Genomic DNA, 62,609 nt, shown 5'->3' on the forward strand with positions numbered 1-62,609 from the left:
GGACCACATCTGTTTCACCTTGTCTTTCCCCTGAACAGACTTGCTCAGGGTTGCTTCAGTGACAGGGCTGTGCGGAGGTACAGCCAAAGAACCAGAGTCTTGGTCACGGAGGGTCAGAGGCTGAGGCACCACATCTTGAACTATCACTGGAGTTTGTTCCTTGTAACTCAATCAAGATGTTCTGGGGCAAAAGCATTCCAAGGTCAAAACCAAGTTTGGGTAACACTGCAAGCTCTTGGCCCTCTTGGGAGAGGGGTCACAGTGCACAATAGCATAGTAAAGGCTCTGAAAAGCCTGTGGGAAATAAACTTATTTCACTTAAATCCATGATTCCTAAACTTAGTTGGTCACAGACTTTTTTTTTTTTGCACAGAACACAAGCTAACCGAACACCTTTTGCACCTTTTGGAACCACTGCTCACTCAGCCTCTTTCCTCACCAGGAAAGTTATCAGGGAGGGCCCTGACCCTCACTGCCACCCATAGAAGGCTTGTCCCAGGTGTGGAGGCTCTATATCCTCACTACTCAAGTGTGTCCATGGAGCAACAGTGTTGGTTGCTGGGATCTTGTTAGAAATGCAGAATCTCAGGCCCCACCCCAGACCTACTGATCTGAATCTGCATGTTAGTAACATCCCCAGGTGATCTGATGCAGGGCAGTTTGAGAAGCACTGTTCTACATCTCCTGTTCTTCTCTCTCCAAGATGGCTAGTTAGGTCATCTGCCCAGCCAGATGTGGGTTCTAGGTCCCGTATCCAGATGTAGTTAACATATTTTGAACCTCGCACCTATGTTTGGGGAATTCCCCACATTATGAGTCCTCCTTCCCAAGGTCCCATGAGGGGAACCAAAGGGGACTGCCAGCCATCGAAGAGGCCTCACTTTTGCAGAGGCTCATAAAAAGAACCAGGGAGTTCTTCCAGCTTGGCCTCCCCATCCCTGCTCAGATATCTCTTTCACAGAGCTACCTGGAGACTCGGAGATGGTCATCTTGGGGCCCAACCAGAGTCACCTCTGACAGTCAGTCACAGCCTCTCCTAGAGATCAGTAGTGATCATTCACAAGGGTCAAACACAGTCACTCTCAGCAGCTCTCCCCTCTAACACCCTTAGACAGAACCCAGAAGAAAGGAAAGGTGAGCCAGCTTCTAGGGAGAAGACATTTTATTGAGATTTTGCTACATAAATAGCTACAGAAACCTGGGAGGACTGAAGGGAGCAGCTGCTGTCTCCCTCTGCACAGGTCACTAAGGAATCCATGGGGAGGGGAATGGGAGGGAGCCTGGTAATGACCAGAGGGAGAGAGGACCTCCTGGATGCCATCTGGCATGAAGAGTCTAATATGAGAGAGAGAGAAATAAAGAGAGAGAGTCTAACAGCCCAGATGTCAGGAGGGAGGGACAGGTGGGGGTCAAAGAGGTCACAGTACTTGGGAGTCACTGGGTCAGAGCCTGTACCACATCCTTGACCAGCATGGTACCGATCACCATCTTTTCACTGTTGACTGTCACCTGGGCAGCTCCAGTGGGCCGGGCATCCAGGGTCAGCAGGACCAGGCTCCCGCTGGTCAGCGTCCTCCCTGCAAACCTGAGGTGAGGGTCGAGAAAGGGCCTCAGCTCTGGGGCCCCTCCTTCAAACCAGGCCCAAGAGCCTATCTCTTCCCCTCTGCTGGTGGCCTAGTACCTGTACTCATCAGATGTGCCACACGGGACACGACCCAGGTTGGCAGTGGCAGTCACTTTCTGCACCACAATGTGGTCACTCCGACAGGTATCTGGCAGTGTGAGCTTCTCTGTGATCTCATTCATACCTGTCAGCTTTCCTGGGGGCAGATGTCATGATGAGGGCAGAGGCTGTGGTAGGGCCCCCTGGGTCTGCCCACCGAGCATCCTCACCAAGCTCTCCTCAGGCTGGGCAGGTCTGAATCTCCCTCACCAGTCTTGGGGAGGGGGTACTTCCCCCTCAGACCTGGCCCTCCCTCAGGAAGCCCCTGTCAGCCTCCCCATCCCACCCAGGGCTCTATCCATGTTGTTGAACAAAGACTGATTTGCCGCTTTCCCGCTGTCAGACATCTGGGCCCCAGCCCCTTAGGAGTGGCCAGTGGACCTGGTGGCCAGTCAGTTTTAAGAGGTTTCTTCCACCCTGGACCCCACACCCTTTGGTCTTTCCTAGTTGGCCCTCCACCCCGAGTTCAAATCCCTCCCAACTCCTGGAGGTTGAGTCCTCACAGAGAGATCACTGGTGGCTGCTGCACTCCTGGCCAAGGCACTGGTTCTCACCAGATAGGCCAGAGTCTAGTAGTTACATGCAGCCCTCACAGGTGGACCCCTAGTTTCACCTGTGCAGCTCCAGATCTGGCCAGGGCTGCTGAAGCCCCCAGGTGCTCACAGCATCCCTGGAAACCTTCACTGTACAGGCCTGACCTTTCCTCTCCTCGCACACGCTCTAGGCCAGCTGTGTGAGCTCCTTCATCTGCCCTCCTGCCCCTCTTCTCTTCAGCCTCTCTCTCCTCCCTCTGCTGCTTCCCTCATTCTTCTCCTCCTTTTGAGAACGGACATCCCTTTCCTGTTGCTTCCATCCCCTCCATTTCTGACTAGTGACATTTTCTTGCCCCTGTACCTTTAGTCTCTCCATGTTCAAGTCTCCTCATTCCTAAGAAGTCCTCTCCAGAAGCAAGATCCCTCATCATGCCAGTGCTGTGTCTCCCTCCCCATTCATGGCCAAAGTCCTCCAAAGAGGACTCCATTTCCTCAAGCCCTGCCCTGCCCTCCCTCAACCCACTGCAGTTAGCCTCTGTCCCCCTTTTGCAATGACCTGCCTCTCTGATGCTGGCAGCAGCCTCCTATCTGCTGGCTCTGAAGGTCTTTGGTCATCCTTGCCTGCAGACCACCCCAAGGCACTCTTATGCCTTCTCATCTCTCCTAGTTATCTTCCCACCTCTTCTCTTATTCCTCCCCTCCTTTTTCTCCTGAAGAATACAGGTTTTCCTGAAGGAAGGTCCTTGGCCTTCTTATCTTCCCACCTGTCGCTCTCCCAGGGTGATCTCACTCATATTCACAGCTTCAGTTATCACCTCCATGCTCATGACTCCAGCCTAGAAGTGTGTCCTGGGCACAGATCCACATTTTCAGTTGTATACTAAGCACCTCCTCCTGAATTTCTCAAATGCATTTCACAATCAGCTTACGTAAAACTACCCATGATATGCCCTCCTCCCTTGCCCAGCCTATTCTTCTTTCTTCCAGATCAGGGGTTTGGCAAATTACATCCTTCGGGCCAAATCTGGCCCACCACCTGTATGGCCTGCAATGTTTTTTATATTTTTAAAGTTTTGGGGAAGAAAATTAAAAGATTAATATTTCATGACACAAAAATTATATGAAATTCAAATTTAAATGACAATAAATAGGATTTTATTGGAACACAGCCACACTCATTCATTTATGGATTATCAGTAGCTGTTTTTGTGTTACAACAGCAGAGTTGAGTAATTGCAGCAGAGACCAGATGGCCCACAAAGCCTAAAACATTTGCTTTATGGCTCATTACAGAAAGGTTTGCCGACCCCTGGTCTAGGTGAAGGGCATTGCCATTCTCCCTACCATCCAAGCCAGAAAGTCTAGAGTCAGCTTATATACTTCCCTCTCCTCCTTCTTAGGGCAAATGCCAGTGGCTTCCCTCTGCCAGTGCCTCTCCCCTACCCCAGCCCTTCCTTCTCTTTGTTATGGCTCTAATCCTGGTCCTCACGCTCTCTCATCAGATCTACTGCAATAGCTTTAGAACTAGTCACAGAATTTAGTCCAAAGTCACACACCAAGCGTGCAGGTTCAGACCTTAAAGCCAGGACTCAGAAAGCCCCATGTTCCTCCCACTTGTGCTGTCTTGCCTCTTTTCCCTGCTGCAAATTCTCCCAATTCCAATCCTAGCTGTGGATGTTGTCAGATCCTCTTTCTGAAGCAAAGGTCTGAACCTGACCCCTTCCTCACTCAGAAACCTTCAATGACTCCTTTACGGCTAGGAAGATGAAATCTGTAGTCCTTATCTCTCTACAGATGGGTTGGACCCAATAACCTCTGTGACCCCTTCCAGCTCTGAAATTCTAGGACTGAAATCTTTTAGCATAGCATTCAAGGCTTCCAGAAACTAGACCAAACATATTTTCAGCTTTGTTCTTACTAATTCTCTGAGCTAGGGACTCCTATGCCCCAAACCAAATTCCTCCCCTCCCCTCTTTCTGTAAACATTCACCAACACTTACTCATAATGTTTCTCCCAGCTGGAATGCTCGCCTAGAATTTTCTGCCTGCCTGAGTCCTCTCTCTCTCCAAAGCCTCACTGAAGGGTCCTGGCCTCCATAAAGCCTTTGCTGGAGCCACAAGCTGTGAGGCCTCCCTCCATTTGGAGGAGCTGAGGCCCCTTCAGCATGACTATGTGGTGGAGCTTCATGAGCCCCAGTGGATGGTGCTGAGCCCCCTCCCAAGGAGCACTCACCCTGTTCCTTCTTGAACTCATTCTCACTCATGAATACAGGGGCCATCAGCTCCCCAACGGGTGGCTGAATGGAGACGTAGAACTGTCGGCTTTGGGTGCTGGGAAGGGTGGGAGGTGACAGAGGTAGAGAAAGTGAGGCCAGTATCTCTCCCCTCACCTCTCACTTTGCTGGAGGCAGGGCTTGGAGGCAGCAGGAGACTGAGGTAAGACCTGAAGGCTTGGGATGGCTTCCAGACCCACCAGATCATGATGTATCCTCTCCTACCACCACCTCTAGCTGCCGTTTATTTTGACCCCACCTCTCCCCTGCCCACCCTCCCACCCTACCATGAGTTGGACACATACCACAGCTGGAAATTGGCCGCCTGGGTTGAGTCACAGAAATTAATGCCCATTATAGCAGTGGCAGACTCTCCAGGTGACAGGGACTCTGCAGTGGTGTGAGGCAGGGAAAAGAGGAAAGGGAGAGACACTATCATCTGATAAGTCTGGAATCCAGACCCATTCTCCCCTCTACTGCCAGAGCTGACACCCCTCCATGGAATCCTGGGTTTCTGGGCCCCTGGAGACCACCCTTGGTTTTCTCCTGAAATCTAAACACCCTCCCGCCCGCCCCCCCTACCATTTAAGTCAGTACTGAAACAACCAAGAACCTTCTGCTCTGATATGGACTTGCTCATTTCCTAGTCTATCTTGTCCACCAGGGTATGGATCATGTTAGACACCATCTCTGTGCCCCCATAACCTCGCCCCTGGCCTGGCACAGACAGGGCATCGGCAGCCATAGAAAGACTGACTCTGCCGAGGAGTCTCCTTCTCCTTCATGTCCAAAGCCCTTCCGCACCGATTTCAGGAAATTCCTGGATGCTGATGCCAGCAGGCAGTTTGGGGGTGCCCACATGCAGGCCCTTGATGGGGGTATCAGAGCTGTTGGAGAAGTGGATGTGCACAGACACCATGTGCGGGTCCCCAGAGAAAGGTTGACGGCTGAAGGCGTAGTCCACAGCTAGCCCCTCGCCAGCTACGCGGTGCAGCAGCTCCTGCCTCCCAACACCTGACACTGGACTCAGCAGCTAGAGGGGAGGAGGAAGTGGGGAAGAGTGGAAGTGAGCAACAAGGAGAGAGGCTGTCCCAGCCTTGTTCCCCCCTAGGGTCATCCAGCAATGGGACTCAAAGCTATTCCCTCCATCACATCCCCCTACACACAAATCCACACCATAGGATGCATCACAGAGATGTGTCCCTGTCCCAGTCCAGTCCCTCCCTCATTTCAATCACCGAGATGTGTCCCTGTCCCAGTCCAGTCCCTCCCTCATTTCACTCACCGAGGGCACCAGGGGGGAGTCTGTGAGTGTCAGGCCCTCCAGGTCAACAGCTAGACTGGTGGACACAACCGTAGGGGGAGACACAGGCTGGACACTGGGAGGGGTGACTGTGGGGGTAGATGAGGAAGACTGTGATGAGGGAGGGGCAAAGTAGAATTGGTTTCGATTGAGTAGGGAGCCCAGGGCTCAGGGAAACAGACAGTTCAGCACCATGGACAGCGATGCACACGTCAGCCTGGTGGCTCTAAGCAGATAACCACCCTCCACTCCCAACCCCAAACCTGGGGAGGTTGTCCTGCTGCCCTCTCAGGCCCAAAGAGGTGTTCTGTCTGCTCTCCCCACCCCAAAGCCCTGAGGAAGCTAATCCAGAGTCACACTCCCCAGGCCTCCGTCCCCCTGTGACTTCTACCACCCAAACTCACAGTCCTCTAGATCAAGCAGGGAGATCTCCTTGGCTGCAGGGGCGCTTTTACTGCTGGGAAGCTGAAAGAGATAAATGGGATGCAGATGTGGGAGGGGAGTACCCAGCCTATTTTGGGTTAGGTAGAAGATACTGTGGTCTCTTTTGCATGGTAGGGAGATGCCTGGGCCCGGCCCAGAGTATGGGGAAGGCCCTGGTCCATGAGCCCACCCCCTTCCTGCCCCAAGGCTCTCACTGTTTTCTTCCTCCAGGAAGCAGGTTCCATCTGCTCCTCCTCGGTCTCCGATGTCATCTCAGACTCTGATGAACTACTGCTGGAATCACTGCCCTCATCCGAGGACGAGACTTCTCCTTGTCCCTCTGGCACCTTCCTCTTCTTCATCTTCTTCTTCTCACCTTCTTCCTCACTCTGTTCACTGGAGAAGAAGGGACAAATGGGGCTCAGGCCCAGCCTGGACACCTCCTACTTGCCTCCCAGAAGAGCGGGGGAAGCCCTGATAAGTGGGGATGAGTGTGGGGAGTTTGGGCCAGTGCAATCCACACCTGGGCTCCTATGCCCAGGCCCCAGTGAGAACTTTAAGCTAGGCTGTGCCAGCTTGGGTCCCTGGCCCCTGACTGCTTCTCCATGCTGCCCCCATGAGGTGGCAGGCCCGGCACAGAGACCTCCTGCAGCCAGCCAAAGTAGCCATCACATGAGCTGACTAGGGCATCTGCAGGCCCCACCAGCTCACGAGGAAGCTCAGAGGCTCTTACAAGACTGGCTAAGGCTGAGTGTTAGCCCGTTTTTTTCCAGAGGAGACCCCTGAACCCCACCAGTCATCTGACTGGCTCCCCTCTTACCTCTCACTGCTCCTCCCTTTCTCCTCATCCTCATCCTGGTCTTCATTATCAGACTCACTGCTGGACTCCCCAGAGCCGCTCTCACTGCTGCTCTTACTGTCCGATTCACTCTCGGACTCAGGGTCTGTGGAGGAACTGTCTCAGGCTTCCCTCCCCTGTGTGTAGGTCTCCATTGGTCCAGAGCAGGGGCCCTGGGCTCCCAGCTTCAGACTCAGCACTGAAGCTGCAAACCCCCCTGACCTGCCCCCAGCCGCAGATACCAACTGGACCAACTGGGACAGAGATGGACCCGTGTAGATAGAGACCTGCACAAGCACACACACACCTGGAACAGGCAATCCCTCAGGGGCATAAACACACATACAAGTGCACACAAGCAGCTGCACACCCCCTTGGCCACACAATATAAAACATACACACATACCCCCCTCCCACTGGCACAAGGCACACACATGGGCAGGAACACAGAGCCCCCACAATATAAAACATACACACACCCCCCCACACACACACAAGGCCACAAGCCACAGACATGGGCAGGAACACAGGGCTCCCACAATATAAAACATACTCACACACACCCCTCGCACACACACAAGGCACACAAGGCCACGAGGCACACACATGGGCAGGAGTACAGGGCCCCCAGCTCTGCTGATCTCCTCACCACTGTCTGCCGACTCTGTGGGGCCTGACTCCCCCTCAGAGTCTGAGTAGAAGGGTTTCTCCTTCTCCTTCCTTTTCTCCCGATTTGAGCACTTGGTCCATTCAGGTACCTGAAGACAGGGAAAGTGTGAGGGGTGGTCATTAAGTCATGGCTGGGGAGGGGGAAGGAAAGCATAGGGCCTTCTTATCCTTTGCTCTGACTCTTTTGGGGTCCTACCTGGTCCTGTCCCCGAGAAGGAATAAGGGTGGGGAGGGAAGGGGCGCTGCCCATGGAGGGGAGGGGTGCTGCTCACAGAGGGAGCACTGCCAAACCAAAGAAGAAACAGAGTGTAGGGAAGGCACAAGGGGAAGGAGAAGGGGCAGCACAGGGTGGGAGAGAGCACTGCACACAGAGCAGAGGGCACACGGCACACGATGGGGGCGGGGAACCTCAGTGTATTCGCCCAACAGGCCCCCATGGGTCTCAATAAGAGAGAGATCTTCCTGCATGTGAGGAGGGTGTCAGGAGAGCTATGGCGTGTCAGGAGGGCCAGGCCAGCACTCCCAGGGCTCCCTGCTGTCTGTCCCTCCACACGTACAGACACACACATGCACACACACACGCACACACACACATGCAATTCAACCCTCCACCCCTGCTGACCTCCACGTTGCGCACAGATGGGTCCGGGGCTTCCTCTGGCCAGTCTGGGAGTTCCTGGTAGCCCGTGGCCTTGGCATTGAGCAGGTGGGACAGTGAGCCCAACTGGAAGTGGTCTCGGTCTTGGGACAGGGTTAGAGAGCAAGTCAGTAGTGGCAGTGAGGAAATGCCCTGGGAGTTATTTCCTAGGTGAGACTGGTGGTGATTCTGGTCGGGACTCCCTAGCTAGGTAGAAGAAAGGGGTAGGTGTGTCCCTTAATAGGTCTCCCCCCGACTGCACCTTCAGGTCCATATGCTGGAAGAAAACGCAGCATGGCCCGCATAGAGCAGGGGCTGAGGGGTGGGGGCAGGTGGGACTGCAGAGGAGGGCAGAGGGGACTCCAGACCCAGAGATGCTGCTGGCCTGTCTGCTCAGGTCTGCCTGTGGGGAGGCAGAAATGTGTGTGTGACTTCTCTTTCAGGGCAATGGGGGCTGCATCTGACTGCACAGCCAGGCTCAGGAAGGAGGCCTAGTGGGGGTGAGGACAACAACTGTGACCAAGAGGCTGGTAAGGCTGGGTCAAGGGGTGGGAGGCATGTCTGGTCAGGCTCTGGACTCCGTGTGGAGGGGTGAGCTGTCCAAATGGGAGTGGGAGGATTTCATGGCCAGAGGAGGACAACACAGACTTGTGAGTGGGGATGGTGTTGGGGAGGAGAAAGGGACTGTTCCCCTTCTTTCTGGGAGATTTTCAAATCTGCCCCATCCCTCAGAATCTCCCTATTCCTGAGGTCAAGGGAAGAGAAAAAGCAGAACCAAAAGCCAGCCAGGAGAACCAAGCTTTGTGAAGGAGGCTCCCCTCCTGTGCAGGTTCCTGGGTCGAGAGAGCCAGCTGGAGGACCCTCCCCTCCTGGCCTCTCTCAGAGTCCTTGTCACCGAGATGAACCCAAGAACAGAAGCAAGGCTGAGGGCCTGGGGCCTGGGGTTTGGGCTGACTCCAGTGACAGCCCACAGAGCACTGACAACTGCTTTCTCAGGACCCTTACAAACATACACGTCTCCTTCATATAGTGTTTTACTTCCTGCATTCTTGGGCCCTTGGTATTTGAAATCTTGATATATAGTGCCTGCTCAAGGAGAGAGCACGGAGGGGCACGGAGCAGAGAAGAGCCAGGAAGCCCATGCTGGTTGGTAGGGCAGAGACTCAGGTGAGATGATGGTGGTGGCGGTTGTGGGTGGGTAAAAGCCCTGGGCACTGCAGGGTGGGCAAAAGCGGTGGCCCAGGGGGGCAGGATTAGCATTCCTCCAGAAGTCCTGCCCACAAAAGCCTGGGGCCTGGCCAAGACTGCAACCTCAGGGAGAAGGTCTGGGACTGGGGTCCTGGCCAATTCCTCCCCTCCCCCCAGGACTGTTACCCTTGATTTCAGCTCCCACCTTTGAAGGATGACTCCAAGACTGGAGCTGGTTTGGGTGCCAGGAAGAGCTTCTTGGCATGGCGGCTGAGGGCCCCACCCTGCTCTGAAGGGACGATAAGCTGCCGGGTGAAGCGCGCTCGGTCTCGGATATCGTAGTTCTGGTCGTACTTGGCCAGACTCAGAACATACTGAGTCAGCAGCTTGGTCTAGGGGACAAGAGGTGGGACTACAGTCATCAGAGAGGGTCTCTGAACTAGATTCTTTAAGCCAGCACCTCCAAGCAGTGCTTCCCTCTCCCCTCTTATAGCTTGCCTCCACCCAACTTTCCCTCCCACCCTGCCGTTGCATCAGACTGCATTTTCTCTCAGCTCCCTGGCCCTGACTCCTGACCCCAACTTTGATAACTGCCTTGGACCAGCAAAGAGGCTATCCTTTTGGACTCTCCTCCCTCTTGGCCCTCGACTCCATTCTTCCTCAGGTTTGTGGTCCCCACTGCCCCAGGCCCAGCTCCTACCCAACGTAGTTCAGGCTGGGCCAGTCTCTTTACTCTGAGGTACCAGGGTGAGTGAAGGTCTGGACCATTCCGCCAGACCTCATAGTTCCCAGGCTCCATCACCCAGGGGGAAACTAGATGACAAAAAAAAGAGAGTGGAAACACATAAAGATCCCCTTGGCAGGGGCTGCCCTCATGCCCCATTGATCCACAAAGTAGATTCTGAGCAGCCTAGGGGTCTCAGTGGCCATGATCCACTCCTGGAAGGTCCTAATGAGATCAGACAAAACTGCAGCTGCCTATGGGTTTGCTGAAGTCACGTGGGGTTCATGGTCTGCAGTCAAGGCAGCCATATCCCAGGACCCCCAAATCTCGATTTCTGCCCTGATCCTGGCCTTGTCTACCTTGTCTTTACAAAATGTCAGCGGCAGCCATCATTTGTGGAGAGGCTTCTAGCACTGTGCATCAGGTCCTTCCCACCATCCCCTGTAACCTCCACAACCCTCCCGAGACGCAGGTGCTATCGCTCCTGTTTACAGGGGAGAAGCAGAGTCATTAAGTGACTTTTGCTAGGTTAAGGAGCCAGTCAGTGCTGCATACAGGCCTGGACCTGCCCAAGCCAGCACTCCATCTGCTTCCCCTCACTGCCCATCTGCTGACATAGAGGGCTGCCCTCATCCAGGTCTCTATCTCTTATGACCAAGACAGTCAAAACCACCAAGTACATACATCTCGTGTCACCACAGCCAGAGTGCCTGTGGCAGCAGGGGCCAGCGAGGGAGCCTAGAACTGACTCTGGTCTTCCCCAAGTTTATGGTTACATAGCATTACATCTAGCCTTGGACATGGATGACCCAGGTAATCCAGCAAGGTTATCAGGAAGATGACAATGAGGCGTAGAGCCCCAAGATGCTGGCCCAGAATCAGAGCTGCTGCTGTGGCAAAACTCTAGAGAGCCACTGTGACTCCACTGCTACCTACCACATGGCCTAGAGGGACTTCAGTGGCCTCACGTTCAGCTTAGTCCCTTCCAGCATTGTGCCACCTACAACACTGTTCCCCATCACAGATAAGTACTCTGAACCCCACACTCCCCTAGGACACCATCCCAATGGACTTCATCACAGTCCTGCCTCTCCTTTGGCCAGACACCATCACACCAGCCAAGTCTAGTGGATGTCCTTATCAACATGGTCCATTATCAAGATGCTGCTGATCCTCCTTTTGGTTTAACTGTGTCCCCCTCCACAGACTTCCCAGCTGGCTGATCACAGACTCTCTCCCTCCCCCCACCAAGTCCTTGCCTAGTTCTAGAAAGAAGTGTTTAGGAGTTGGATCCATCTGTTCATAGCCTTCACTGCATGTCAACAACCAACATAAGAAGCAGCTGGTCTACCCACCTCAACACAGCAAGATTTGCCTATAACAATTCATTACCCTTCTTCATCCCAAAGACCCATTCCCCAGGGATTATGGCGTCCAGTCTGCACCACCAGAACCCTCACCTCCCCTAGCCAGGTTGCGCAGGAATTATCGGCTGCTCAAGAAGGCCTATGAGACACGCTTCAGTGCACCAAGAACAGAACAAGGCTCTCACTGACCAGTGGGCTCCAGCTGCTGGGGAGAATTTTAGGTGGGGAACACTGATGCCTTTTCAAGTATCTATGCCAACATACCTGCTACCTTACAACCACCTGTTAAATCATGCAGGGAAAACTGGCTATTCAAAAACAAAAAAAAAAGATTTAAAATACATCCTTACCTCACATACAACATAAAAATAAGCTTTAGATGGATGGGGCAGACGTTCTAGGGTTCTCTCCCCCAGATCCCTGCCTCCTGGTGCTCATGCCTTTGTGTGATCCCCTCCCCTTGAGTGTCGGCAAGACTTGAAACTTGCTTCTGACCAATAGAATACGGCAAAGGTGACAGAGGTAAAACATAGTCCCATGATTAAATTTCATCATCTAAGACTCCATCTTGCTGGCAGACTGGCTCTAGAGACTTTTTCCCTTGTGGCTTTGATGAAATGAATGGCCATGTTGGGAGGCCCACATGGTAAGGAGCTGAGGGTGGCCTCTAGAAGCTGAGAGCAGTCTTCCAGCTCTCCAGCAAGAAGCCAGGGCCTCAGTCCTACCACCACAAGGAAGTGAATCCTGCCACCAACCATGTGAGCTCAGAAGTGAACCCTTGCCTGGCAGAGCCTTCAGATGAGAACCCAGGTTGGCCGACACCTCAACTGTAGCCTTGCATAAGACCCAGCTAAGCCATGGCTGAACTCTCGACCCACAGAAATTGTGAGAAAATAAACATGTTGTTTTAAGCCACTAAGTTTGTGGTAATTTATTACACAACAATAGAAAATTAATACAATGGACTAAAAGATATGAAAATAGAAAAAGAATCTGGAGGAAATTGTGAAAATTTTAATTTGTGAATGGGGAAACAACTTTCTAAATATGAAGACACTGGAAGGAAACAGAAATGAAAAGATTAATATATTGAACAAGACACAAATGTACCACTTCTGAATGACTACATATAGGCATCAAAAAAATTTTTTTAAGCTAAGGAAATATAAGATTAATGGTGGTCTTTTCTAAATGGTAGACTTATGGCTAATTTAAACTTTAATATTTTTCTGGATTTTCCAAGTGTTTTATGATGAGCATGCATTAACTTTATAATATGAAAAAAGTTATTAGCTTTTTTTTTAAATTCTGCAGAACTTATCAGAACCTTCCATCCACTGTAGAAGCCAAAGTTTAGCTCCCACGGTGCCCCCAGCAGACCCTCCTCCTACACATCTCACCAGGTATACAAAAGCAAAGTCACCTGCCAAAAACATTCCAGGCAGTTGCCCCAGGTGCCATCCTCCAGGTGGCTGTAATAACCACCTTCACTACCACCACCACCCCAACTCTTCTGTCAGTGCGTCTGCTGTCAGAGCCTTTGTGGCCTCTGGCCCAGAATCTGATTATCTGCTGAGCAATACCAGGGCAGAGCCTCTCGGTCATCTCCTTGGCCTCAGCCTGGTCCAGGATCTGGTGTGCAGTGGGGGGGTCAGTAAGTTGAGGGGGATGGCTAGGATTGTTGTGGCCTTGTGGCAGGCCCAGATATCACCCATGGTCCTGGGATGGGGGAAGTATCACTGCTGTTTTGCAAGGATGGCCATGTACACATCCAAGCCACCTCCCTCCTAGTATGCCAAGGATTCCTCTTTCTGCATCCCTCCCAGAACAGGCTGGGAAGAAAGAAGGGAGAAAGAAACGGAGAGTAGGAGGGAGGAGAAAAGTTCTCTTTATTAAGTTGAAGAACCATTTTAAGGGGTCTGTGTCTGGAAGGCTGCGCCTTCAGGTGAAGGGTGCCTGGAGGTCAGTGTCCGTTTTCCTGAACAGGGCCCTACTCTGAGTGCCCTGATGGGGGCTGGGACCCCTTGTGTCCTGCCTAGGAGAGGAGTTCAGCTGAACATACCCACAGCTCTCTGACAACAGCCGACCCTGACAACAGCTCTTATTGCTATGTTTTGTGCTCCTTCCTCTGCTTGGCTATGAGCATTGGGAGGCCAGTAAACACATCTCACTTACTGTCATTACTGCAGGACATAGCTCAGTGCCAGGCATAGGAGGCACTCAGGAAATGTATGTTAAATAAATCAATGGACAAATGTGCATGGAGCTAACACATGTAGCTGACAGTGACAACTTGGGGAAATGCCATATGGACACACCCAGGCTTAAGACAAAGTGCCAACATCACCTGGGGCTCGGGGCTCTGGCTCTGTCCTGAGCCCGTCAGACTTCCCCCTATCGGGGGAGTCCCCACCTGTGCTGCTTCATCTTGTCAAACATTCCTCCCAACTGCTTCCTCTTCCCATCTGAACAAAGGAAGCACACAAATATTTGTTCAATGACTGAACGCTTCCCATGGTGCTCCCTCTAACTTCTGTCTCCAATCTGCCTCTGACAATAGTGACACCCACAGACCCAGTCCCTCAGTGCTCCCACATGTGACTGCTGTCCTTCTCAACTCCTGAGGAGAGTCCCAGCACATGATGGCTCTGCCTCCCCAGCCTGAGCCCCTGGGGCCCACTCCAGCTACCATGGATCAAAGGAGTCACTGAAGAAGCACAAGTGCCACCATCCAAAGGCTCCCATGGAATGGCAAAGAGGCCACCTTCAGGCTGACAGGGATGTCACAATCTCCAGGGTATAGCTATGCTGCAGACCCCAGTCACCCACCCAGATGCTTTGCTCCAGTGGTTGGCAAACTTTTTCTATAAAGGGCCAGAGACTAACTATTTTAGGCTTTGCAGGCCATATGGACTCTGTCACAACTAGTTAACTTGTCGCAACTTGTAGCACAAAAGCATCCGCAGAGAATAAACAAACAAATGAACACAGCTGTGTTCCAATAAAACTTTATTTACAAAAACAGGTAGTAGGCCAGATTTGGCCCATCAGCAGTAATTTGCCAACCCTTGTCTTGCTTAACTGAGTGGGGCAGTAAGTGTGGGAACTATCAAGGTGCTTGGTGTCCCCAACACCTAGAAAAGCTCTGTGCATTACACTTTATTCCTACAAGAATCTCCTGGGACCATCTCAGGGGATGCTGGACACTCAAGAGGCCTGATATTCCAGCTTGGATGGGCCACATCCTTCACTATGGTATTTCTTGTAACCTTTCACCTTGGGAATGCCAATGGCTGCCAGCACCACAGAAGCCCGAGCAGAGACTTGCCTCCTTATCTCTAGTACAGACTGGCCAAGCATCATCGAGCTTTGGGAGGAAGCACAGACCACATCTCCTGGGACGCATGTTCTCCCATCAATGTCTGTCCCGTCCCCTCAGCCTCACTCAACTGTGGTTCTTCACAGCCCTAGTGTTCCAAAGGCAGCAGGTAGGGACACTCCCACTGGCAGATTGGAGGTCACAGCCCCACAGGAGAGCCTGTTCAACAGTGGCCACCATCCCTACCAGGCCCTTGGGTCCCAAGAGTGGCTGTGGACACGGGGGTAGCATTGGTTACCTGGGTATACCAGCCACCTGCCCTGAACTCTCTTCAGAAAGAGGTGCTGGAGTTCATGCCTACCTGGTGAGGGCCCAGAGAACATTGCCAGGGCAGTTTCTGGGGACCAGAGTGTTTTAGGCAGCATCTCTCAATCTTTACCTGCTTAGAGTTGGTCAGGTACAGCTTGGCCGCCAAGTTGATGACCTGTAGCTTGACGATGTCCTCCTCTGCTGTGAAGGACTTGGCCATTTTTCTCAGCACATCAGGTGCAATCCTGGGGACGTGCTCACAGTACTCACCAATGAGCCATAAGATGCTGGCTCGGGCCATGGGCACCTGTGGGTATGGGAGAGGAATTAGGACTGGGGTGGATGTGGGAATGTGGGTGGACATGTGGCCTGTCAGGGAAATGGCACTCTTCCCATCTGTGCTGGCCTATTGTGTCATGGAGTTTTCTGGAGATGAGAGTGGGGGTGGTGGGAGAGGGACTAAAAAGTAGGTATTGCCTGAATGCAAACTGGGGCAGCCTCTATGGAAAGCAGTATGGAGATTCCTCAGAAAATTAAAAATAGAAATACCTTATGATCTAGCTATCCCACTACTGAGTATTTATCCAAAGAACCTGAAATCAACAATCCAAAGAAGTTTCTGCACCCCTGTGTTCATTGCAGCATTATTCACTATAGCCAGGAAGTGGAAGCAACCCAAGTGTCCCTTGACTGATGATTGGATAAAGAAGATGTGGTGTATATATATATATATACACACACACACACACAGACACACACACACACAATGGAATACTACTCAGCCATAAAAAAGACAAAATCATCCCATTTGCAACAACATGGATGGACCTGGAGGGTATTCTGTTAAGTGAAATTAGCCAGACAGAGAAAGACAAACACCGCATGATTGCACTCATATGTGGAAGATCAACTAACACATGGACAGAGAGAACAGTTTGGTGGTTACCAGGGGGAAGGGGGTTGGAGGGTGGGCACAAGGGGTGAAGGGGCGCATTTACATGGTGACTGACAAATAGTAATGTACAACTGAAATTTCACGTTATAAACTATTATGACATCAATTAAAAAAAAAAAATGTGGGCATTCCCTGGGCAGCATCTCCCCTCTTCCCTAGGGTTTCATTAGCATGGGCAGAGCCTTCAAGCCCAAAGCCAGTCATGGTTTAAAAGGTGAATTTTCTGGATTCATTGTACCCTGGATGCTTTACTGCCATATTATTCTTCCTGAATCTTCAGCAGTGCCTTGTTTGAATGTTTCAATTTGGTAGTACAACAGAAAACCACTGGATTTGCCAATCAGCCACTGTTGGCCAGCACTTTAGAGAAAACACGAGTGGTGGTGCAGGCCGTGGAGGGATCCCCAAAGGGACCCCCAAAGGGAAGGTGACTCTTGGCAAGGTCAGGGTCACATAGTCCCATCTTTCCCCTCCTTCCACCTGAAGACCTTTCAGAGCCAGTATGGAAGGTGTGGAAGTTGATTTTATTTAGGCTAGAGCACTTAATTATAGTCTTAAAATCACAGGCAGGACACGGGAGTGGAGAGGGAAACACGGGGTTCCTCCCTCACCTGGATGTTGTCTGTGAGCTTTGCCAAGTGTTTGATGATCTCCCCGTGCTGTGCCGGCTGCATCTGCAGCAGCTTCTTAATGACGACCACTGACTCTGCGACCACAAGCTCTGCGGAACAGGAAATGAGTATGTGGACCCCGGGACAGTCAGATGACCACACACAGGTGGACAGACACACCTGCAGTGCCCCCAGACCCTTGGCTTTCTTCCTCAACCCCCTGCACTTCTCCAGTGGCCCTCAGAGGAAACACCTGGACACTAATTGAGGTGGATAGACTGAGGAACACACATTGTGCCTGGACAGACAAGTGGACACCCACTGGCTGTCAGAGTCAGACATGCAGGCAGATACCCACTGGTCATCAAAGTTAGACACTCAGACAAACACTGACCATCACGGTTGGACAGTAGCTGCACCAGGCCATTGAGGCAGGTGTCACGGACTCGGCCTATGTTAGTTGCACAGCGTCCAATGGCCTGGATAGTGGCTGCCACGAAGTCCTTGTCCATGCTGCGAATGTAGGTCTGTGGGACACCATGACAGAGTGACCCCCAGTAGGCAGTGATCCCTCAGTGACTCTGCAGGCTTGAGAGTCACCTTCAGAAAGGCTGTCACCCCTTATTCAATGACTCATCATGCCAGAGGCTAAACTCTGGAAGAAGGAGTGACACTCTAATCCACAACCCAGTGACTCCCCAGCCCACAGCCAGCAGAAGACATTGAGAGGGAAGCTAAGGTAACAGTTTCTCCACTTTGGGCTCTTAGGAGAAGGTTTGACCCATCAGGACAATTCTCACTGAGCACGAGGAGCTGCAGGGCAGCTCTCCTGGGCCCCTCTGGCTGGGAGCTGGCCCCTGGCCTGTACCTGGAATTCCCGTAGGACAGTAGGGATGTTGGTTTCATTGGCCAGGTTGGTCAACACTTCCAGCTGCAGGGAGGCAAAAATGGCAGCGTGACCAGTGGGCTTTCTGTGCCTTCATTCCAAACACACCTCACCGACCAGAAAACAATCCTCAGGATAGCCCTGCATCATCCTTGGACTGATGAGGGAACTGACAGCTCATGAAACTTGTCCAAAATGCAGGAGGACCAGTTTGCCTCTTAAATGGATTCCCTGACAGAATACGCTTATAGTATGATCCCGTCACATCTCCACCTCCATGGAAAACTTAAAGCCTCCCATTGCTTTTAGGATGAAGACCAACGTCCTTATCACGGTCTGTAAGTCCCTGAATGATCTGATCGCTGTCTACCTCTGATCTCCCACCACCCCCCTTGTCCACTACGGCCCAGTCACACAGGCCTTTTGTCAGACCTCTTCCTGCCTCAGAAAGGCTTTGCACGTGCTGTCTCCTCTGCATGGAGCGATTCTTCCCATTCTTGTTCCTGCAGTTACCTAGATAATTTATGTTCACTTCTCAGGCCTTGGCTCAAGCCTCACCTCCTGAAGGAAAGTTCCTTGACACTAGACTAAACCAGGTCCTCCTATTTTATGCTCTTACAGCTCTCTGCACTTTTCTTTCATACCATATTTCATAAACGGATTTTTATAAGTGTTTTATGATTAGTTGCTTAATGTCTCCTCCTCACCTCAACCACACTGTAAGCTTCACAAGGGTAGGGTGCCTGATTAGACTGCTCTCTCATACCCCTAGACCTAGCGATGTGACTGATACACAGGAGACGTTCCAAAGCGTTAGGAGGATTAACTGTTGCTGAGCGAAGTCACTCAATAACGAGGAGGCAGAGCAGGAATGGAATGGAGGTATGAGCTCCTGCCACTTTTTCTGTATGTTTGGAATGGGTGTATGTTTGCACAAAATCCTGAGGGGGTAGGTGTGTGGGGGCATTAACACTGTGGGGGGAGGACAGAAGACCGTAGTGTGAAAAGAATGAATTCTGGAGTCAGCAGAACTACCTCGGGGTAGTTACCTCACCTGAGTCTACATTTCCATAAAATGGAGATAACGCACACTTCCTGTGGTTATTATGAAAATCAAGTTACTTCGTATGTGAAAAGTGGCAGGTATGTAACAGATACTAGGCAGAGGGCAGTTCCCTTATCCCTGTCCCCCGACTCTCATTAGCCTGGCTTCCTGAGCAAAGGCTTGTGGCTGGGGCAACCATGGGCTCAGCCCCAGAAACAAGCAGGCACCAAGGTGGCCACTGTGGATATCTGAGTGGGTGTGTGGGGGTGGGGAGGGCCCAGAAGGGTTGCATGCACTTCTTGGGTCCATCACTCACCTTCAGGATCTTGATCTGGGTGGGGTCAGTGGACCTGATGTAGAAGCTCTTCAGGTAGGGCTCAAACATACCCTGGCACAAGAGAGGCAGCCCCAGGGAGCTCCACTGCAGCCCTGGACCCACCTCTCTTCCAGAGCCACCCCTCCTCTCCTGACCAGTATCCTTCCCTCCTCCTCACTGTCCTCCACGCCTCAGTCCTCTCCTCCCTCTCAGATCTGACTGGGTCTTTCTTCACCACGCTTTCCTCCCTCAGTGGCCTCTCAAGATCCAGGCCCTGCTTCTCCACCTGCATTTGGGGGTCTCCCCGTTGCCGCGCTCTGCACAGCCAAGGCATTCCCCCATCCTGCCTTTCCCCAGCACTCCCAGCGCTTGCAGGAGCCATCCCTCGGACTGCCAGGGCAGGCCTTGGTCACATGCTCACCCTGCGCTTGATGGACATGGTGGCCACGTTCTGGAGCACGACGTACTGCACCTCACTGCGGAGAGAACAGTCAGAGATACCCCGGCCCCTCGGCTGAGGCAACGGGCAGCAGGTGGGGGAAGGGAGGGGGGCCAAATAGGAGGGAAGTGAGGCCTAGTGTGGCGAGAGGGCACCAGTGGGAGGAGAGCAGGACTGGGGTCAGCGTGGGGGCAGGTGGGCTAGGGTCGGGGGATGTGATGCTCCCAGGGTCCCGGAGACAGGCAGCCGCCAGGGGACAGGAGATGGGCGGGGGCCGCCCCGAGATGGGGGCGGGGAGCGGGCGCGCACCTGTGGCTGCGCAGCAGGCGCACGAGCGCCTTGGCGATGACGCCCACCTCGGCCTTGGGCGCCAGGTGGAAGTAGAGCTGCGCCACCGCCATGACCACGGCGGCGCTGCGGCTCTGCAGCAGCGGCTTCGTGTTGCGCAGCAGCAGCCGGTGGTCGGGGTCCATGACATAGGGCTTTCGGGTGGGCAGCGCCGTGGCAGCCGCCCCCTCCGACCCCGGGCCCTTAGCCTCGTCCTCCTCTGAGCCGTAGAAGGCTTTCTCGGGGTTCTCCTCCAGCAGGGATTCCTGGAGGAGCAGACAGATGGGCCAGTGGGCGCCTCCTCCGGGCAACCCTCCTACGCACTCGGCTAGGGCGAGGGTTAGGGTCTCTCCTGGGGGTCCCGGCCACTCACGTTCTGGGTGGGGCTCAGGAACTGCGTGCGGGCGTAGCGGGTGAGCATGCTGATGATGACCACCTGGCCCCACTCCTCTACGTCGATGAGCAGGTTACAGAGCTTCCGGTAGTTCTTGTGAATCAGGTCGATGCGCTCGGGGCATACCTCCTCGAAGGCCATCACCACGCTGCCCGCCACCAGCTGGGGAACGGCCAGAGGCAAGAGAGGGTGAACGGGAAAAGCAGAAGGGCCTCTGTCTGGCACCTTTCCACCACTCACCCCTGTGTGCCCATATACGCACTGTGGTCTTGTCGGCCAGAAGCTTCTCAATGACCTCTATCAGCTGGTCCTTCTGGTCAGAATCCAAGCTGAGGGAGAAACTACTGAGAGGGATTTGCCCCTCCCCCCATCTCCAGCCTTCTCAATATTTGTCCAGACTGTGCTCACCTCCTGCACCCCAACCCTATTCATAGAGGGGTGTGAGCCCCCACCTCCACTGTCCTCCATCTCTGCCAGTTTCCCCAAACTGTCTTAAACCATCTGAAGAGTAAAAGAAGGGTAGCCTGCAAGACTTGAGAGAGGCCAGGGGTGTGCCCCGGGGGCTGGGGAACCTTTCACCTGAGGAGTGAAGAGTAGGGCTGGGGCATACCTGTAGAGTTTAGGGATGGCATGGGCAGCTGTTTTCCGCACATAGGGTGACATGTCCGAGGCAGCTTCCTTGATGGCCAGCATCATGATGGGCACTATGATGGGCACACGGATGCTGGAGAGGACACGGAGGGCACTGGCACGAATCAGCTGGTTGGGGTCCTAAGGCAGAGGTGGAGGCAGAGCCATGAGAGGGCAGCAGGTGGCCTGATGGGGGAGGCCATACCTATGGAACTCACTGTCCCTAGCTACCACCAGCTCTTGCGTGCCTGCCTCCTGCCCTGAGCCTAGATGATGTGCCACTGCTTGGGCACCTGGGGGACACTGCTTGAGGGCACTGACTCTTGGCCTTGGCTGCAGAAATCTGACACCTGAACAGGTGTGGCAATGGGCTGCTTCACTTTCAGGAAGAGAGAAAAACTTTCAGAACACCTAAAGTTCCTGAAACACCTCCTGTTCCTTAGGATTGGGGGTGGGGGGTAGGGTCTTTGTGTTTATGCCCACGGTGACTGCCTGCGAAAGCAAGCGGGTCTCCCTTCCAAAGAGTCCACGCCCACATTGCTCTCGGTCAGTAGTCTCTCAAAAGCTGTTCTTCTTCCTCTTCTTGCAGTGTTTAACAACAGAATGGGTGTGCAGGCCCCTCCTCTTTGCTCCTATTGCATCCTATGCACACCTGAGTAGAGCATTAGACACAACCTATTATAATCATGGGGCTTAATGGCTGTCTGCTGCTGTAAATTACTGTTAATTGTGGAGAATGGTGGCCAGCGGGAGAGGTACTGGAACACTCAAGGTTAGATGCTGCCCGGATTTTCTAAAATGGGGAAAGAGAAGAGCCACAAAATTACAGGTGAAAATGACGCTAATCTCTGGCAAAATTCTGGAAGTAATTTTTAAATAGGTGGTTTAGAAGTACTTATTTAAAAAGCAGGAGTCTGTCTTCTTAGAGTCAAATCAACTGCTAAGACCTATTTTCCTTTTTTTTTTTAACATTTTATTTGGAAATGATTATGGATTCACAGAAAGTTACAAAAAATCTATTTTCCATTTTGATAGCGTAGATATTAGTACTGATAGATATTAATGCTATGTATCTTGATTTCAGCAAGCATTGTGGGAGTCTCTCATAGCATTTCCTGTTGCCATTTTTGAGGCAGGCCTTTTGTTTCACTTAATACCCAAGCATTTTAAGAGCAGAATTCATGTCTATTTTATCTCTGTATCACCACAGCCCTTTGCACATGAAAGGTGTTAAGAAATTTTTTTGCTGTTGAATAAGATTCTTTCTAACAAGATGGGAAAATGTCAGCTGATTGTACAGTTACGTAGATCCACAACTTGGTAAAATGTTGTACTTGGGGAAGGTTAATTAACAGATCAGTGTCAACCTGGAAACATGATATGCCACGGGACTCAGTTTGTTACCCTGGTCCAAATAGCTTATCAACATCTTGCAGAAAGACACAAAATCAGAAGGACAAAATTAAGATTCAGAATCACCCTGGCTTGGACTCTGTCCTAAACCAAGCTGGTCTCCTTCTCTACTATGAAATAGAGTAGGGTTTCATAGGGGATTCAAGGGACCAACTGCACAAAGACAGGATATAGGGAGACCTAGATTATCTGCTTGCCAACTGGAGGCTGTCTGAATTCAGGTGGACTGCTAGGAAAGCAAACACAGCCTCAGCCTAGGCTGATAAAAAGAAGGAGAACCCTGGATGGAAATGACTGGTTCCAAAGTGCAGGAGAGCCCAAAAAAGAGTAACAACAACAAAAAGAAAATGAGTTTTAGAGGACACATATATTATATGATACCATTTACAAAACAATATTATATATTGTTTAGGAATACATAATAAAAGAATAAATGCATATGAATGACAAATGGAAAGATACATAGGGGGCTTTGGCTGTTTGATAAATATTTCATTTTTTATGCCAGGTATATGGATATTCATTATATTATTCCTTATGCCTTTTATGAGTCTGAAATAAATTTTAAAAAATTATAGCTATAGAGGTCTCAACACAATATAATGGTTAAAAAAACTAAAACAGTTGTAGTTGTCTTAAGATGGAGTGAGCTGTCTTGTGAAGGAGTGAGGTCTCCATCACTGGAGATGACCTGTCAAAGATGTTCTAGAGCAAAGGTCAGCACACTACAGCCCTCAGGCCAAATCTGTCTTCTGCCTTTTATATAAAAAAAATTTATTGGAACCCAGCCACGCCCACTCATTTATGGCTGCTTTCACACTACAAGGGCAAAGTTGAGTAGTTGCATGGTTGAGCCTGTATGGCCTGCAAAGCCTTAATTACTATCTGGCACTATACAGAAAAAGTTTTCTGAACACCGTTCTAGAGAAATCATTGCATTGCGTTGGACTAAATGAGCCCTGGTTTTCTAAAGAGGAAAAAGGGCAGACTATAGAAAGTATAGTAAATATAAAATCTGTCTGTGTAAAAAATTCCAGAAAAGTTCTTATAAAATGATTTAACCCTGATTCAAACCAAAAGATTACTTGCCAATCTGAGACAGATTCTACGGTGTTGACTTTTTTTTTTTAATAAGGTCGTGTTTTTTACAGTACCACTTTTTTTTTTTTGAGGAAGCTTGGCCCTGAGCTAACATCTGTTGCCAATCTTCCTCTTTTTTTCTTTTTTCTCCCCAAAGCCCCAGTACCTAGTTGTATATCCTAGTTGTAGGTCCTTCTAGTTCTTCTATGTGGGACGCTGCCTCAGCATGGCTTGATGAGTGGTAAGTAGGTCCGCACCCAGGATCCAAACTGGCGAACCCCAGGCCAACGAAGTGGAACACGCAAACTTAACTGCTATGCCACTGGGCTGGCCCCTATGGTGTTGACATTTAAAAAGAACCTAGCACAATGTGTGGCATAGAGATACCCAAGTATTTGCTGAATGAATGAATGATATATGCAAGTGCCTCTCCTTTCGACCCCACCTCACAGAAGCAGACTCTGTCAGCCCTTCCTGCTGGCCATAGCAGATTGAACCAGGGGTGAGCCCCAGATTTGGGCAGTCAATTCTCAGTCTGCTCAGCAACCTGTAGAATCAGCTGGACATGAAAAGATGAGCTAGACCTTTCAGAGTCCCTCTCACAGGAATTTGAACTGTGTGTTTGGAAAGACTAGGGGAGTTGATGGTTGCAATCAGAGCTGAAAAGTCTGATATGGAGAGAGAATAGAATGGCAGTGATATTGGCTTCTTTACCCTAGAGATATCTTATACTAACCAGAAAAGCACCCACTGGACACTATCATGCATGAGTTTAACATACAAACAAAAGGTGAGAATATTCAGTTTAAATAATGTGGGAGGATTCAGCGCCACTCCATTATAAAGGACTTGAATATTTCCACAGTCCCTTCCCTTAGGTGATTTCAATTTTTGCCTGCCTCAAGAGCATTTCACAACAGATGTGATCCAGGTCTTTAAAAGTGGATATTTTATATACACTGGGGCATCTAAGACAAGTCAACTACTTCTGGTGCTAAACAGAAGAACAATCAATTTGGTCCCACTCTAGGGGAATAACTGGCTGTACTGAACTTACTGAAAAGGGAGTGGTCATGTGTTTATGTCCTCTGTGCTGACCTTGGAACCCAACCTCCCCATCTGAGGCCACTCTCTTCCATGGTAAACTTGGTTGTTTTCCTCTCGGTGGAGCTCATTTGCTTTCAATAAACCCTTTGTCCTCCTTACCAAGTTCCAGGTGAAAAGGTTCCAAAGTCATTGTTCTCTACAGATATGTGCACTGGTGAGCCTGCCAGTGCCAAGGCTCTGACGCCCAGAGGTGAGGAATCCAGGTCGGCAGCTCCCCTCATAGAACCCTGTCTTAGGGAGGCTGACTTCTGCCTGGCTGTGGGCCACAAATCCTTTACACTAATGGGTGTGAGGGCTGAGGGGTTTTCCATTGTCAAGGGCTCAAGTGGTTCATATTCGAGGCAGCCATTATCATAGGCTCCTCAGAGGAGGAGAGACACAGTCCCTGGGCACCCACTTCATCTTTCATGCCCCTTCTGAGCTGGCCTCCACCCTCTGAGGGTCTGGCTGGTCTTATTCTCTGACTCTGACCTCCCAACACTAGGCAGGTAGGAAGGAGCCCTCAGAGCCTGCCCCCCATGCTCAGGCCTTTCCCTGGGCCCACTCCTCCAATACAGCACCAATAAGGCCCAAGCTCCAGGGAGGCAAATTGAGACCTCTGACCTTTAGGCCACGCTGGAAAGTGGAGATAGACAGCAGGGCCAGGTCTTGCTGCTCCTCAGCATAGCGCACCAGGTACACGTAGACAAGCTTCTTCACCTGGGGGAGAGCAGGTTTCTCAGCAGGGACTGGTACCCCCACCCCAGGAGATGTCATCACCCCAGCCAGCTATGGTCCATGGGGACAAAGTCTTCCAGTGGGGGAGAGCGTCTGGAGTGTACCCCGGCTTCTTCACTCTGATCAATATCTAGTTCAGAGACATGTAGACAGTGTCTTTTCCTGGACCAGGGACTTTTTTGAGCAGGTCTGGCCCCCAGGGGCTGGATCGTTCCCTTCCTCACCCCCAGCCAGCTTGAGTTTATTCCTGGTGGAGGTGGGCATGAGCGATGTCTCACTGGGGAGTGCTCACCTCTATGTTCTTGCAGGCCACATTCTTCACCACAGCGGGAAACAAGTCGGAGGCGTTCTTTCCGCGCGCGATCATCTGGGTGGTGGAGTCAAGATAGGGGTGAAGGAGAAAGGAGGGGGCCAGCACTTATTAGGGGAAGGTCCACAAGGAGCCAAGGAGAGCTGCTCTTTGATCCCTGGGCCCCTCCCCCAAGAGAGGCCCCCTTCCTTCCCGCTCACCGCCACAATCCTCTTCATGGCCTCCAGCTTGAGGGAATCCTTGTTGGTGTCCAGCATCTCCTTCAGGTCATCATGCCTGATGAGGGGCACAAGAGGTCAGCTGAGGGCATAAGGGTGGGGGTAGGGGTATCAATCAGGAGAATCCAGGCAGAGAGAAGGGACACGGGCAGGGAAGGCTCAGGCAGGACCTGACCAGAGGGGAAGGGGGTGAAGTACGGATCAGGGAACTCAGGGTTGGGGGAAACATGTGGCCCAGGCAATGTTATGGGTTGAGTTGCATCCCCTCAAAAACGATATGTTGAAGTCCTAACCCCTAGTACCCCAGAATGTGACCTTACTGGGAAACAGAGTTGTTGCAGTTGTAATTAGTTAGGGTGAGGTCATACTGGAGTAGGGTGGGCCCTAATCCAATATGTCTGTTTTTCTTATAAGACGATGGCCCTGTGAAGAGACAGAGACACAAGGAGAATGCCATGTGAAGACAGAGAATTGGAGTGATCCATCTACAAGTCAAGGAACACCAAAAACTGCCAGGAAGCTACCAGAAGCTAGGAAGAGGCAAGCAAGGAGTCTCCCCTACAAGTTTCAGAGGGAACAGGGCACTGCTGACACCTTGATTTTGGACTTCTAGCCTCCCGAACTGTGAGACAATAAATTGCTCTTCTTCTAAGCCACCCAGTTTGTGGTACTTTGTTACTGCACCCCTGGGAAACTAACACAGCCAGGGACATAGAGCTGGGAGACAAGAGGAAGGGTTTAGGGTAGAAAAGGTATGGACCCTGCCCAGGAAATGGCCAGTTGGATGGATGAGAAGGACCTGGAAAGGAGTAGATGTCAAAAGTGAAAAGAAGGTGGGTGTCAAAACAAGAGCAGGATGCCCTTGCCCCACCTCAAGTGTGTTCCCAGGCCCTGACCCCATAGACTGAGCTGATTCTAAGGAGTAGACAGGTCCCAGACACTCCAGGGTCTGTCGAGATGGCCTCACAATGAAGGCCAGACCTGTCACTCAACATTCAACACTCATTCAGGGGAGTTATAAAGCCATTATGGGAGAAATAAGTGAAGATTTGAAAAAAATTACCCCTTGCACATGGCTGAGGGGAATAAAAGTGGTCCTCAAGCCAATACATTTTCATGCAATGTCCATTGAAATTTCTTTTTTTTTTTTTGTGAGGAAGATCAGCCCTGAGCTAACATCTATTGCCAATCCTCCTCCTTTTTTTTACCCCTTTTTCTCCCCAAAGCCCTAGTAGATAGTCGTATGTCGTAGTTGCACATCCTTCTAGTTGCTGTATGTGGGACGCGGCCTCAGTGTGGCTGGAGAAGCAGTGCGTCGGTGCGTGCCCGGGATCTGAACCCGGGCCGCCAGTAGCGGAGCACGCGCACTTAACCGCTAAGCCACGGGGCCGGCCCCTGCACTGAAATTTCACTGAAAGCATTTTGTCAAACTTCATGAAATGATAGCAAAATTTGCCTGGAAAAAAAAATCAATAGGTAAGAACTCGAAAGAATATTTTGGGGAAAAGAAGAGAACAATGGAATAATGAGAGACAACTCACCCTACCGGAATTCAATACACAAAACAACATGACAATGAGAAAAGCTCTATAGTACCGGGTTAAAAATAGAAAGTCAAGGTCATAGGGGGAAATTTCATCAATGGGTCTAAGTTTGATACATTAGGAACAAATACCTCACCAAAGGAAGAAAGAACCTTTTCCCCCTTTCAATAAATGCTGTTGGGAAACTGCTTTGCAGCAAAGAATTTAACTTGTACACATACATACCTCACACCAAAATAAACTCCACATTTGCTTAACAGTTAAAATTTTTTTTTTTTTGGCTGAGGAAGATTAGCCCTGAGCTAACATCTGTGCCAATCTTCCTCTACTTTTTTTTTGTGTGTGTGAGGTAGACTAGCCCTGATATAATATCTGACGCCAATCCTCCTCTTTTTGCTGAAAAAATTGGCCCAGAGCTAACATCCGTGCCCGTCTTCCTCCATTTTATATGTGGGACACCTGCCACAGCATGGCTTGATAAGCGGTGCATAGGTCCATGCCTGGGATCCAAACCTGCGAACCCTGGGCCACCGGAGTAGAATGCACGAACTTAACCACTATGCCACCAGGCCAGCCCCTCCTCTATTTTTTATATGTGGGTCACCACCACAGTGTGGCTGATGAGTGGTATAGGTCTGCACCCGGGATCTGAACCCACAAACCTGCGCTGCCGAAGTGGAGTGCACCAAACTTAACCACTAGGCCACAGGGCTGGTCCTGTATAGTTAAATTATTTTTCATTATGGAAGCGGAAGGGGAAATTTTTTAATTTTCAAGGTCATAAAATTATCAGTAACAAGATTGCTAGGTTTAATTTTTTTAACTTTGGTATATAAAACTAAATTTAAGGAAAAAAATAAGGCAATTATATTCCCTTACCATGGCTGTCATAACAAAGTACCACAGAGTGGGTGACTTAAATAACCTAAACTTATTTTCTCACAATTCTGGAGGCTAGAAGTCTGAGATTAAGGTGTCAGCAGGGTTGGTTCCTTCTAAGGCCTCTCTCCTTGGCTTGTAGATCCTATATCCTCACACGGTCTTCTTTCTGTGTGTCCCTGTTCAAATTTCCTCTTCTTATAAGGACACCAATCATATTGGATTAGGGCCCACCCCAATGACCTCATTTTAACTTAATCACCTCTTTAAAGGCCCTACCTCCAAATACAGTCACATTCTCAGGTCCTGCGGGTTAAGCCTTCAACTGATGAATTTGAGCAGGACACAATTCAGCCCAGAACAGCAACAGAATGGAAAATATTTGGGATATGGTGAATAAAAGTTTAATATTCAAAATAAATAAAGGACTTATATAAATTTAGTGTCCATATCCAGCATTCACTGTCAGGGCTGCTGCAAGCCCATCCTCCACCCGCTTGGCCCTCCAGGTAGACATAGCCCTAAGCTGTTGCTCGTCATTCAGTGAGTGGAGCATGGTCTGGTATTCTTTGGCCAGGTGCCCTTGTGCAGCGAACAACCTCCCCAACCATACTCAGAGGTCCACAGGCTGGTGGTCAAAGGAGTGAACAGAGAATTGTGAGTAAAAACATGGAAAGTGTGTCTATAGGCAGCTGACAGAGCTGTGGGACAACTGAGGCACTCATGCATTGCCAAGACAATTCCAAAATTTGGTGAGCAGCTGTGTGTGGAAACCTGCATATTCTCTAATCTCCCAGATGATACTCTGCTAACCCACAGCTTTTGACCCAGGCATGAGAACCCAGCCTAGAGAGGTATCACCAATGGTAGAAATTAAAAAGTAGTGTGTGCAAAGTTAGTCACAGAAGTGAAACAAACAGGAAATCAGAAATTGGAGGTAGCAATATTAGGAGAGGGAAGAGCATGATAATAGTCATAAAGAGGCAAATGTGACAGCTTCTGATGCTGAGAAATGACTAAGTGATAAATGCTAAGAGAAGAACCCGACATAACACACACCTAGTCATGGGGCTGCATTTTGCAGAAATGTGTGAGTGCTTAACAGATAGAAAGGACAGAAGGGGTGCTAAGAAATTGATGTTCCAAGGATTTTAGAAAGTGTCTTTCCTGAAGAGATTTTTGATGGGAAGCAAAGTAGAAAGTTGACGCCTTCCAGAACACAGAGGACTTGCTAAGCTGTCAGATGAGGGCAGGAGAAGATATCCAGCCCCAGGCATGCTGATCTAAAACTCCCCTACTTGGAGGGATGCCCCTAAAACCAGAGGACATTTTTTACTCTCCCATGGCCAAGCCAGGGCCAGGAGAGAACCACTTTGTCACGCTCCCATACACAAACCAGCCAGTCAATTCCTAGGGGGGTTGAGCTCAGGACGACGGGGGTGTAGACAGAAGTACAGACCACTCAGCTGGGTCTGGGTAGCACTGAGGGTGTGGGAAGAATGACAGAGCTGGGCACCACCTTCCCCAATATACAAACGCACTCCACTGCACCCCCAGGATCCTCCATACATACACCCCACAGTCAGCTCACACCCCATAGACACCCACACACCCCAACACCCCCACCAACACCAGTACCACCCACGTATACGACAAACACTCCCATATCTCCCGCACAGACATACCTACACCCCATAGACATACCCCTACCCCCAAAGACATATCTATACCCCCACAGACACACCTACACCCCTTAGACACACATACAATCCATACATAAACCCTCCCCCCACACAAAGAACCCCTGCAGACACACACCTACAACCCCCACAAAAACACAGTCATAGATTCATATACCACCCGTAGACACTTCCCACAAAAACACACTCTCCACACATAAACCCCCACACAGACCTCACCTACACATCCCTACAGACACCCACAAACACATACATACATCCCCACAAGACCTCTCCATACTCCCCACACCCTCCTCTAGACATGAGCGTCCCACACAGTGCACATACCCCACACATGTCCTTCCGCAGACACACACACCACATACACAAACACCTTTTTAACAAAACTCGGTCACTCCAGTCTCATTTGCCAAAGTGGACACTGGACTCCTGTTTGAGATTCTCAATGATGAATTCAGGCTTCCAAGATCAAATACATCCGGCCTCAAGATCCTCTGACTCCTGAGGGGTCAGGGGGGTGTCCTCAATGGTCAGCAGTCAGAGTCTGTCCAGTCCCTTTAACACTGGACATTCTCTGAAGCAGACTTCCTCACACCTGGGGGTCCTCAGCACTCCCCGAAACGCCACAGGCCCATGTCAAATGCACATGCCCCAGGGCACGCACAGGGGCATGAGTACTACTTCCACCCCGGAGCCTAGTGCATATGTTCCAGGCCCCTGAAAGCTCCAGGGCCCTGGGCAAAGGGGGAATTGAGGGAGGGGAGGGACGGCGGATGTACAGCAAACATAGCACAGGCAGGATTGTCAGATGCCCACTAACAGAAACCAGCTCCCTCCTGGGGTGTGACCGCCCTGGGTCTCTCATCTTCGCCACCCCCAGCTTATGTTCCCAAGGGGGAGAGGAAGGGAGAGATACACAGCAATGCTCTAAGGCCATGAAACATTAATCTCCCATAGTCGGATCCCCTTACACCGCACTCTGACCTGACCCCTGGCCTGGCCTGGCCTAAGGCACTCCCTGGGGGGTGGCTGGAGCCAGCCAGGGTAGGTAAAACATGGCATTTGAGGCCAGACATGCTCACCTCCCCTGATACATCTGCCTCTCTCCCCTCACCACCCAAGTCCCAATCCACTAGCCAGGAGAGGCTGGCAAACTCTGCTTTATCTAGTCTCCAAACCTTACCCAGAGCCCACTCTAGCTAGGACCGGGGGGAGGAAAAGGTCAAGGTGGGACCTCAACCCTCGAATATTTGACTATCCTCCTCTCCTCAGAGCTTCCGGGGAGTTAAGCTCAACTTCCCCCACTCATACTCTCAGTCTCCATACTAAGCCTCCTGACACCTCCCCCTCTTGCCTGGACCCTAAATGCCAGCCCAGTCCTCCTCCTGAGGAGGTTAGACTTGAAGGAGTCTGGGCTGAGAGTGGCAGCTGCTCATCCCTTGCCTCCCTGGCTGTCTGGGTGAGGCTCCCTGGGGGTTCCTCTGTACCGTAGTGGCTGGCGCTGGCTCTGGCTCTGGCCTTGGCCAGTCTCTGGGCAAGGTCCTTCCAGGGATGCTTCTGGGGCTGTGTCTTCCTCTGAGGCCTGAAGCCACTGAAGCTCCTCAGGTTGCAGGGCCTGGTACCAGGGTGGGGGCCCACCTTCGGGGGCCAGGACAGGGCTGGCAGCCTCCTGATCAGCCCCACAGGCCCCTCTGCCCCCTGGCCTCACCACGGCCCCCGGGAGCTGCAGGAATCGCTGCATCCGGCACCAGGTCTTGCTTGGAGATGGGACTGAACTCACCAGGAAGCCGGGGAAGCCTGTCACTGTCACCAGACAGCCTGCCCCTGAAACTCAGAAACCAGACACGGGCAGGCAGGGAGGCTCTGGTTTCCTCCTCCGTGCTCAGAGACAAGGACACAGGAGAGGAGGAGGGCTGGGCCTGGGAACTACGCCAACCCTCACTCTCCAGGCGGGGTCCGTGGGTCAGGGGAGCTGATCCAGACAGAGGCAAGGGCTGCTCCTCCTCTCCACTCTCACACCACAGCTGGACCTCTGCCTCCCCACAACTGCTCCTCCTCAGAAATCTTGTACACCCCCTTCTCACTCTGACCTGAACCCTCTTGATCCTTACCTGTCTTTCTCGATTTCTTCCTTCCTATCAGCCTTCTCTTATCTCTACTTCCTCCCTACCTGGCCTAGGCCATCCTCCATGGCTCGCTCGCTCACATCCTTGGCCCCCTTGTCCCCATTGCGTCTCCCCTGCCAGGAATGGTTGGCTTCATTCACTATATATCAACCCCCTCGACGCTCCTCAAATTCCCCCCATACCCTTGTCCTTGCTCTTACAGCTTCCTTTCTTGCCTCTCACAGAAAATGAAAGGCCTTCGATAAAATCCCCTGCAGCTGCCACACATCTGCGTCCCTGGTCTCCCCTCCTCCTGCCCTCCTCCCTCTGGGCAGAGCTGCCCTCCTTGAAGCCGGCTAGTCCCCCACCCAGCTCTGGAAGCCTTTCCTCCATCACTCAGGACATGGGCCTCCTTCAATTCCCTGCAGCCCCTCCCACACTACTGGCTCCTTCCCATCAGCAGTTAAACTTGCTCTAGGCTTTCCTATCCTAATAATAAACAAACAAAAATAACAACAAAAATAAAATAAACCTTCTTGAGCCGATGTTCTCCTCCAGCAACTCTTTCCCTCTCTCCCCTCTACAGTCAAACTTCTTGAAAGCAAAATTCCATTCGCCATGTTTTATTTATTCACATCCTATTTGCTCCTCTATTCACTTTAATCTGGCTTTAGATGCTGACGAGAATTTAGGGCTGAGGGGCCATGACATCTGCAACTTATACGGTTCAGCCAAAAATATGTACGGGTAGATGGTTAGATAAAGCAAGTGTGGCACAGTGTCAACAATGGTTGAATCTAGGTGGAGGGATACATGTATTCATTGTATTATTCACTCAGCTGTTCTGTATGTTTAAAATTGTTCATAATAGAATGTGGGGAGAAAATAGTCTAGCTCCTCCTCTCCTGACTTTGCCAGAACTGGTCTCCCAGGGCAGGAGGTGGGGACTGGAGCAGGGCGGGGTTGACCTGCTCTTTGTCAAACCGATGGGATGGTCACGATTTCTTTCTTTCTTTGAGGTGACCTCAAAGGGCACTGACACTGCTAATCACTTCCTCCTTCTTGAAACCACATTTTATTTTCCTCCTGCCTTTGGTTTACTTTTTCTCAGTTAATCTGAAACACTTCTCCCTGCTCTCTGGTCACCCGTAATGTTCCTGTCTTTCGAGGTCATACCTGTGCCCCGTCTGAACTCATTTTATACACTCTCCCTGGCTTATCTTCACTTCCTTCTGTGGCTTTGATCAACATATATATGTTAATAATCTCTCCTGGAATACAAATCCTAGTACCCAGCTACCTACTAGACTTGAATGTCCCTCAGAGTTTATAATCACAGCATGTCAAAAGCCAAACTCAACATTATTTTCCACAGATTTGATTGTAACGTCTTTATTTACAATTGCACTGTATGGATAGCTCCACCATTTATCCAGTTACACCTGAGTATCATCCTTATCTTCTCTCAGCCTCTTCCTCTCACTTCATCCCCCAATAACCGTCAGGTCTGTGGCTCCTACCCCCTCAATAGCCCCTCCCACAGTCTAGGCCACCATCATGTACCCCCTTCCAACTTCAACACCCTCCTCACTGTCTCCTTCCTGATCCAGCACACCTCCAATCTCTTCTCCACGATCCAGCCTGGGATCCTTCTAAAATGCAAAGCTGATATGGCCTGCTTAGAACTCTTCAGCCGCCCACCCCCTCAACCTTGGCATCTCGCCACCCTCATTTCTGGTCACTCCAGCGGCCTGCATAGTGATTCTGGCCACACTGTACCAGCACCTACAAAATCTGTGACCTGGCTCTCCATCTCCCCACCTTCCTACAAGCTGTTTCCTCTGCCTGGAACATCCCTCACTCTCCCCTCTCACTTTTCTCCAGGGCCAGAGACCAGCGCCTCACCCTTTGACTGTCCCCACTACACTGAATTGTCACTGACAGATTCTTCCTCTGTGCTCCCCTCTCCAGCAACTCGAGGAGAAGGACTGTCTCATGTTCACAGCTGTATTCACAGTGACTAGGACAAGACTCCACACAGTAGGCTCTTAAAAATGCTTGTTTCAGAATTTATGAATAAACGAATGAACGAATGAATAATCCAAAGGTGGAGGGGAGGAGTGGGAAATTAGGTAGGGCTGAACCACAGGGGCAACGTGGGGAGCAGGAGTGTGAGCGCCAGAGGGGAGATGGGGATGAGAATGTGTGCACGCCAATAAGGGAAAATGGCTTTGGAGGAGGGGCCAGGCCTGGGAGGCTCAGAGTCTATACCCAGGGCGGGCCTTCCTGCACGGGCCCCAGGCTCGAGGTCGCGACTCGGACCCCTCCCCCGGATTCGCCAACTCGCCACGCGCGACAGAGGCGGGGAACCTGTAATGCGGACCTGCAGACAGGACAAATATCCGGGCGGGAGGGTGGGTCTCCCAGAAATAGGCCCATCCCCCACCAGCCTCCCACCCCCGTGCCGGGTCCCAGGCCGGCCCCTCAGGGCAGGGTGCTGGCGTGGGAGCGGGGGTCCCGAGGCCCGGGGCCGCCGCGGGAGGGGGCTGGGCGGGCGGGCCGCGCGGCCTGGCGGGGGTGCGGGCGGGGCCTGGCTGGGCCGCGGCGGATAGCCGGGCGCTGTCCACGGTACCGGCGCGTCTGCCTTGGTCGGGCCGGGCCAGCCGCCAGCTGGACGGGCTCCCTCACCGCTTGTAGTCGGAGGAGAAGATGCCGCCGCTCGCCGGGTCGTGGCCGTACTCGGGCTCCCCGGGGCCAGCGGAGCCGCCCTTGTCTTCGCCGTAGGCGGGGGCGGCCGACATGGTGCGGCCGGGGAGGGGGCTCCGCCGGGAAGGAGGCTGCTGGCGGACGCGGCCGGGCCGAAGAAGGGAGCGCGGACGGGGCGGAGGTCGGGGGCGGCCGGGCTCTGCAGAGCCGCAGTCTGGGGTGGCGGAGGCGGCGCGCGGGTTTATCAATCAGGGCCGCGCGCTGAGGCTCTTAAAGGCACCGGCGCCTCCGGAGCGGAGGGCGTGTCCGCGGACGGGGGCGGTGGGGGAAGTGCAGCAGGGTCTGGCGCCGCCCAAACCCCTCGGAAATCGCCCCCCGCCCCGCGCCCCAAGGAAATTTCTTGCCCTTTAAAGGGACTCGATGCACCGCCAGGTCTGGGGGTGGGTGGAGGCTACTGGGTTGATCATGGGACAGCTTTCCGGGGAATGCAGAACGCCTTCTCCCACTCCCCGACCACCGGGTCTCGGTTGAACGGCCTCTAGGGGCTCCGCTCACCCCAAACACAAGCGCAGATGCTCACCCACGCAGTGGAAGGAAAGGGGACTGAAGAGAAGGGTGTGCCACAAGGCTAGGGGTCCCAGAGCGGGAAGAAGGCACTGCACACAGAGACCGACTCAGGGACCAAGGACGCGCCCTCTCCCCGCACTACCTTTCCTACAAAATCTGGGCCCCTCTGACGGCATTCTGGTTTCTCACTAGGAAGCCAGGGGCCTTCCCGGAGGTGATGGAATTTAAGGAAGGTTGGTCCAAGAGCGCCCAGGAGCCTACAGCAGGTTGCGGACGGAGAGGTGGGGACAGAATAGAGGAGACGGTGAACCCCGAGTTCAGCTTTGGAAAATAGTTTAATGACTATTTCTGGAGCACCCGTGCCCACCCAGGAGGGCCTGAGATCAGCCTAGTCCACGGTCAAGTCCACGTCCACTGACACCTACGAAGGAAGGGAAAGGGAAGAGGCTGGGTTAGGGTCTGGTGTGACCGCCAGAGTGAGGCCTCCAGTTCAGCTCCCAAGGCCCGAGGTCCACCAAGGATAGACCTAAATCTAGAGGGAATGTAGTGACCAGGGTGGGGAATGGGGTGGGATCTAGCTGGGCCCGAGTTTGGGGCATCAGGTTGGATGGGTGGGGTCTCTTGGCTGGGCGTGGGGGAGGAAGTGAAGAGGGCTGAGTCTTGATCTGTAGACTAAGATCCCGACGTCTCCACAACCAGAATTGGCGGGCCTGGATGGAAATGGGCGGGGCCCAGAAGGGTGGAGCTTGGCTCCGTAGGTAGGTTCCATTCGGGGAATGGGAATGGGGGTTGACTAAGCACCTAGGTTTGGAGGTTGGTCGACTAAAGTAAATAGATGTGCCCGGGATCTGTGAGCTGGGCCCTTCCTAGAGTGGGCCCCAAAGGGTTTCAGGGGGGTGGAACCTCGACGAATTGGCAGGCCTAGTTTGCTTCTGAGGGCTTTGGGTCTGCCAGACTAAAGCGGCTCCTGAGTTTGAGGAACGTGGCCTGAGTAGGGAGGGAGGGCCTGAATTTTGCAGGAGCGCTTTAGTTAGCTGCAGTTGTCAACCAGCTCCGGAGGCGGGGTGGGGTCCTGTGTGGGTAGCTGGTCTGCACTCACCGAGCTAAAGGAACTCCAGTCTGTTTGTAGGGGGTCCAGGCTGGGCCCAGGGCGGAGCAGACGCAGTGCAAAGTGCACGCAGTTGCTGCGCGTGGGGTGATAGGGCGGCGGGTCCGCGTCCATGGCTTCCCGCACGCGGCGCTCCAGCGCGGCGCGGTCAATGCCGCCGCGTCTATGCAGCACACGCCAGAGCGAGCGCGAGCGCAGCAGCGGGCGCTGCCCTTGTTTGGATACAACGACCTCGAAGGAGCCCAGAAACGTGTGCAGCCCGTGACCACCGGGATTCTTCCCTGCGAGGAAAGCCGGACGCGTGCGGATCAGAGCCGGGCTTAGTTCCTGTGATCCCAGCCACTTGATCCCCCTCCCCCCATCTCCCAGGACCCAGCGGCCCTAGGCTCCATCCCTGAGTGCCCAAGCGCCTATCTTCAGAGACCCGGACCCCCAGCTCGGGACCCACAGTAGTCATCTCTGTGTGGCCTCCCCACTGGTGGAGCAGGGCTTGGACAGGCAGCCTCTCTTCCCCTACTAGGGCCTGTGTTTCCACCGGAGACGCTCACCCTCGAAGTGGATGATCTCTCCGTGGCCGCAGTACACGCCCACGGGGGCCCCGCACCAGCGTCCGGTGAGGGACCTCAGCCTGAACAGGAAGAGGTCTCCTGGCTCAGGCTCGCTGCCCTCCAACTCCACGGCCTCGAAGTGCTGCCCCAGGAAAGCCTCAGAGAGGAAGAACTTAACGGTGCTGACTGCCCCGGTCAGGGCCTGCGGGGAGAAAGAGATGAGACCGCTGGGTGTCTGCACAGGCAAGGGTGCAGGAGGAGCCGGTTCCTTCCACTGATCAACGGGAAAGACGATCCGCCCAGAGCTCAGGGAGACGTGGCTTGGAGCTAGGCCCAAGGTGAATGTCTTCACTACGGCACACCCGCTTCCCTGTGCTGAGGAGCTCCAGAGGCCTGGACATCACAGATAAATGCTGCCCTGAGCCACGGGTGAGAACCCTCCGTTTCCAGCAGTTGGGATCTCCTCCTCATCCAGGGTTTTCTTCTCATCTCAAATTATAGCCTCTCCATTCTCTTCCCCTCCCCCTGCTCTAGGATCTCCTTCCCCAGCCACCTCCCATCTTGCTATTCCCTGGAGGCAACACCGGGGACTGTGTGTATGTGAGTTGAGCAGAAGTCCTGAAGAAACAGAGAAACCTGGGTGAGATTTGGAGCCAAGACAGGCAACCCCTCCCCAGTTTGAGTGGAGAAAGACCCCTCCAACAACCTCAGCAGCAAACATCTATTGAGCAGCTGCTCATTGTGATGCTTAATACAGTCCTACCAGATGGGTACAGTATCCCCATTTTCGGGATAAGGAAACAGCTTCACAGAGGTTATATGTTGCCGGAGGGCACGCAGCTTAATGTATGTCTGCATAACTCTGTGTCTTGTGCCCTTTGTACTAAACATCAGTCACCTCCCTTACCTCCTTTTCCTCTATAAGGAAGTGAGAAATCTGTTTAGTTCAGGTTTCTCCTATTTTTACTGGAAACAGAGGGCTTTGGGACTTGGGGGGATGGCCTCCTGGGCTGTGCCTGAGCTTTGGTCTCAGAGAGAGCCTGGGAAAGGGGTGAAAGTAGGGCCTGTTGAGCACTGAGCAACCCTGGGCTGGCAGAGGAACTAGAAGAAGGAAGTGGTCCGCCACCCCCAGGTCTCTGGTTATCTTTGTTGGAAGGGAGGAAGTTGACTCCAGCAGATTTGACTTCAGTGGGAAGGACTCATATACAAATAAGGAGCAAGGCTGCCCAAACCCACATTGCAGAGTGCCAACCACTGTTTGGCTCACCGTGTCTCTGCCATCCCTGACCCTCCCTGTCCCTCCCAGCCCCAGTCCATAGTATCCTCTCCTTATTACTGGATGAGTCTCATTTGCCCAGACTGGGAGCTGTGGAAGACTCAGGGGACCAATTCATCACAGTTTGCCTGGAACTTGCTGGATTTTAAAATCGAAAACCCGGCATCCCAGGAACCCAGGAAAACCTGGATGGTTGATCACGCTAGGCTCAGGTCTCCCCCATCCCCTCTCCCTTGACCTCAGGAGACCACAGGGAGAACCAGTCACGTGAACAGCCCTTTGGCCTGGTCACGCTCTCCTGCAGTCCACCAGGTAGGGAGGGCACCTGGGTTCCTGCTGCCCACTCCCCCCGTACCCACTGGGCTAAGCAGTGGTCACAGCTGTGGAGAAGGATGGACCATTCTGGCCCCTGTTGGTGCAGCAGGCACCCCACCTGGGGAGAAGACAAGACAAGCTGAGGACTTCTGCTCCAGTTACCTGGGATGTGAAGCTCATCTAGGGAGGAAAAAAAACCTGCTGTCACCACCTGGCTGCTGATGAGTGAGGGTCCAAGCCGCTGCCCCTCCCGCCTCTCCGGTCTCAGGCTGTGCACTCTGCATGTGGGGCTGTCTGGTGTAAGTGCATGGCTGTGCAGTGGGGTGCCCAGGAGTCTGTGCTGCAATACTGGACACAGGACTGGGAGACGGAGTCCTGGCTGTGCCGCTTCTCTTTATGGGACATCAAATAAGCCACTTCCTCCCTCGGGGCCTCAACTTCCTCATCTGTGAACTGGGGACGATACGCTCGAAAGGCTGGGCATCACAGGACAATTGTGAGGCACTGAGAGCTCTTTGTGAGCAAGACAAGGAGAGATGAGCACGTCTGCTCCTGAGCTGCAGAGTCGGAGGTCAGGGGAGGAGGGATGGGAAGAATGCATCTTTCTCAGCTCAGAGGAGAAGAACAATGGGCCCTCAGAGGCTGGCTGCCTCCCTGTGACCCCTGCCCCTGAGCTCTCAGGAAATCACCCAGCTGGAAAGCCCCTGGAGAGCAGGGCTCCACCCCTAACTCTCCCTCTGCAAGTTCCCGAGTGGTGGTGGGGGTGCTGAGTCTGGCCCCGTCACCACTCTGAGTCAGAGTCCGGATGAGGAGCTACCCCTTCAGATAGGGCATCTAGGTGCACACGTGGGGTTCCGTCCATAACGATAATAACATTTATTGCCAGAAACTGTGCTAAAGCCCCATTTAGCCCTAACAACAACATCATGAAATAGATACTGTTGTCTCTTTTCCATTTTGCAGATGGGGAAACTGAGGTTGGAGAGCTTGCCAAGGTTACAAACTAGTAAGTAGAGGAGCCAGGATTCAAGCTCAGGCGGTCTGGCTCCAGTGCCCATGACTTTAACCACTGTACAGTAGTGTCTCTCTCATGCTGCTGGCACAGGAGCGCCCCACTTCCCCAGACCCCACCAGTGGGAAGTACTGACGCCTGGTATCCTCCCTGACCTGGAGAAACAGCCACCCTTCCCCTTAGCTTTCCTTGAACCAAGCCATCGCTTTCTCTGTAAGAAAGGAAAAGGAGCAAGGCCCTGGAGCTGTGAGCAAGAGTCTAGGGGACAGCATCCCAATCTCTGGGCCTGACAGTGCTGCCCACCCCACTGGGGCTTCTTGGGCCTGAGCTCTTTCGCTTCTCACTCTGACTGAGGCTTTCAGGGGAACTGTGATGAGGTGGCCCTAAAACTGGGTGTGACAGGCCCCAGGCCCCACCCTTCCCCCAGAGGCCCCTGCAGGACCTCCGCCCAGTGGGGTCCTTTCGACAAGCACAGGCCTTGTGGGGTCATTGTGGCAACCCTTGGCTCTGTGGCTATGGTCCCGCCTAAATTTCCAGCCCCTCCCATCCCCCTTCAGTCTGGCCCTGGACAAAGAGTTCCTCTGTGGGAGGCAAGGTTTTGGGGTTACTGCTCTCAGCCAGCCACCTTCAGCCAGAACAAGGGTCGAGGATCCCCACTGGGGCAGAGCAGGCTCTTCCCTTGAGCCTCTAGCACCTGGTCTGGCTCTTGGCTTCTCTTGCAAAGCCTTTGGTCACCACCCTCTCCCTCTTGGCACAGAGCCATCCCAGCTACATCCTAGCCCCCCAGCCCAAGCAGCTCACCTCGTGGCAGCCACACTCCACACCTTGCTAGCTGCTCTCCTTCTGTGGCCAGAGCAGCGATGACAAGCTGTCCACCCCTCAAGCAGACAAAGGAGCCAAGCAGGAAGCCTTGGGGCCCTGTTCTGAGCATCACCTGATGGCAGCACTCCCTCCTCCTGGCAGCTCTAGGGGCATGTGGCGGCTAGAGACTGTGAGGTTGGGGTGTGGGGTGGGTAATTGGTGCCCTCACCCACCCTCTCTCCCCTTCTCCTGGTGTTCAGCCCCTTCCCCATACCTGCTTGTGCCAGCACTGCCACTTGTGCCTTCTCTCTGAACCTGTCCTTCTCCCCTCACTGGCCTCTAGGGAACCTGAATGCCCCATACCCGCCCTATTGTGGTCAGAGAACAAACTCTGTATGATTTCAACACCTTTAAATTCATTGAGATTTGCTTTATTGACTAACGTATGGTCTATATTGGTGAACATATTACGTGCACTTGAAAATGTTTATTTTGCACCTTTAGGGTGTAGTATTCTCTAAATATCAATTTAGGTCAAGGTGGTTGATAATGTTGTTCAGATCATCTATGTCTTTACTGATTTTCTGTATAGTTTTTCTATCAGTTGAGAGGAATATTAAAACTTCCAACTGTGATTGTGAGATTGTCTGTTACTCCCTTTAATTCTGTTGAATTTTGCTCTGTGGATTTTGAAATTCTATTATTAGGTACATAAACATTTATGATTATGTCTTTCTGATGAATTGATCTTTTATGATTATGAATGTTTCTCTTTATCTCTGCTAATACTTTTTGCTTTGAAGTCTGTTTTATCTGATATTATGCTCACTGTTTGCAGGTATATCTTTTACTATCCATTTACTTTCAATCTATCTGTGTCTTTATATTTAAAGTACATCTCTTGTAGATGGAATATGGTTGTCTTGCTTTTTTATTCATTTTGGAAATCTCTGCCTTTAAATTGGACTGTTTAGTCCATAGATATTTAATGTAATAATTGATATGGTTGGATTTAGGTCTACCGTTTTTTATTTATTTATTTTTTCCTTTCTGATTGTTGTTCTTTTGTTCTCCCTTTCCTGTCTTCCTTTGGAGTATTCAAATATTTTTTTTAAGAATTCCACTTTATCTGTTGATAGTTAGCTCTACCTCTTTATCTCATATTTTAGTAGTTTCTCTAGGAACTACAACATAACTACTTAACTTTTCACAATCTACTTAGAGATAATATTGTACAACTTCACATAAAATGTAGAAGCCTTGTAACCACATAGGTCCATTTACTATCATCCCTGCCCCATCCTTTATGCTATATTTGTTATATGTATTATATCCACATACATTATAAACTCCACAAGGCAATGTTATAATTTTTGCTTGAAACTGTCCTGTATTTTAAAGAAAGAAGAAAAAATAGTCTTTTATATTTACTCAGATGTTTACCATTTCTGATCTTCTTCATTCATTCTTTTTTTTTTTTTGTGAGGAAGATCAGCCCTGAGCTAACATCCTTGCTAATCCTCCTTTTTTTTTTTTGCTGAGGAAGACTGGCTCTGAGCTAACATCTATTGCCAATCCTCCTCTTTTTTTTCCCCCAGAGCCCCTGTAGATAGTTGTATGTCATAGTTGCACATCCTTCTAGTTGCTATATGTGGGATGCCGCCTCAGCATGGCCGGACAAGCAGTGCGTCAGTGCGCGCCCAGGAGCCGAACCGGGGCCGCCAGTAATGGAGCGCGCGCACTTAACCACTAAGACACGGGGCTGGCCCCCCTCTTCATTCACTCTTGAAGATCTAAGATTTTCTGTGATATCATTTCCCTTTAGCCCGAAGAATTTCCTTCAGCATTTCTTTTGGTGCAGATCTGCTGGTGATGAATTCTCTTAGATGAATTCTTTAATCTGAAAATGACTTTATTTCATCTTCATTCATTCTGTTGGATATAGAATTCTGTATTAATGATCTTTGTCTTTCAGCACTTTAAAGATTTTCCCCCACTACTGTCTCACCTTCATACTTTCAGGGGAGAAGTCCAAGATACCTAAAATTATTGTTCTCCAGTATGTCATTGTTGTTTATCTTTGCTTTCCAGATTTTCTCTTTATATTTGTTTTCAGCAGTTTGATTATGATGTACCTAGGAGTGGTTTTCTTCATATATATCTCACTGTGGTTCTCTGAGATTTTTGAATCTGTAAATTTTTGTCTTGACCAAATGCAAGGATTTTTGGCCTTTATTTCTTCACATTTTTCTACTTTGTTTTCTCTCTCCTCTCCTTCTAGAACTCCAATTAGTACTGTCACCTTAATATTGTTTGATAGATCTTTTTTTCCAATCTTTTTTCTCAGTCTCTTGACTGAGATGTCTCTAGATTTCTTTATTTCACTGACCCTTTCTTCTGACACCTTCAATTTTCTGTTAAGCTCACTCATTGAATTTTTAATTTTATTTTCAGTTTCACAATTTCTATTTTTAAAATAATTTCCTTTTCTCTATTAAGATTTCCCTATCTATTTTTTCATTATGACTATCTTTGCCTTGAAGTCTTTGGTAGATATTTATAATAGCTGCTTCCAAGGTTTTGTCCCAACATTTGGGTGGTCTTGGTATCTACTGCCATTGTCTGACTTTTCTATTGATGTTGAATTATATTTTCCTTTTTTTTTTTTTTTGCACGTCTAGGATTTTAAAATTTTGTGTAATGGACATTGAGGATGATACATTGTACAGATTCTGGATTCTTTTATTTTCCTCTAAAGAATGTTGGGTTTTTTATTAGCAGGCAGTGGAATTAATAGCTTGAACTTGACCTCAAGTTTGTGGAGTCTTGGTTCAACCCTTTGTTATAGTGAGTCTGTTTAGGTTTCACCATTATTATTAGGGTGAATTCCTTAGTTCTGGCACATAGTCTTCTAAGGCATGGCCCACATGGTATTTCAGTGGACACTCCAAGGCATTTACCAAGCTCCTTTAAATTTGTGGAAATCAATTACAAATTCTGTCTCTCTTGGAGTAGGCAGCAGCTGAAATATCTGCCTCTCAGCTATTGCTTTCCACTGGACTCCTTGGAGTCTCACCCAGTGGATCTGCAGTAAGGGGTCATCCAAGGATTTGAGGAAATTTCATATGCAGATTTAGGGGGTCCCCTCTCTGCAGATCCCTCCTTTATGAGATATTCGCCCCTCAATTTCCAGCTGCTATGCCCTGAACTTTATCCACTGATATCTTAAGCCAAGAAGTGTATGGCTTTCTGTAAGAATTCTAGCCACCTCACACTGTGCAGACTGGGGAGTGCCCTAAGGGGAAAGCTTTGGAAAGGTGGATCTCATCGAGTACAGTTCTTTTCTTTCAAGGGTCAAATCTCCATGTTCTGTTGGCCCTTGATTGCTCTCTAATTCCTCCAAATAATTTTTAATTTTGTATTTTAAATTAACATTCTGTAAAATTGACTATTTTTGTTGTACATTTCTATGAATTTTAACACATGTATAGATTCATCACAATCAATACAGAACAGTTCCACCATCCCCTAAACCAACCCCTTTTAACATCTTATATTAGTATGGTCCACCTGGCACAATTAATCAACCAATATTAATACATTATTATTAATTAAGGTCCATACTTCATTCAGACTTCCTTACTTTTTTGCTAAAGTCCTTTTTCTGTTCCAGGATTCCATCACAGATATCATAGTACATTTAGTCATCATGTCTCCTTGGGCTCCTCTTGTCACAATGGTTTTAATTTGCATTTCCTTAATATGTTAAACATATTTTCATGTGCTTATTTGTTATTTGTATAATCTCTCTGGTGAAGTATCTGTTCAAGTCCTTTGCCTATTTTTTTAATTGAGATATAATTCACATACCATAAAATTCACCATTTTAAAGCGTACAGTTCAGTGGTTTTTCGTATATTCATAAGTTTGTGCAACCATCACCACTATCTAATTCCAGAACATTTTCATCACTTCCCAAAAACACCTCATATCCATTAAGCAGTCACTCCTCATTCTCCTCTCCTCACCACCCCACCCAGCTCCTAGTAGCCACTAATCTTGTTTTTGTCTCCATGGATTTGCCTATCCTGGACATTTTATATAAATGGAATTATATAAACTGTGGCCTTTCGTGTCTGACTTCTTTCACTTAACATAATATTTTCAAGATTCATCCATGTTGTAGCATGTACCAGTACTTCATTTGTTTTTATGGTCAAATAATATTCCATTGTATGGATATGCCACGTTTTGTTTATCCGTTCATCAGTTGATGGACATTTGGGTTGTTTCCACTGTTTGAATTTTATCAATAATGCTGCTATGAATATTCACCTGTCAGTTTTTGTTTGAACATGTGTTTCAGTACTCTTGGGTATATACCTAGGAGTGGATTTGCTGGGTCATATGGTAATTCCATGTTTAACTTTTTGAGGAACTGCCCAACTGCTTTCTAAAGCAAATGCATCATTTTACATTCCTATCAGCAATGTTCCAATTTCTCCACATTGTTTTATTTATTATTTTTATTTTATTTTTTTTTGTGAGGAAGATCAGCCCTGAGCTAACATCCATGCCAATCCTTCCTCTTTTTGCTGAGGAAGATCGTCCCTGAGCTAACATCTATTGCCAATCCTCCTCCTTTTTTTCCCCTTTTTTCTCCCCAAAGCCCCAGTAGATAGCTGTAGGTCATAGTTGCACATCCTTCTTAGTTGCTGTATGTGGGACGCCACCTCAGCATGGCCGGACAAGCGGTGCATCTGTGCGCGCCCAGGATCCGAACCTGGGCTGCCACTAGTGGAGCGCGCGCACTTAACCACTAAGCTATGGGGCCGGCCCCAGTTTCTCCACATTCTTGTCAATACTTGTTGTTTGTCTTTTTTATTATAGCATCCTGGTAGATACCAATGAGTGGTATCTCATTGTGGTTTTGATTTGCATTTCCCTAATGACTAATGATGTTGACCATCTTTTCATGTGCTTATTGGCCATTTATATATCTTCTCTGGAGAAATGTCCATTCAATATCTTTGCCCATTTTTAATTGGGTTGTGTTTTTTATTATTTATTTATACAAAGAATTCTTACAACTTATTATTAAGAATTCTTTGTATATTCTGGATACTAGACCTTTATCAAATATACAGTTTACAAATATTTTCTCCCATTCCATGGATTGTTTTTTCACTCTCTGGATAGTATCCATTGACACACAAAAGTTTTTTTGCTTGGATGTAGTTCAGTTTATCTATTTTTTCTTTTGTTGCTTGTGCTTTTGGTGTCATATCTAAGAAATAGTTGCCTAATCCAAGGTCACAAACATTTATACCTATGTTTTCTTCTAAGAGTTCTCTAGATTTAGCTCTTACATGTAGGCCTTTTATCCACTTTGAGTTAATTGTTGTATGTGGTGTGAGGTAGGGGTCCAACTTTATTATTTTGTATGTGGATATCCAGTTGTCCTAACACGATTTGTGAAAATAGCCTTGTCCTCACTGAATGATCTTGGGACTCTTATTGAAAATCAATTGACCATAGTTGTATAGGTTTATTTCTGGGCTCTCAATTCTATTCCATTGATCTATATGTCTATCCTTATGCTAGTACCATATTGTCTTGATTATTGTAGATTTGTAGTAGGTTTGAAGTCAGGAAATGTGAGTCCTTCAACATTATTCTTCTTTTTTAAGATTGTTTTGGCTATTTAAGGTCCCTTGCAATTCCATATGAATTTTAGGGTCAGCTTGTTCATTGCTTTTTAAAAAGACACTTGTGATTTTGATAGGGATTGTGTTGAACTTGTAGATCAATCTGGGGAGTATTGCCATCTTAATATTAAGTCTTCCAATCCATGAACATGGGATGTCTTTCCATTTATTTAGGTCTTCTTTAGTTTCTTTCAACGATGTTTTGTAGTTTTTGGTTTATAATTCTTACACTTCTCTGTATAAAATGAATTCTAAGTATTCTTTTTGATACAGGGAGGTTACCTTTCACATGGGAGTTTTATCTCCTGCTTTCAGGAAGAAAAAGAAGGTCAGAGTGTCCGTCTTGTACCTGCTATTTCTTAGGTACCTTTATTTATTGATTACCAAATAATCAGTTATTGCCAAAATAATCACTAGACCAAAGTGGCATATTTTGGGGTTACACAGTCTGGTTTCTTTCACTAACACAGTAAGAGAAGAAAAAGAAGTAGAAGGCAAACAAATAAAAGGCATGGTCCCACCTCTCTTGGAGCTTACAGTCTGTGACTGGACCACCACATCATGGAGAAAGGGGGAGGAAACAAAGAGAGAGATATAAGTGTCTTGACTCCTGCTCCATTCACCAAGGCTGCGTTCAAGAGAGTGACTTCTCAGGATTTGTAAGAAGGATCTTCCTCTGTAGGTATTTTTCTTTTAGATATTGAAACCTAAGGTCTTCAGTCTAGGAAATGACTTTAAATGAATTTTTAGCCTACCCCTAATGCTATTATTACTATTATGTATGTCATTATACTAGATATATTAAATCCTATGTGTATGGCATTATATAAACTTATTGTTTAAAACAACCCTGAAAGGTAGATTGGAAGAGGCCTTATATGCCACAGAGAGAATCTGATCCATCCTGTAGTCCACTAAGGAGCTACTGAAGGTTTCTAAGCCATTGGAATTTTGTAATTAGATAAGTTTTAGAGAATAACTAGTGGCCAGTGTGAAAGATAATGGAAACAGATAATGGAAAAGATAAGGGAAAGCAGGTTTTTGGGGAGTGGCTGCGTGAGGGCAAATGAATAATTAAGAGATGACTCTGTTAACTAAGGCAGTGCAGGCAGAATAAAAAGACAGGGGCATAAAAGAAAGATTGAGGTGATTGATACTTGAAAATACTTTTAATTGGGTTGTCCTCAGACATCCTTTCAAATCTCTCTTCCTAACTGAAGTAGTTGAGAGTTAAGGTTTCTTCTACTCCAGTTCTTTTTTTTTTTTTTGTGAGGAAGATCAGCCCTGAGCTAACATCCATGCTAATCCTCCTCTCTTTGCTGAGGAAGACCAGCTCTGTGCTAACATCTCTTGCCAATCCTCCTCCTTTTTTCCCCCCCAAAGCCCCAGTAGATAGTTGTATGTCATAGTTGCACATCCTTCTAGTTGCTGTACGTGGGATGCGGCCTCAGCATGGCTGGAGAAGCGGTGCATAGGTGCACGCCCAGGATCCGAACTCGGGCCCCCAGTAGTGGAGGGCGCTCACTTAACCGCTAAGCCAGGGGGCCGGCCCAACTACTCTAGTTCTTGATTCATGTCCATGTTATACTATTTCAAAATGCCATAACATTAATTTGTTTGATCCTCTCAAAATAAGTACAGACAAGCACTTTAGAGAGAATGATTTTAAAGCATATTTTTCAAGGTTCAAAAGGCACAACTAGGGGGCCAGCCCGGTGGCATAGTGGTTAAGTGCGCGCGCTTTGCTGTAGCAGCCCAGGGTTCACAGGTTCAGATCCCGGGCGCGCACCGATGCACTGCTTGTCAAGTCATGCAGTGGCAGCGTCCCATATAAAGTAGAGGAAGATGGGCACGGATGTTAACCCAGGGCCAATCTTCCTCAGCAAAAAAAAAAAAAAAAGAGGAGGATTGGCATTGGACGTTAGCTCAGGGCTAATCTTCCTCATGAAAACAACAACAACAAAAGGCATAACCGGGACCAGATCCCAGATGTTCTAACAGTTGAACCCCATGGGTACCAATACAGAAAAACTATAGTCTGTTTGGCTGATAGGCTATTGAGAGAGCAGAACAGACATCTTCATGAGGTTTCACTCCTGGCTTGTTACAGATAAAGCTTCATTTTTCATCTCTCTTAGGGATCATTCTGAGAGAATATATTTAGAGGTCTTCAAATCAGGAAGAACATCACCAATATCTTTCTTGTCTTTCATAATCATTCCAATCTTCCTCAATAGTCAAGTGAGACTTCTCTCATAGCATCCAAACGAAACTGTGGTTTTTCACCAACTGACTCTTCTCACAACCTAAGAAAAGCATAGAGGATCCGCCTATCCCCTGCTCTTGATTGTGTTCCTCCTCCACCCCACAGTTGGTTCCTGCCCCCGGTGAATACTGGGGACAGTTCTTTGCCCAACCAAGGAACAGGCTGTAGCAAATAAGAGCTGCCTTTCCTCTAAAATAGTCTTATCACAGATTGTTGCCATCTACTGTTTTCTTCAAAGGAGAATGAGTTTTTATCTGCAGGTAACCAAAAATGTATGTGTGTCTAAATGGATTGGTTTATCTATGTCGAACTTGGGGAAACCTTTAGGGTGCTACTGTGGAATTCCTACATTTGCTTTTATTTGAGGTTTTGAGGTCCCAGTTCGGATAAATAGAGAACTGATCATCATCCTGGATCTTATCCTCACACATGTATAAGAGCATCTGAACACTCAAATTTTGAATCATTAGAATTTGAGTGACAGGAATAAGGGATCCTGGAGTCTGAGAGACATGTTTTATATTTGTTTAACAAGTTTGTCTCCTCTATGTATGGCCCATTAACTATTTCTTATTGACCTGGCTTTATTGGCTGACCTATTGGAGGGAGGAACAAAGGAGAGGGAGGGGAATGACCCCCTGCAACCTCCAGAGGATACAGTCACCAGGACCTATTGCCGTAACAATAGACTCTGAACACCTTTTCACTGGAGACAGTCTCCAGAGGAAATATCTGGGGCTTACCTGAGCACACCTAGGTTACACTCTGGGTGATTCAAAGTCTTGTACACCTGTGCCATCCTATCATGCTCTGAGGCATTTGGGGCTAAGTTTAGACTTGTCATATTTTTGTTTGTGATAAGAAGAAAGGTAAGATCTTCACAACAATCAGAAGTGAAAAACATCCCTCAAACATACAAAGAAGATACGTATGGATGAGAAATGACCCAAACTTAAAGTTTGGAAAGTAAGCAGTAAAACCATATGTGAGCCTGAAATAGGGAACCTTGTGAAAATCCTAAAAAAGACAAACCTAGGATAAATAACGGAGCTTATAGTGCATGTACACAATTTATTTTCTCCTAATAAGTAGTTTAAGCAGAAAATTTTGCCTCTAACTCTAATACTTATACAATTCATAAATCACAAATTCACTTTTATTGTTAAAATTTTTGGTGAACCAATGTTTTAAATTTTATATCTCAGATGAAGAGGTAATTTGTTCACTTCATAACCATAGAAACAAGCTAGGTAAAACATTGAAGAAAAATTAAGAAAAAAATTTTCCCTCTATCACTATGTATACTCCAGGTTAGTGAAGGAATGAATATCACTAACAAATTGTTGGCTAAAGTCACAGAAAGGATTTTCCATACGTTTTTGCCCAATGAAGTGATACCACAGGATGCAATGATCCGTATGTTATTCCAAGCAGAAATCAGAAAAAAATAGTATATTGACTTTTTCTTTGTTTCAGTTTTGTAGTGTCATGAGAATAGACTAGATCTTCCTAAGAAATTACAGGTTGTTCTGTTTGAGAAAATATATACCCAGTCATGTAGTTATCATTGCTGGTGCTCCTAATTTTGAGGGGTGGTAGATCTAGGTTTCCCTCTGGTGTTATTTTCCTTTTGCCTGAAGGGCTTCCTTTAATATTTCTTGTAGGGAGGGACTGCTGCTGAATTCTTTCAGCTTCAGTATGTCTAAAAAAAATCTTTATATCACTTTTATCTTTGAAAGAAGCTATAGAATTGGTATACTTTTTGTTTTGTTTTGAAAGAAAGCATAGAATTGGTATAGCAATGATAGTTTCTTTCCTTTCAATATTTGAAGGTGTTGCTCCACTGTCTGCTCACTTGTGTTGTTACCAACAAGTTACCTTCTTCCACCCCTACCTTTGTTCTTCTGTGTGTAATGTCTCCCCTACCCTCCACCTTCTGGTTGCTCTTAAAATTTTTCTTTTTCACTGGTTTTAAGAAATTTTATTATGATGTGCTTGGTATACTTTTTTCATGTTTCTTGTTCTTGGTGTTCATTGAACTTCGATCTGTGGATTTATAGTATTCATCCATTTGGGAAAATTTTTGGTCATTATTTCTTCAGATATATTTTCTGTCCTCCCCTCTCTTATCTCCTTTGGGAATTCAAATTACAAGTATATTAGGCCACTTGAAGTTATCCCATAGCTCACTGATACTCTGTTCATTTAAAAAAAATTTTTTTCCCCTGTGTTTCACATTGGAGAGTTTCTATTACTATGTTTCAAATTCACTAATCTTCTGCAATGTCTAATCTGCCATTAATCCAATCCAGTTTATTTCTCATCCCAGATGCTGTATTTTTCATCTCACAAAGTTCAATTAGGATAGTTTTTATATTCTCCATGTCAGTACTTAACTTTTGGAACATACAGAATACAGTTGTAATAACTTTTAATGTCCTTCTCTGCTAATTCTAATATCTTTGTTAGTTCTGGATTGGTTTCTGCTGATTTATTACTCACCCTATTATGGATTCTATTTTCCTGCTTGGATTCAATTGGTTTATCATTCACCCTACTTGGCTTGTATTTTTTTTTTTCATGCCTGGTACTCATTGATTGGATGCTAGACACTGTGAATTTTACATTGTTAACTGCTGGATATTTTTGTATTCTTTCAAATTTTTGTGGAGCTGTGTTCTAGGATGCAGTTAAGCTACTTGGAAACTGTTTGATCCTTTCTGGTCTTACTTTTAAGATTTGTTAGGTCGGACCAGAGCTGTATTTAGTTTAGGGATAATTATTCCCCACTAATGAAACAAGGCTTTTTTAGTACTCTCCCCACTGCTCAACGAATTATGAGTTTTTCCGGTGGGAATAGGCACTATTTTTGGCCCTGTGTGAGAACTAGAATTGTTCTAATTCTTTCAGGGGGTTCTTTTCCTGGTATCAGGTAGTTTTCTCACACATGTGAGCTGATCAGTACTCTGCTGAATGTTCGAGGTGAACCCTCTGCAGATCTCTACATTTTCCTGTGCATCTCTCTCCTCTGTGATACACTGTTCTGCAAATTCTAGCTTCCTTGGTCTCCCTGGACTCTCAGCTCCATCTCTTCAACTCAGTGAGTGCACTGGGTTCTGACTGGGTTTTCCCTCCTCTGCTGTGGCTTGAAACTCTTTCAAGGCAATAAGCTGGGGCAATCATAGGGCTCACTTCATATCTCCCATTTCTCAGAGATCACTATCTGTCACCGCATGATGTCCAGCATCTTGAAAACTGTTGTTTCATATATTTTGTCCTTTTTGTTGTTGTTGTTATTTCAGACAGGAGGGTAAATATAGTTCCTGTTACTCCACCTTGGCTGGAACAAAAGTCCGCATTTATTGCAATTCTCCACTCCACAGTGTGTACTATGTGCCAGGCATTTGACTATGAAAATGAAAGTAGCTTCTGTTACAGGACATGTAATAGTGAGAAAAAAAGGCTCATTAAGGCAAATATTACAAATATACATATGAAATGATATTAGAGCCTAATATAGAGGGATTAATTTATCTTGAATACTTGTCAAAGAGGAGCAATTTGAATGTGGACTAGAAGAATGAGCAAGAGTCCTCAAGGGGAGGACCAGGATTAATACTGAACTCTGGCACCCAGTGGCTAGGTAGAAGTATACTTTAGCTTCATCCAAAGTGATGTAATATGGGCAAAACTGAAGAATTGAAAGTGTGAATGCTAGCAAGAACTTCTGTAAGAATGCAATGACTGAAGAAGCAAATCAACCTCTGTCTGCTTCCTATGCCAACAGCCAGAGTTCTTTCTACAAAACAAATTTGCTCACATCACTCTCCTGCATTTAGAAATATGGAATCCAACTGCTAACACTTTTAATGTCTAAAATGTCTGGAAAACACACATATTGAAGTCTCTCCATCTTTCTGTTGTTGGCTCCGGCTCCATCCCTCACATCTAATACTTCACCAACATCAGTGTACTCACTTCTTCACTCAACCTATGGTTTTCCAGATTTTTGAGACCTTTTTTGCCTTTCCAAAGTGTCTGCTTAGTTAATTGTCATTCATCTTTCAAAGTTCAGAAACAAATGTGCAGTTTTCAACAGCCTTGTCATCCCCTACCACTTTGAACATACCTCAGTTGCAGCGCGTTCACAGTACATTGTAATTATTTCCCAACAATAATATTCACAACACTGGGGTTAGGCCATTCATCTTTATATCCTGGTCTTTAACACAAAGGAGACCTTGATAAGTATTTGGTAAATGAATTAATGAAAAGTGAGTGGGCTAAAGTAATAGGATCCATTTCCACCTATAAAAAGCACATTTTTAGTGGAAGCATCTTTAATGTAAATGGACCAAATGATGTTTAGAAACAGCTTAGCATTTGGGAAGAGGAATTGTTTAGTCTTCCTGACAGTATTCTCAAAGGAAATGAGAAAGTAATATATCAATTTAATTGAATGTTTTCCTATCGGTGGTACATAACCTAATGGTGCATCTTATAATTGAAAACATCTTATGTTTAATGAAATATAGTGTTTGGTTTTTATTATTGGTTTGGAGGAGATTTAATATACTTTGATTACTAATACTTTGTTAGTTAAATATGTGTTGCAAATATCTTCCAGTATGTAGCTCATTTTTATTTTCTTTATGGTGCCATTTGACCGTCTGGTATTCTTTTTTTTTTTTTTTTTTAGGTGAGAGAGATTGGCCATGAGCTAACATCTGTGCCCATCTTCCTCTATTTTATATATGGGATGCCGCCACAGCATGGCTTGATGAGTGGTGCATAAGTCTGCGCCCAGGATCCGAACCTGTGGACCCCGGGGCCGCCGAATCGGGGCGTGCGAACTTAACCACTACACCACCAGGTGTATATTAATTTTAATATAGGCAAATTTATAAATCTTTTCTGTAGTAATTAGCATTTTGTATATCATTTAAGAATTTCTCTAGGTGACAAAGATTTTCTCCTTTTTTTTCTGAAAGTTTTAATTTAGCTTTAATTCCATATAAAATTGTATGTGGTATGAGATAGGGACTCAATTTCACTTTCTCCCTTAATTTGATAACCAGTTATCCCAGATCCATTTATTAAATAGCTGTTCCTTTCCCCACTGATCTTCAATGCCACCTTTGTCATACCAAGTGTCTATATGTGTGGGTCCGTTTCTGGGCCTGCCAATCTGTTCTATTTTTCATTTTGTTTAATCTTATACCAATACCACACTGTCTTACTATAGCTTTATAATAAGACCAGATATCTGGTAGGCTAAGTCTTCCCACCTTATTCTTCAAGTGTGTCTTAGCTATTCTTGGCCCCTTGCTCATTTATATACATTTTAGAGTCTGACAATTTCCACAAAAACTTTGATTTTTATTGTAATCAAACATTTCATTCTATGAAAAATAAAGAATTCATTCACTTACAATATGTAGTCCCATCTCCCCCCCAAAAAAATATCTTACATTGTTTTTATTTCTCATATTGGTACTTTAATTATTGATCTGTCTACTGTGGAGAGGTCTATTGACTTCTATATAAGATGAGAAAATTATCTCCCAACTTTTCTGCATCTCTTTTATGCTCCCAATTGCTTATGTTATTTTAATTTTATACTCAGTTTAGCAATTTTAATTGTTTTCTCTATACTTTATATATAGATTGATTCTAAAATTTTGAAAATGAGTATATAGTATCTATGAGATTATATTTGTGTAAATATCATTCACTACAGAACCAAGGAATGAGATTGGACTCTGGGTAGGAAAAACTCATTCTTTGTCCTGTGTTTTTCCTTTACTTTCACCCTTTACTTCACTTCTGTCACTTCTGGTCACCAAATGTCTGTGGGCTTTCCCCCACCAAACAATTCTCTGCGATACCAGCTTAGTGTCCTACAATTTACTCAGTTTTGACACTATCTTCTGGTAGTGAAGGTTAAGTGAAGACCTCAAGAGAAGTCTCTAATTAATAGTCTTCACTATTAAGCCCACAAGTAAAGGGCTCAGTCCCATAAGACTGCCTTCCACTTCAGGTGCCAGTAGGCCCCCAGGTTACCCACAACTTCTGTCCGACTTAGCTATAAATTGGAGGTTCCCATGATCCTCCCCTACTTGGATTTGACTATTTGCTAGAAGAGCTCACACAGTCAGGGCAACACTTACTTATGTTTACTGGTTTATTGCATGATAAAGGATACAGAGGAACAGTCAGATGACGAGATACATAGGGTGAGGTCCAGAAGGGTCTCAAGTGCAGGAGCTTCTGTCTCCACGGAGTTGGAGTGAGCCATCCTCCTAGCATATAGATGTGTTCACCAACTCAGAAGATCTTTGAACCCCATACTTCAGGATTTTTATGGAGGCTTCATCATGTAGGGATGGTCGATCATTAACTCCATCTCCAGCCCCTCTTCCCTCTCTGGAAAATGGGGGGTCAGGCTGAAAATTCCAAGGTTCTAGTCGTGGCTTGGTCTTTCTGGTGACCAGCCCCCATCGAGGAGCACACCACGAGTCACTTCATTAGAACAAAAGACACTGCTATCACCCAGGGAATTCCAAGGGATTTAATAGCTCTGTGTCAGGAACCGGGGGGCAGAGACCAATACATATTTTTTCTATTATTTCACAGACTCGTAGAGTAAGAAATATAATCCTATATCACTAAAACTGTGCCACTAAAAGATGACTGCTTCAAGGGTCAAGGCCAAATCAAATCTTTTCTTATACTCTAGGAGATGCTTACATACAAGCTACATTTCAGTTTTTGTATTTGGACTATCATGTTCTTATAAAACTTTGCTTTCTCTAGCATTTCTAACAACCTCTTTTATTTGACAAAATGAAGCATATACCATTACTGATGATCATGCAGCCTCTTACTCTTACAGTTTGTTAACAGAAATCTATTTTTTGTTTCAAGGTATTCTTCTGACCCTCTGGTGTCCTGTTCTAATGTGGACTCATTATTTTCTAGGCTTGCTGCGTAGCTAATACCCTGGGATTTCTTTTCATTGCTTTCCTAAGTTGGAGTTCTTTTTACTAGATTACATAGTTTTTTTCTCTCCAGGGTATATTAAATAATTTCAGAAAAATATAGATGTGAAATAAATGTGAGTTCTTGCGTGTCCTTTTCACTACTTGTGAATGGTTCTGTAGACTGTCCTTCAGTTATTCCCTGTGATATTGGTCCTATTTCCACTCTCTGTTTCTGCTGACTCTTAGTTTGGAGCATCTTGGAGGCACTCTTGGGAAGAAAGTCCCCATGTTGGCTAAGTTCTCACCTGTACAAGTTGCAGGTTATAGCTTTCTTTACTTTGGTTTATCTGATAATAAGTTCCCAGCTCATTGCCACTGTGGGAAAAACAATCAGTCCAGGAGCTAGTTAAGAATCCTGGTGCACATCTCAGGCAGCAGGGGGAGAGCAGACCTCAAGAGAAGTCTCTGATTAGCAGTCTTCGTAACAGGTCTATTTGTATGTTGCAGTTTTATGGTCTATCTTAAAAATCTTCTGACTCTTTCTCTGTGTTATACCTGAATGACCATCTTGTTACCCCAGGTTCCAGGTAGATTTTCCTTCCCGAGGAAAATGACTTAATCAGAATATTCAAATATTCCAAATCTCCTCTCCCTTCTATTAACATTCATTTATATTCTAGAATTTTCATGCCTCTCTTGCCAAATTGCTTAACTCAAATAAATTTCTTGAAATAAAAGCCCCTCTAAATATTGTAAATCTTGAGCTTACTGGCCTAAAAATGCTGAAGACTAGAACTTACACTTCAGTGAACAACCATCCCCTCTCTTGGGCCCTGGTTTGAGTGGTCAGACTGGCACTTACTGGCCCACATTTGTGCATCACCAACTCCCTGTAAGAGATAATGGGGTTCTATAGAATATTATATGGATATTTTAAATGAATAGCAATAGCAAAATGAATCAATGAAATAATACATGAATAAACAAGTATACAAAATTGTTCACGTATAGAATGAACAAATGAACCTTAAAGTAGTTGGTATTAATTTAATGAAGTTGTGGGTAGAAAAATTTTAATTCCTTTTATAATGTTCTAATGCTAATTTAGTATCAAAAGAGCATTTTTTTTTACACAAAAAGAAAACTCTGGGAAACAGTGGGACTTCTTGGGAAGATAAGAAAAACTTGTATTATAATGATTATAGTGAAGACACAAGACTTACTTGGAACCCCACTAGAAAAATGAGTCATTTAGAACTCAACTTTTTCTAATAGATACAGGTTCCAGCTTTCTCATCCATTAAGTGAATCCCTACATAGTAAATCCCATATAGAAGGAAAGCTGCAGAACACAGGAGTCCCAGGTCCTGTATTTTACAGTCAGAATGACCCAAAGTCTCACATGGAAGCTTCATTCCATAATCTTCCACAAAACTAGCACCCAGATTCAGGTGGATCAGGTTCCTGTTGCCTGGGAAAACAGTTATGGTTCACTGCAGCTGTTTTCCAATAATAGAGAAACAATAATTATTTCCAATAATAGAGGGTAAACACAGATAGACACAGGAGAGGCATCAACATCAGTCACTATGTAATCTTGATGTCACCTGCATTCCTAACTCGTCTCTCATGGTCTAGCATCATTACTCCCCGTTTATTTCTCATCTAGGACTCTTAGGTTCCATGCTGAATGATTATAACAAAATTGTATGTCTGAATTGGCTTTGGCTGCTATAACAAAATACCACAGACTGGGTGGCTTAAACAACAGACACTTATTTCTCACAGTTAATGTGAGAGGCTAGATGTCTGAGATCAGAGTGCCAGCATGGTTGAGTTCTGCTGAGGGCTCTCTTCCTGGGTTGCAGATGGCTGCCTTCTTGCTGTCTCCTCACATGACGGGGGGAGGGAGGAGAACTCTCTGGTGTCTATTCTTATAAAGGCACCAATCCCATCACGAAGCTCTTACTCTCATGACCTCATTTAAACCTAAATATCTCCCAAAGGCCTCATCTCCAAGTACTGTCACATTGGGGGTTAGGGCTTCAACATATACATTTTGAGGGGACATAATTCAGTCCATAGCATTGTACCTACTTGGGAGTATCCCTTCTTATATTAGTAGTAATGAGAGCAGTAATAAACATAATTTGAGAGCTTGGTATGCACCAGCACTGTCTCACTTGCTTCTTTGGAAGCTGATGAAGGAACGATAACTGATAGGGGAAAGTAGAAGAAACTGTAGAGCGTGGGCAATACAGCCAAGGAAGAAATCAATTCACCCTACAGAAATCGAGAAGGGTCCAGAACCAGGAAATACCAGGGACCACTGAGTACAATAATGAGATATAGGGTCAAGAATCCACACATGAGATAGTTGTCCCTCCCTCCTACTCAACATGCAGAATGCCTTACAGCCAAGCATCTACCCCTAGGATGGGGGCATGATAGGAGGGATGGAGAACACCCAGAACTTCCCAACACACATATACACATAAAACACTGAAATGTTATTCTTTAAATAAATTTAATGGCTCCAAAGAAAATACCCTGCATTCTGCCATTTAAAGTAAAACGTCAGCATTCCTGTCCCATCGTCTTGGCCAGAATGGCAAGTCTCAATCAAGTACAGAGAGCTGATAATCCAATTAATACTTCATTCTTAAATATGAACGATCAAGACCCCCAGACATTTAAGGAAGCTTTCAGTATAAATAAATGAAAATATCATCTTCCAGTATAAAGACAAAAAAAAAAACTGACCCTGAAGGAAACAGTTAATTCAGGGAGCAGGAGAGAACATGCGCACATGCGTGCACACACACACAGAGAAAACTGCACCCTTAAAACAGTAACAGGATGCTATGAAAGAGTGACAAAGAACAAAATCTCCTGAAAGTTAAAACTATTGTGCTGAAATCAAATCAATAGAAGGGCATGAGGATAAAAATTGAAGCAATCTTCAACTGAATAGAATGAAAACAGAGATATAAAAGGAGCTAAAAGAGACAGAAAATCAATCAGGAAGTTCAACCTTGAATTAACAGAAATTCTAGGAAGAAAGAACAGAAATAATAAAAGTCAGGGAATTCAAGAGAAAGAAGGAGAGAATTTCTCAGAGTTGAAGAGCAAGAATCTTCAGAATGAAAGGACTTACTGATCACTCAGGACCTGAAAATGGAGAAACCAGAACCTTTGTACATTTCTGGGGGAAACTAAAATGGTGCCACCGCTATGGAAAACAGTTTGGTGGTTCCCCAAAATGTTAAACATAAAATTACCATATAATACATCAATTCCACTCCTAAGTATATTCCCAAAGAATTGAAAACAGGTATTTAAATAAAAACTTGTACATGAATGTTCATAGAAGCACTATTCACAATAATCTAAAGGTGGAAACAATTCAAATGACTGTCAGCTCATGAATGGATAAACAAAATGTGTTATTTCCATACAATGCAATATTAGTCGGTGATAAAAAGGAATGAAGTACTGATACATGGTACCACATGAATGAACTTTAAAAAAATTATACTAAGTAAAAGAAGCAGTGACACAAGAACACATACTATATTACTCCGTTTACTATACGAAATGTCCAGAACATGCAAGTCTATAGTGACAGATGAGTGGTTGTTTTGGGTTGTGGGAAATGGGATGGTAGCTAAAGGATACAGAGCTGCTCTTTGTGGTGATGGAAATCTTCTAAAGTTGATGGTTGCATATATCTGTGACTACACTGAATTGTATACTTTAAGTGGGTGAATTGTATGGTATGTTAATTAAAACAATAAAGCTTTTTTTTTTAAAGGAGGGATTAACCACTTCAAATGCCTAAAAGAAATCTAGAGATAAGTATTGTTTGGATGGGGTTCAGAAGACAAGAAATTATACAACAGGTGATGAAGCAGAGTCCAGTGAGGATGAGAGGGGAAGGTAGAGTGAGCACAGAAGGAAAAGCTAGGCTTGGACGGCAAAGACCCTCTTCCCTGTGACAGAGTGAGGAAGTGAGGGTGTGTGTTGAAGCAATGTAGAGTGAGGGGCAATACTGGGAACCAGAGAGGAGTAGAGGCCGACTGTGCCGGTGAGGTGGGCGAGGAGGAGGCATTTGCACAGAACCGGACATCCGTTACTCTAACACCGCTGAACACAGCACACAGCATTTAAGTGACTCTCCCAAGCGTGCTCATCCAGTGTGCTGGCAGCACCTGCTGTCAAACTGGGTCTCCTTTCTCTCGTCTCCCTGATGCCCCTGCGTTTACACAGGTGTCTTAAATTTATTTAAAAAACATCTTCACACACTGAGCATTCAGGCTTTGTCCCAGGTCTCCCTTGTATTCATCACACGGGAAACCTGTTATCACCTCCTCTTCCGGTCCAGGTGTTGCTCTTGCTCTCAGATTCAACTAAGCATTGAGAGAAATTAGAGTCCAAACACTGATTAAAATTTACAGATTACAAATGATGGGAATACTTTACACAAAGCGCACGCTGGTAACACCGTAGAGATAATAACACTCTACCTTTCCGTTTTGCTATCTGTAAAGCAAGACTGTCCACCTTGATGCCAAGGTTTCTTTCACAACTCCACAATTCTATGAGCTATAGGGGAGTAAGAAAGGGAGGTGTATTATAGGAGCTCAAAACTTACCGTTCGATTAGGGAAGGAGGCAGGGACGTGGAGAGAGAAAAGCCTAGGAAGCGGAATAAGCGAAGCTGGTCCTAACCTGGAGCCTCTTTAGGGTGAAATTGAGGAAAGCCGCAAAGAGGGCTAGCGCCGCCTGGCTGCGATATGATTGGCCCTTGCGCTTCAGGGCCTGGAAATCCTGTATTGCAATTGGCTTATCGTTAGGAGCACTTGCCCGAGACCCACGTGGATGGAGACGTTTTGCTTCCTGTTCTCAAGCCTTCCTGTGCTCACCCTCTCGTTTCCTGGCTTCGCGTAAAAGGAGACGTCTTTCTGCCTTCCACTGCAAGAGCCAGAGCAGAGCCTCTGATCGCATCAGCTTCTGATAACTCAGAACTAGGTGGGCGGCCTAGAGGTAGAGTGTGGGAAAAAAGGGAAAGCAAGGAGATACGTAGTGGGCCTGAGCTTTAGGGACCTACTAAATCCTCTCCCAGGACACCTGAAATACTTAAAGAAGGAACATAATCTTTACTAATGGAAAGTCTAATCCATGACTCCATGCAAATCTGCTGGCGATTCCTTAGAATAAAGTTCCAGCTTTGTGCTAAACTGTTTTTGCCAAAGTAAACTTTGAAATCATAAACATGGTAAGAGGGGCTGGCTGTACATTTAGTCCTTGGTGTCATTAATCAGTAGGTGTAATCTTAAAAAGGTTATGCAGAAGAGAGATAGAGGTAGAGGACACACATCACAGTTAAATGAACTTTGAAGGATATAGTTTAGACATAGAAATAGAGGCGGAGGGCCAGCCTGTGGCTTAGCGGTTAAGTGCGCGCGCTCCGCTGCTGGCGGCCTGGGGTTCGGATCCTGGGTGTGCACCGAGGCACCGCTTGTCCGGCCATGCTGAGGCCGCGTCCCACATACAGCAACTAGGAGGATGTGCAACCAGGACATACAACTATCTACTGGGGCTTTGAGGCAACAACAACAACAAAAAGGTGGAATGAGTGGCTGTAGGGAAATGTATTACCAATTAATTGTCAACTATGGGACAAGATGGCAGGGTGAACTCACATGAAAACAAAATCTCTCTTTTCAAACACACCAAAATGCTAGATACAATACTTTGTAAAAAAACTAAATACATAGTTGAGCCTGAAAGCAGCAGATTTTATATATATATATATATATATATATATATATGGAGAGAGAGAGAGAAAGAGAGGAAAAGAAGAGAAGGGAAGGGAAGGGAAGAGAAGAGAAGAGAAGAGAAGAGATATCCAGGTACCCCAAATAAAGAGCCTGCAACAATGAAAGCTGAAGCCCTGTGATCCACAAAGTAAGTGAACCACATATATGCCTTAGGGGGTGGGTTTTAATGCCTGAGACACAGGCTTGTGCACAGTGGGAAAGCTGAAACTGAGGCAGGAGCCAGGAAAGGGCCCCTTCCATGAACTAAAACAATAAAAGCTCCAGAATAGGATTGCCAGATTTAGCAAAAAGAAAAACAAGATACCCAGTGGATTTGAATTTCAGGTAAAACAACAAATATTTGGGACATACATACTAAATAATTATTAACTGCTTATGTGAGATTCAAATTTAACTGAGAATCCTGTATTTTATCTGGTAACCCTACTCCAGAATCAAGTGAGGGGGCAAGTCGTGCATATATTTTAGGGGATGGTGTTCCAGGCAGGGAGCAAAGCAAGTACAAATGCCCTGAGGTAGGAACACAGGAGGCGTACTTGAGGAATAACAAGAAAGTCAGAATGTCTGAAGTGGTAAGAACCAGGGGAACAGTGGTGGATGGGTTGGAGAGGCAGTCTGGGGCAGAGATCTCATAGGGCCTTGCAGACCATGATAGGGATTTAGGATTTTATTTTAAAGTGTGATGCAAAGTCATTGGGCAGTTTGGCACAGGAGACTGGTGATTTAACAGAGTTACTCTGGTTTCTGCATGGAATAGAGAAACAAGGATAGAGGTAGAGGATCCAGTTAGGATGCTCAGCCAGCAATCCAGGCAAAGATGTTGGTGGCTGGGACTACGTTAGTAATTATATTGGGGGAAAGAGGTGGTTAAATTCAGTGTATATTCTAAAGGTAGAACTCATTTGCTGATAGGTTGGATGTAGAGTGTGTTTGAAAAACACGCATCAAGGATGACTCCAAGTTTCTGACCTAAGTGACTGGGTGAACGATGGTATCATACCAAGATGAGAAATACTATGGGAAGAACAGGTTTGAGGTGGCAGAAGTCAAGAGCTTAATTTTAGAAATGCTAAATTTAAGATACATATTATACATCAAATTGGAGATGTGAAGTTAATGTTTAGATGTATGAGTCTAGAGTTCAGGGGAACTGTCAGGACTAAAGAGTTAATTTGAGGTGCATCAAAATGGAGATGACTTTTAAAGTCATTACATTTGAGGAAACCAACCAGGATGTCAGTGTAGAAAGGAAAGAGGAGCAAACTCTGGGGTATTCTAACATTAGAGGTTGGGAGGAAAAGGAGGAGAAGAATTCAGCAAAGGAAACTGAGAAAGGGCAGCCAGTGGGGTAGGAGAAAAAACAGGAGAGTGTGGTGTCCTGGAAACAACTGAAGAGAATGTCAAGAAGTGGGGAGACATCAGCTATTTCAAATGCTGCCGGGAGAAGGAATGTGGACTATGTATTGTCTGAGGTATTTTCCAATGTCAAGATTAA

General features: G+C 47.6%; 2 protein-coding genes across 3 annotated transcripts; both read right to left on the bottom strand.

The window, feature by feature from the left end:
* Positions 1–1,154: 1,154 nt before the first annotated feature.
* Positions 1,155–34,877, bottom strand: AP3B2 (adaptor related protein complex 3 subunit beta 2). Of its 2 annotated transcripts, none has more exons than XM_058540487.1 (26): positions 34,671–34,877; positions 25,737–25,812; positions 25,519–25,593; positions 25,113–25,208; positions 20,890–21,050; positions 20,542–20,608; positions 20,259–20,441; positions 19,868–20,151; positions 19,541–19,595; positions 19,120–19,191; positions 17,741–17,803; positions 17,267–17,399; positions 16,873–16,982; positions 15,437–15,613; positions 9,793–9,979; positions 8,385–8,503; positions 7,743–7,851; positions 7,076–7,199; positions 6,471–6,651; positions 6,237–6,297; positions 5,815–5,921; positions 5,334–5,562; positions 4,835–4,919; positions 4,490–4,587; positions 1,682–1,820; positions 1,155–1,585 (listed from the first exon to the last, which is right to left on the bottom strand). In XM_058540487.1, exons 1-26 carry the CDS (start codon positions 34,781–34,783, stop codon positions 1,435–1,437), a joined length of 3,255 nt encoding a protein of 1,084 aa, XP_058396470.1. In that variant the 5' UTR covers positions 34,784–34,877; the 3' UTR covers positions 1,155–1,434. The 2 variants fall into 2 exon arrangements, with proteins under 2 accessions (XP_058396470.1, XP_058396469.1); XM_058540486.1 differs by lacking the exon at positions 34,671–34,877 and adding an exon at positions 31,365–31,618.
* Positions 34,878–35,643: 766 nt separating this feature from the next.
* LOC131405592 (uncharacterized) lies at positions 35,644–40,676 on the bottom strand. Its single transcript, XM_058540552.1, has 4 exons — positions 40,590–40,676; positions 36,912–37,113; positions 36,355–36,644; positions 35,644–35,676 (listed from the first exon to the last, which is right to left on the bottom strand). The coding sequence occupies exons 1-4, from the start codon at positions 40,674–40,676 to the stop codon at positions 35,644–35,646; spliced, it is 612 nt and encodes a 203-aa protein (XP_058396535.1).
* Between the last annotated feature and the right edge of the window lie 21,933 nt (positions 40,677–62,609).

Source organism: Diceros bicornis, chromosome 5, assembly GCF_020826845.1.
Source record: "Diceros bicornis minor isolate mBicDic1 chromosome 5, mDicBic1.mat.cur, whole genome shotgun sequence".
Lineage (NCBI taxonomy): Eukaryota > Metazoa > Chordata > Mammalia > Perissodactyla > Rhinocerotidae > Diceros > Diceros bicornis.

Bases quoted from the DNA above. Each gene is read 5' to 3' on its own strand.
- AP3B2 (XM_058540486.1), bottom strand. From the start codon at position 31,618: ATGCAGCGATTCCTGCAGCTCCCGGGGGCCGTGGTGAGGCCAGGGGGC. The intron at 17,804-19,119 runs GTGAGTGATGGA...GCCTCCCTGCAG, and splicing joins CCCAGATCAAGATCCTGAAG to CTGGAAGTGTTGACCAACCT. The intron at 17,400-17,740 runs GTACAGGCCAGG...GGTGTCCCACAG, and splicing joins CTGTCCTACGGGAATTCCAG to ACCTACATTCGCAGCATGGA.
- LOC131405592 (XM_058540552.1), bottom strand. From the start codon at position 40,676: ATGGGGCATTCAGGTTCCCTAGAGGCCAGTGAGGGGAGAAGGACAGGT. The intron at 37,114-40,589 runs GTATGGGGAAGG...TTCTCCCCGCAG, and splicing joins GGCAGTGCTGGCACAAGCAG to GCCCTGACCGGGGCAGTCAG. The intron at 35,677-36,354 runs GTGAGTGCAGAC...CTTCCTTCGTAG, and splicing joins ACTGGAGTTCCTTTAGCTCG to GTGTCAGTGGACGTGGACTT.